At 39.5% G+C, this 72,089-nt stretch overlaps 1 protein-coding gene across 2 annotated transcripts; it reads left to right on the top strand.

The window, feature by feature from the left end:
* Window positions 1–9,412: 9,412 nt before the first annotated feature.
* FRZB (frizzled related protein) lies at window positions 9,413–43,275 on the top strand. Of its 2 annotated transcripts, XM_060152500.1 has the most exons (6): window positions 9,423–10,236; window positions 17,197–17,244; window positions 33,825–33,890; window positions 38,020–38,224; window positions 38,572–38,635; window positions 41,991–43,275. In XM_060152500.1, exons 1-6 carry the CDS (start codon window positions 9,759–9,761, stop codon window positions 42,105–42,107), a joined length of 978 nt encoding a protein of 325 aa, XP_060008483.1. In that variant the 5' UTR covers window positions 9,423–9,758; the 3' UTR covers window positions 42,108–43,275. The 2 variants fall into 2 exon arrangements, with proteins under 2 accessions (XP_060008484.1, XP_060008483.1); XM_060152501.1 differs by lacking the exon at window positions 33,825–33,890 and having other exon boundaries at window positions 9,413–10,236.
* The last annotated feature ends 28,814 nt before the right edge of the window (window positions 43,276–72,089 follow it).

Below are 72,089 nucleotides of genomic sequence, written 5' to 3' on the forward strand. Positions count from 1 at the left end.
AAAAAGTGAAGTACTGACGTATACTACAACATAGATGAACCCAAAAACATTATGAAAGGTGAAAAAAGCCAGTCACAATGACCATATATTGTATGATTGCATTTATATGAAAAGGTATATGTAAGCCCAGAATAGGCAAACTATAGAGACAGAAGATAGATTAGTGGTTGTCTAGGGCTAGAAGGCTTAGGGGAAATGGGGAGTGACTGCTAATTGGAATGGGTTTCTTTTTGGGGATGATGAAAATGTTCTAAAATCTGTTGTGATGGTGTGCTCAACTCTGAATAATCTAAGACCCACTGGATTGTATACTTTAGAAGAACGAAGTTTATATAATTTATGCAAATTATATATCATTACAGATGTTATAAAAAAAATCTGGGGGATTGGCATGATACTTAGTAGGTAAGGTACTTATATTAAAGCACACCCCACTGTCCTAATGAGCGCTGTGCCATTAGGCACAGTGTAAGTTTTCATGTGGAAGCAATGCAGGGCCAAGAGGAAGAGCACGGGTCTTACAGCTGGATTGCTGGATTTGAATCCTGACATGACCTCTTATTAAGTTGTGGGGTCTTGGGAAATTATTTATTTACTCTGTGGCTCAGCTTCCTCATTCCTAAGTGAGAATAATGTTACCATGTTATGAAGTCGTTGTGATGACTGAATGAATTCGATGTTTTTATGGTGCCTGGCACATAGTAAATCATAGTAAATGCTATATAAATATTTATTATTATTATATATAGTCCGCAAAATTCAAAACATAACTTTTTGGTGCTGACTGGATTCCAACTCTTTCTGCTTCCAACTTAGTGAGTAAATGTATGAAAAAAGGAGCCAAAGTTGGAATAAGGAAAAATGGATTTCTAAGGGACAGATTTCAGACAGATAATAACAACAACAAAAACGCAGGAAAAGGAAAACAACATTGGCATTTGCCTCCTCATGTTGTTACATTCTAAGAAATAATACCTTGTTTCTGTGAAATATGATTAAATATATCTCAAGAAAGAGGCAAAATATCTGCATTTTCCTTTTGAGAGCTTCAGTTAGGAAATTCTCTAACTACTAAGTCAACTACTGAGTTACTAAAGTTGTTAGCATTGGGTGGTTCCCACGATTCTGGCCTGAGCTGCACTATAAAGATCCAGTTATTTATGATGGAAGAATGGAGAGAAAGATTGAAAGAGTATTAGTCAAAGGTGGAGTTATTAACAGGTGATGGGAAGAGTAAGATAGCTGAGGGCCAACCTGAGGGTCAAGGGCCTCAATTAGAAAGGATCATGGAGGAAAATGGCACAGGGTAATTAATGGTCTTGGATTAGCAAGAAGTTCAACAGGTCAGGATTCTCACACGGGGCAAATTAGTTGATTAGTGATATAAGGGTAATAAGCCTAGTCCCAGGAAAGGTCCTGTTAGCACCAGGAGGATCCATGTTAAGATTTAGGATATTTACACTGGGTAATTTATTTTGAAGTCTCTCACTTTTTTTTTTTAAGTGTTTACAGTAATCATATTGCTGGTTGTGCTGTTATTTTTATTCTAAGAGCGTTGTATGTATGCTGTGGGATAAAGCAGATGAGGATTTATTTATTCATTTATTTGGCTGTGCTGTGTGGCATGCAGGATCCTAGTTCCCCAACCAGGGACTGAGCCCATGTTCCCTGCACTGGGAGCACAGAATCTTAACCACAGGACCGCCAGGGAGGTCCCTGAAGTCTCTCACTTTGAATGTAGAAATCTTTCAATACCTACTTCTGATATTCTGATGAGCATTATTACTCTTCAAAACTGAAAAAATATTTTAAAAATTCATTGGCTTTAGTAATTGATATAGTTGCCAAGTTGGCAGATTCATGTTCTCATTATTTATATAACCATGGAAGAGACCGAATCGTCTTCCAGGTTAAATATGATATGTGTAACTCACATTTAACAAATCACAGATGACAGAAGACTAGCTGGGTTATCTGACCATGAAATGAACCCACGCCCTTGGCAGTGAAAGCAAGGAGTCCTAACCACTGGACTGCCAGGGAATTCCCGGGTTATTGCTTCTTATTGATTTTTTTTTGCAGGATATCTAATCTTGTGGGGATCATTTTAATGCCATTTTCTAATGTGGCCTTGATGGTCACCGTCAGTTGCTCAGTTGTTTACATCATAACTCAGGTTGGGATGACCTGTGTGTTACTTGACTTCTCCTCTGCCACCATAAGAGGGGGAACTGAGGAGTAAATCAAGACTTCCCCACATATGATAAGATGAAAGATGCAGCAAAACATGGAGGTCTATTCTAGGGTAAGATGATAGAAAGGGTATTCTAGAAATCACCTGCAGTTAAATCTTGTCAAAGGGAGATTAGAAAGAAATCCAGGATCATCTAGGTTTCAATTGACATTAGACATAGGAAGTGCCACAGGGCGAGGTTTCCTTGGATGTGTCCCATACCTTCCCTTCTGGATTCCCAAATCCTTTTAAGCTGTTTGGAAGGTTTGCAAGATTTTAAGGGATTATGTAAACTGAATACCATTATGTTTAATTATCATATAAACTTTATATAGACATTGGTGTTTCCAAATGGATGAAAAACACACACCTTCAACAGAGAAAGATGGTGTAAATAGAAAGAATATTGAACCGGGAACCTTTAACTACCATAACTGACTTCATGACTTTACATAAGTGATTTTTTTTTTTTTTTTTTTTTTTTTTTTTTTTTTTTGCGGTACGCGGGCTTCTCACTGTGTGACCTCTCCCATTGCAGAGCACAGGCTCCGGATGCGCAGGCCCAGCAGCCATGGCTCACGGGCCCAGCCGCTCCACGGCATGTGGGATCTTCCCAGACCGGGCACGAACCCGCATCCCCTGCATCAGCAGGCGGACTCTCAACCACTGCGCCACCAGGGAAGCCCTACATAAGTAATTTTAACTCTGAGTTTTGTCTTCAAATTAAGATATGGAAGGCTGAGAGGCGAGGGAGGGGGAACAGGTGGGTGGGCTATATTGCTGAGGTTCATGTCTTTACCAGGATACTATGTTTCTTTCTGGAACTTCTTTGAAGCTGGATCTATTGTTCTTTTGTTACAATGGGGGTGGAGTGGTGTTGTTTTCCTTTAGAAAAGTACATTAGGGTCAGAGAGCCAGCTGATTTTATTGTCAGGCCTCACCGGGGCTCTGAGGACGACATTTGAATAACTAACAGAGGCATCTAGTCCTCTCTTCTTTCCTACCCCTTTTAGCTGTTAGGCTGCTCTACTGAAATTTTGTTTCAAGTAAGAGAAGATAACCAGGAGATAAAATCATAAAATCTTTATAGCATGTAAAGAGTTTACTAAAGGTAAATCAGAGCTTAATATCTAGCTCAAAACGGTGATACTCCAAATGTCCCTGGACAGCAGTATCAGCGTCACTTGGGAACTCATTAGAAATGCAAATTCTCACGCCCTACCCCAGACCCACTACATTAGAAACTCTGGATGAGGCCCAGTAATCTTTGTTTTCAGAAGCCCTGCAGGGGATTCTGCTGCACATTACCATTTGAGAGTCACTGCCCTAATACTGATGTAGCTAACAGGTGGGAAGCTTTTGTTGGATTGCTTGGAGACTGGAAACGTGAGATCTTCCTAAAGAGGAATTACTAGGTCTGCAGAATAGCTTGGGTAGAGGCCATGAAGCAGGAAGGAGGCCAAAGCTTTGCATTCTATTCCTGGGTAGCAGAGCCAGAGGCTGACCGCCAGTGTAGCCGTGTTCAGAGACCCAGAATCACAGAGAGCCCTGTTTGTCCCATTTCCCAGCTCCTTTCTGCCCAGGAAGAAGTATGATTGTTGTAATTGTGAAAAGAGCATGGATTCAAGTCCCACTTCTGACAGGCCCTTAGCCAGCTGTGAGAGCTTTGGGAAATGACTTCATTTCTCTGAGCCTCAGTTTCTTCATCTTTCCATCATTTTTTTTTCTTTTTTTTTTTTTGCGGTATGCGGGCCTCTCACTGTTGTGGCCTCTCTCGTTGCGGAGCACAGGCTCCGGACGGGCAGGCTCAGCGACCATGGCTCACAGGCCCAACCGCTCCGCGGCATGTGGGATTGTTAGACCTGCGCGGTCTCCTAGGAGTTTCAACTCGCCCAGGAAACAACAAGAGTCGGAAGTCGATGCAAAACGCAAGAGGTTTATTGAGGCCGGTGCACCGGGGTTCCTTGGTCCTCACGCAGGAGGTCGAAGAAGGAACCCTTTTGGGCGCGAATATGTCAGTTTTATAGGTTCCCACTTCCCCGTATGTAAATTATAGATTTGGTTGTGTTCTCCTGCTGATTGGTCCCGGCTTAGGCTCGGACCAGAGAGGGAACTTGTCCCCAGCTGCCTGATTGGTCTTTGACAGACACCTTTTTTACATTTTGTTATCTCCCTCCTTCTCCCCAGCTGCCTGATTGGTCTTTGACAGACACCTTTTTTACATTTTGTTATCTCCCTCCTTCTCGGAAGGGGGCCGGACATCCTGGAAATTCACCCATTGTCTAAGAAGCCCCTATTGTCTGGAGAGTTCTTAATCATTAGCTGGAACAATGTCTCTCGAGTCCCACAGGATCTTCCCAGACCGGGGCACGAACCCGTGTCCCATACATCGGCAGGCAGACTCTCAACCACTGCGCCACCAGGGAAGCCCAGTTTCTTCATCTTTGTAACCAATACCTCTGGCAAAGCGTGGTGTGGTTTATGTGCCTCACACATAGTAGGTATTCAATAAACACTAGTACCCCTGCTCCCTGGGTACTTAGGGCTGATGCTCACTTGTTGCAGAATGAGATTGGCTGCAGTCGCTCTGACTGGTCAGTGTCTGAGCCACCCTAGTTGTTAGTTACTTCACACGTCAGCCCTGCACATTTCCTTATAGGACAGAGGTGGACCGTCTTACAAACCACAGCTGGGGTAAGTTTAAAGTGTATTTAACAGATGAAAATTATGTTAATGTTTAGATTATTGACAAAACAAGACATTGCAAAATTTTTTTAAATTGTTCAAACTTAAATTTTGGAAATATGGCTATTTCACAGTGATAACCTCTAGCAAGATCTTTTTTTGATGTCTCCACAGGAACCCTTATCAGGAACTTAAATGGAATGGTACTTACCATGGTGCCATGAGGCATTATAAGAAGACTGATTGGCCATGACTGGGTCTGGGTGTAGTTCCTAAGCAGCTGTCGAGCCCAGAATTGACCCACAGTCCCAACTAGGTGAGTTCTAAAAGATCACTGTAGCTATGCCCATCAAAATATCATTTAAAAGCTCCAATTCTCCAGCCCCTTCTGTGTGGCCTACAGATTATCTACTTTGAAATTTCTTCACCAGATAGGGAGAAATGTCTAAAGCAATCATCTGTCTTTCATGTAGCCCAGGTGCAGTTTTACAAGAAGATCAGTGTTCTGTCAGTTAAACGCTGGTTAAATAAAGTGGTGTAGAATAGAACATAAGAGAAACAAATTACCAATGACCTATTTCCTCTGGGGCACCCGGTTTCAGCTTTCCCTTAATTTTCTCTAGTGTGGGCCTGTTTTAAGGCACTCAGTTTTTTTTTTTTGTTTGTTTTTGCGGTACACGGGCCTCTCACTGTTGTGGCCTCTCCCATTGCGGAGCACAGGCTCCGGACGCGCAGGCTCAGCGGCCATGGCTCACGGGCCCAGCCGCTCCGCGGCATGTGGGATCTTCCCGGACCGGGGCACGAACCCGCGTCCCCTGCATTGGCAGGCGGACTCTCAACCACTGTGCCACCAGGGAAGCCCAGGCACTCAGTTTTGAGGGTACAGCTCATCTACTAGTGGAAACAATGCCATATCTCATATGTGTTTCCTTCATGATTGTATAGCCTACTTTTCAAACTTGGCTATCATAATTTACTGTTTGTATTTTACTTCTCTTTAATATATGTATATTTTAATATTTAAAATATTGCATTCCAAGTTCCATCAGTCAACATTTCTCAAATGACTATTTCAAAAGAAATAGAAGATGAAGTCTCTTCTTTAAAAAAGAAAAATCATACATGCTATTTAGGAAGGCACAGCCCACCCAGATGAAATAATGAAGAATTTTTTTTGAAGCAGTAAATTGGCAAGTGCTAAAGAATAATTTGCAAAAATGAATGATGTTCAAGGGGAACTAACTAGAAAAATGATCAGAACCAGGCAGGGTACTCAAAAAGGCTTCTGGTGGCCAATAGGCACATGAAAAGATGCTCAACATCGCTAGCTATTAGAGAAACACAAATCAAAACTACAATGAGGGGCTTCCCTCCGGAGCCTGTGCCCCGGAGTCTGTTCTCCGCAAAGGGAGAGGCCACAACAGTGAGAGGCCCGTGTACCGCAAAAAAAAAAAACTACAATGAGGTACCACCTCACACAGGTCAGAATGGCCATTATTAAAAAGTCTACAAATAACAAATGCTGGAGAGGGTGTGGAGAAAAGGGAACCCTCCTACACTGTTGGTGGGAATGTAAACTGGTGCAGCCATTAGGAAAACAGTATGGAGGTTACTTAATAAACTAAAAATAGAGTTACCATATGATCCAACAATCCCACTCCTGGTCATATATATATATGTATGGAAAAAAACCTATAATTTGAAAAGATACACAAACCCCTATGTTTATAGCAGCACTATTTACAATAGCCAAGACATGGAAGCAACCTAAATGTTCATCAACAGATGAATAAATAAAGAAGACGTGGTACATATATACAATGGAATACTACTCAGCCATAAAAAATAATGAAATAATGCCATTTGCAGCAACATGGATAGACCTAGGTATTATCATACTAAGTGAAGTAAGTCAGAAAGAGAAAGACAAATACTGTATGATATCACTTATATGTGGAATCTAAAATATGACCCAAATGAACTTATTTACAAAACAGAAACAGACTCACAGACATAGTGAACAGACTTGTGGTTGCCAAGGGGAGGGGGCTTGTGGGAGGGATGGATTGGGAGTTTGGGATTAGCAGATGGAAACTATTATATATAGCATGGATAACTAACAAGGTCCTACTGTATAGCACTGGGAACTATATTCAATATCCTATAATAAATCATAATGGAAAAGAATATGAAAAATAATATTTATATATGATGGTATCACTTTGCTGTATACCAGAAACTAACACAACATTGTAAATCAACTATAGTTCAATAAAGAAATAAATTAAAAAAAAAAAAAAACCCAAAAAGGCTTCTGAAATTTATTTTAGGTTTTGATAAAGAGAAATTTGGATTAGAGAAAAGTTGTGAGGATACATGTTAGACAAAGGGGGTATTTGACTTATGTGCAGGGGAAGGCAAACACACTTTATTTCAGATAATTGTAGAACCATTAAAACAACTGGCTCATTTTTTTTCCCTCATGCTGTTAAGACTTAAGATGAACAGAAAAATATATTTATCAAACAATCTATTATATCTACTCCTCACTTCTTCCTTCTAGTTTATTGAAAATTCCACCTACATTTTCTTTACAGAGCCCCCCCAAAGGCTCTATTATTAACTGTTTTTATATTTGTTTTTTTCCCTAAATTTTACTTACTAAATCATTTTTCATCTAATTCATTTATATAATTTTTGGCTTTCTTTTGTTAAATGACACTAAATAATTGTAGGCCAGGCAAAGTTGGTATACTCACTTAAATGACTCTCTACCTGCCATCTGTTGTTTTTTCTTTTCTCCTAAGTGGAACAAACTTCCTTCTGAAATAATTTACTGCAGTCCCAAATGGCTGTTTATGGTCATTTTAGAGATAAAATTCCATAAACTCAGGTTAGCACTGACATTTTATAAGTGCTGTCAAGTCAATGCTGGGGAATGGAAACCAGCTCACTTGGTGCTCTAAAGTGGAAGCATCTTTTGTCTGCTTATTATTGACTGTGATAAATGGCTGGATTAAAGCAGCGAAATGTTTCACTGATGCAGAGCAAAGGTGACTTCCTGTTTTGTTTTAGGGTTTGTTTCCTTCTCTTCTCAATGAAGACTGTTTTCTGACATTCTGCAATCCTTTTGCTCAGTAATTTCCCATTGAAAGGGCAGAGTAGGAGTGCCTCTGTAGGTCATTCATTTACAATTTGCCCTGAAAAGGGAGGAAGGGGGAGAGGGAGGCAAAGAGGCGGCTCATTAGTGGAAGGAGCAGACCAGGAGGGGATCTGTTTTCCATTTTCTTTTCTAGATTGAGCTCATTTGGATGAAAAGGGTTTTATTGTTGTCATTATCATCATTATCATTACCAGTGTAGTGTAATTTTCCTACACATCTCTCAAATGTTAGGTGAAATTATTGGTGAGAAGAGTTAATAAATGCCATTTTATTTTAGTGAGTAAAATTGGAAAAAAAAATGCCCAGGTACTTTAAAGCAATTTTCAATTTGAAGCTTAAAAAGCAAAACTCAAAAGTTTTAATTCTGCAGGGCAAAGGAAAAACAAAATATCAACAACAACAAAAAACCCACCCATATCTTGCTTCTGGTGGCCTATTTGTAATTATATAGCATTTCTTCTCCTTGTATGAAAGGCGATTTCCCTCCACCTAGTTACTCAAAATGCAGACCTCTGTAGTCAGGAGCTCTGGGTTGATAAGGCTCCAACACCGCTGCAGGCGTCCCTGTTTCCTGCGGCTTGGACATTGAGTGACGTTGCTTAAGTCTTCCCCCCTCAGGTCTGACTTTCTGCAGAGCCGGTGATCACAGAGGTGAGGCTATAGTTTGCTTAAAGGAAATATCTCCAGGGAGCGTGGGGCTCGGGTGGGTTCCCAAGTGGGGAACTGGGGGCACTCCTTCGTGGGGATTTGGGGTGGGCTCTTCAGTGAAAGGCCGGGGGCTCTCCTTTGGAGCCGGGGGTGGGGGGCTGACGGGATGCTCCCCCGTGTGTGGGTGGGGAAGAGGTGGTCGTCTCAAGTCTGCTCTGTCTTGGGTTCTCGCATCCTCACTGCTTCTCCAGGCTTCCCTTTCCTCCGCCTCCAACCCACAGACCTCTCTCCGGACCCCTCACTCCCTTCCCGGGAAGGGGAGCGAGCGCTGGAGGGCTGGGACTGCATCGGGTCAGTAGGTAGGAAAGTGCAGAGCAGAGGGTCGGAGCCACAGACCTCCCGTCGAGGCTCCTCCTGCTGGTGCCCCCCTGCCTGCGGCTGGCTGGCCGCAGCTTACACCAAAAATTGGACCTTCTGCTCAGCCTACAAGACTTGCAAACTCTTCCTGCACCGCCCTCCCGCATTAGGAGTCTTTGCCCTCTGGTTCCCCCCTTCTCCAACCCCCCTCCGGTCCTCCTCCTCACGTGGGAGAATTTCATGCTTCTTTTAGCACCTTTTTGTAATCCAGGGGAGGTGACACCCCCAGAGCTCCAACTACCTCAGCTGAATTCTACTTTTGTTTTTATTTCTCCCTCGCTTCCTCTTGTTTTCCTCTCATCTGATTCATCTGCGAGGTCCGATGCTTCTGCCAGAGGGAGCGAGGAATAAATAGATGCCGCGGCCCCAGAAGGCTTAGACGTCGGGAAAGAGCAGCCAGAGCTGCAGGAGCGGCAGGGGCGGCGGCGGCTGGAGCTCGGCGAAGCTCGTGGTACCCCATTGGGGGAATTTGATCCAAGGAAGTTGTGAGATTGCCGGGGGAGGAGAAGCTCCCAGATCATTGTGTCCACTTCCAGGGGGGAGGAGGAGACGGCGGAGCGGGCCTCTTGGCGTCCTCGGCACTGCTGCACCCTGCCCCGTCCCGCCGGGATCATGGTCTGCGGCAGCCCGGGAGGGATGCTGCTGCTGCGGGCCGGGCTGCTCGCCCTGGCTGCGCTCTGCCTGCTCCGCGTGCCCGGAGCGCGGGCGGCAGCCTGTGAGCCCGTCCGCATCCCCCTGTGCAAGTCCCTGCCCTGGAACATGACCAAGATGCCCAACCACCTGCACCACAGCACCCAGGCCAACGCCATCCTGGCCATCGAGCAGTTCGAAGGTCTGCTGGGCACCCACTGCAGCCCGGATCTGCTCTTCTTCCTCTGCGCCATGTACGCGCCCATCTGCACCATTGACTTCCAGCACGAGCCCATCAAGCCCTGCAAGTCTGTGTGCGAGCGGGCCCGGCAGGGCTGTGAGCCCATCCTCATCAAATACCGCCACTCGTGGCCGGAAAGCCTGGCCTGTGAGGAGCTGCCGGTTTATGACCGCGGCGTGTGCATCTCTCCCGAGGCCATCGTCACTGCAGACGGAGCCGGTGAGTCCTGACACTGCATAACCTGCGGCGCCCCCTCCCCCCCCCCCCCCCCCCCCGCCCAAGCGCGTCCTCCAGCCGCTTACTTCTTGGAGTCCTTGTTACTCGCCTTTACTCTCTGATTTCTGTCTTTTCTCTTTGGATCACCTCTCTTAATGTCTCTCTTAATTACTGCTCTGTCGAGTACCATGCCTTTTTTTCTCTCACCTCATCACCCTTCCAACGGATGCACTCTATTTCAATAGGCGATCTGTATTTCTAAAACACTCAGTTCCCTCCACTCCCATTACACTTCTCAACACTGCCCCTTCGCTTCTTCTTTACGTGTCCAAGTAACCACATCTCCTATAGTGATGCTTTTTTCTTACTTTCTTAATTTGTTTAGAATCACTTAACTTTCTTGCCTGATTCTCTTGCATTCTCAGTCATCAGTTTTCTATATTCCTCGTGTTTAGCTACTTGTCAAGATTGTATGGTGAAAACAGAGAACTGAAGAACTGTTTTCTTCTAATCGTTAAAAATGCCAAGATAATTCCAATAACCTTACTCCAACCCACAGATGTTAGTGGTATGTGTTTGCTCAACATCCAGTTTGAGCAATTACCTTCACCTTAAATTTCCCCCTCCTTTCAATGAGATAAATTGTCCTTCCATTCCAGACTGAAATAGCTGGGAAACATTGCCATCCACTGCTAATTAGCTCCTGAGACTTCCTGCAGCCACAGAGCTGGCTGAGTGAAATTGCTGGGCTCCTTTCACATTCCCACATGCCTTCAAGTCATTTTGTAAATGACATATGGATGAAAGGAGTTATATTTAAGGCGTGTTGTCATCATACACTCATGTAGTGTTATTTTTAATCTCACCCCTTATCCCACTCTTAAGCTTTGCAAATAATTTGTCTTTGATACTTTATTTTATGCCCTTTCTCTGTGTGCATCAACCACCGGTTCATTTCAGTCTTTCCCTACTGTAAAACTTTATTACAGTTCTACAGTAAATGGAATCGATCACAAGTTGTTTTCTCACTAGTGTTTGGTCTAATTAGGGAAGTCATAACTCTTAAGATCCCAGCTAAATCTAGTTCATTATAGTCTGTTTAATTCTAACTCAAAATCATTCCTACCAATTACCCCAAACACGAAAATTTCACCCTTCATATACTTTAAATATAAACCCAATCTTTTATGATTGGTCCTCTTTCACACCCTCCCCAGATCAACTCTGCCCTTAGATGTGATGTCTTTATACCTCCTTCTCTGTTCATTTCTGGGGCATCAACTTTTTCTTCTGCCTCTCAACTTGCTCAGCCTAAGCTCATGTCCTTAGTCCATTTCTAGGTAAAATAGTTCTTGGTGGTCCGGGAATTGATTTGGAAAAATTGCATTCTGTGCACATTGACCCACTTAACATACAGTGAGTGGGGAGGGGAAAAGTACTTGTACAAAACCAAACTGAACAGAAAGATTTCAAGAGCTTTTTGATGGTCACCTCAGTTTATCACCTTTGACTACCCTTATAGTCGTCTTGATTTTAATGATGAACCAACAACTGGTTGTTTAAAATAATCAAAAAGAAATGTATTTCTTATTAATCTTTGGTCTAAAAGAGCACTCTTGAGCTTTTGTACTCATTAACGTTACAGGCTGTGCAGACACTGGGAGAGCTCAGTTGCTGCCCTGGTCTGCCAGACGCTTAGATTAGTTAAATGCTGGTGCTCTTCTCAGGCCAAGGGCTAGGAATGAGGTGGCCATGGTTCACACTGAAATGCATTCCTCCTCTTGCTCTGAAACCTCTGTTAGAGATGCACCTCAAATGAGAGAGGTTTGGCAAGGTTAATGGCTCTCAAAACCCATGGTCAATATGAATGGAAAGCAGTTTCCTTAAGTGTCCCTTAAGTTACCTATCATCAGACCAAATGTAGAACAAGTGCCTCATTGAAGCCCTCAAATAGGACATGCATGGAAACAATTTGTCAGTCCATGGAACCTGATTGCTAAGCTGCTTTCAAATGCCATAATGTGCTTTGCTGACAGCATCCTTGCTAGAAAAAGAAGTAGGGGTAGGTGGCAGTTGGAACTGTATTTTAGTGATGTTCTCCCTTCCCTTTCCCTTTACCATAACCCTCAGTGTGAATCAGAGACTGTGGCAGGAGGGAGCTGAAGGGGAGGTGGGGAAGGGGAATGGAATGGTGGATTCCAAGGCCAGCTTGCTGAAAATTACACTCCCTATCCTGGGTCAAACTGTCAGGCACCTGGAATTACTTAGGAACTACCACATGTGGCCAGTTTAATTTACGATGCAATATACTCCTTGGTTCAGTGGGATATGGTAGTTCACAAAGCAGGGTTTTTTTTTTTTTCCTTCCTCTAGGTATAAACAGAGTTCCTATGTCTTATGCCTAGAATCTAGCAGAATATAAAAATGAGGTCTCCCTGAATGAAATGGAACCACCTTTTACTTTTCTTCAGTGTCAAGAGGATTTTCAAATCATACCATTCACTCAGATCTGTTCCCTTGTAGTACATTATGACTCCACCAAGTTTAAGGACATTTTACAAAGCAAAATCTTATTGAAATGAAATATTGCTTCAAACTACTTTTTGTTTTGAAATATTAGGGGCAAACATAATTTAATAAAGAAAAGATCGTATCTTCCTGATTATTACTAAGAAATTCACATGAAGTTTATTCTTTTTCCACATTTTATATTTACTAGACAGTTGAGACTGCATGTACACCTGCTTTATCTGAGAATTCGGTTCAATTTAGTCATTCAGCCAGTTAATTAAGACATTAGTCAAATCTTTAATATTGTATAGTGAGTAAAGGGTATGTGCTTGGAATGGGGCAGACTAGGTAGGTATTGAATCTTGACTTTGGCCTCATACCAACTGTTACTATAGGGAAATGATATAACCTCTCCAATTCAAAGTTTTCTAATCTGTAACATGGGGACGTACTGCCTACATCCCATGGACATCTGGTACATAGTAGGTCTTCAACAAATTGCTGCTGTTGCTATTGCTATTTTACCATTATTATCATTGTTATTCAAATTGATTTTTTGTTTGTTTTTTTGGACAAACATGGTCTGTTGGTAAATGCAGATACGGCCTAGATCTTTATCAGTTCAACTCTGGGAAACAAGCTTCACACTGAGAACTAACTGGGAAAGCAGATCTTATTTCTCCTGAATATAAACTTAGTATTTCATTGTACACAAATGTACCTGGACCTCAGGCTCAAGAACAAATCCCTTTGGGAGCAATAGGTATAAAGAATGAGTCTGATGGATGTCTGTTAGTTACAAATAGTTTATCTCAGAAATGTAGACGTTGAGTGTTTAAGAAAATTTATGGTATGATAGTTAACTGGTGTTTATACAGCCTCCTGGTTTGCCATGCCAAGGGCTTTATAATTGCTCCTCAGTCATTGCTGCTTTTTGTTGTCACCCCAGCTCTTGCCCAGCACATTTCTCCCAGCCCTCTCTCGCCTGGCAGAGCTGTGCCAACTTTCACATGCATGCACTGCTGTTTAATCATTTCTCCACTTTCTGGGGAACAGGCAGCCTTTTCTTTAGCCCTGTTCTACAAATATTTGAGGGGCCAAATACCAAGAAAGGAGAATTATTTAGTGTGATATGAGGAGGAAAATGGAATGGAAAGGAGAAATGGACATTTTAGATTAAGACTAGAGAGAAAACATGATTCTAAAGCTTCTTCATAATGTAAAATATTGAAAGGCACTCTGGATGGGGTAGAGAAGAGAATTTTAGAATGCGATGATATTAAATTCTATTTATAGCTAACACAATTATCAGTGGTAATGGAATCTCATGTAATTTCCAAATTGTATTTCAATAATTCACTTTTATCTCGTTCCCACAAAATTCTAAATAGTTGTTTGCTATAAATAGAAAAAATGACTAAGTTATATTTGTCCTTTCTCCTCCTACTAGGTGTATCAAAAGAGGAGACCAAGAACCACCATACAGAGTTTTAAATGATTAAGAATTGGCTATATATCCTCAGTTTAAAGAACACCAGTTTTAAAGTTATGGGCCCTTAGTTGGAATCCCAGATTTGCCATTAATGTTGTACCTTGAGCAAGTTATTTGACTTTAACATTGAGATTGTGAAGAACAAAAAGAAATATTCATGTGAAGTGAATGATAAATGGTAAATCAACATTAATGTGATTGGGAAGAGGACGTGTCATTCTCAGAACAGGAATCATTAGCGGCCACGGAATAAGAACTAACAACACCTAGTATGTTCCAGGTGCTGTTCTAAGTGGGCAGTGCATATTAATTTATTTAATTCTCGTAATAACTGCACGGTAGGTATAATACTATTACTCTTATCTGCACAAAGGGAAGCTGAAGCATCTAGAGAAGTTAAGTGCACCAAGTCCATAAAGCTATTAATAGAAAGAAGATTCAAACCAGGACCTATTTTAAGCTATATTTCCTCTCTTACGAAGAAATAGGTGATACTAACTGTACAGAGAATCTGTGTCTTTCAACCATCAGATTTCAGTTAAAGGAACAAGTTTTCTTCATTGCATTTCAAAAGCCCATTTATATATGGCCTAAGAGAATAGAAGACAGTCCTGGACAATGGATTCCAAGAGATAAGTACTTCTCTGCACTTCTGAGACAGCAGAAGACATACATTCCAGACTCTCCTGTCTAACCCTGAGCCCCTCAGTCTCTGCAGGCCCCAGAGTGAACTCATCATCTCCTTACCTTCATATGACTATTCTCTTCTAGTATTTTCTATATTGTTAAGAGGCACCGCCACACCCATACTCCAGGCCTGGGAGTCAGCTTTGCTTCCACCCTTTTCTTTATCCCCCACGTTCAATAGGTATCAAGTGCTATTAGATCTACTCTGAATCCAGTTCCCTCCTCTTCTTCCCTAATGGTACTTTCTTTGTTTTGGCCTCACCATTTCTTCCATGCATTATGGAGCTAGAATGATAATTGGCTTGCTGACCTCCAGTATGATGCCTCCCTATTCCAACAGGGTGATCTTTCTGAAGTACAAATCTGTTGTTTAAAATCCTTTGATATCTGCCTCTAGTCTTCATGATTTCATGCCTTCTTACCTCTCTAGTTTCCTTTCTCTCTGCTTACACCACTCTATTAGCCCCACTGGAAGACTTGCAGGTCCTTTGATGAGTCCTGTGGTTTCTCACCCCAGACCTTTGCATGTGCTATTCTCTATTTGGAAAACCGTCCTTTCCTTCTCCAGCTCTTTTTTAGAACTCTTCTCCTGGAAACCTATATGACCCCTACCTGAAAACCTTGGGGCATTAAAACCTACTACTAATACCCACTATTTTAATTTAGGATAATTTTGTTAGAATCCCTAAGTTTAACTTTCTGAAAACATTGTTTTGGATTATTTATGATCAGAAAACTTTGGTTTTCTCTCTTATTATTCTAACAACTGATGTCTAAGCACTTTAAAAAGTGTAGAAACATTTTCCTATGAATAAGAGTAAAAGAAGAAAACCACGCTCCCAGGTTCAGCTGCTTCAAAGGGGTTTTCTTTTTCCAAAAGAAGAATTTTATCTTTCAGTTTTATTTCAACCTTTTGACATTAAGCAATTATTTTAAATGTGGATCAATATACTTTTTTAATTTACGGAGAGATCATCTTTGTATAAATCATATGCATATTATCACATGAATATTAGACTTATTCAAGAATAGAATTCATAGTATCTGACCTGAGTGGAACCAAACATTTTAGAATCAAGTCTTTGTTGCCTAATTATCTATATTTTTATTTGGTGACTGCCATCTTTCCTAGGATATAGCTTTTTTTCTTATTTTTTATTAATTTTTTTGACCACACTGCAGGCTTGCGGGATCTCAGTTCCCCAACCAGGGATTGAACCCTAGCCACAGCAGTGAAAGCCCAGAATCCTAACCGCTAGGCCACCAGGAAACTCCCTAGGATATACCTTTTAAAATACCAGCTAATGATTACTAAGCCTGGGAAAGTAATTCATTAGTTGTAATTTTGGGTGTTATTGTTCTAAAATGGTATTACCCCTCCTTGTTTAATTTATTCATGATATGACCTGTGAAGAAAAAGGACAGAGGAAGAACATTATTTTCTATTAGGATAAACAGAGGCATTAAACTCATTTAACATAAAGTGTTAATACAAATGTAAAATGCTCGTGTAAGTGTACTGAGTTGAAGTGTCAGTAAGAACATATAATTAGGTACAGCATAGTGCTTTGCTGGGGCACTCAGTGTTTCATTAGAGGCTGATTTCTAAACTAGAACAAAGAAGAACTTTACATAATTACCATTTTCATTACCATTTATCATTTTATCATTTTCTGGGATTTGGGGATCATGAAAAGGGTTGATGGCACATTCCAATTATTACTGTGTCTATTAATTGCACTGGCTTGAGTAGTCCCCTGGATGGTAGGCTTCCTTTATGCAAATGAACTGTTTAGTGTGCAGTTAACCCAGAGCACAAGAATGCTTTCTGCATGCTTTCCTTAAGCACTAAGAATTAAAATGTATGCCAGTGAAGTGTGATACATCTGTTTATTGAAGAGGTGTATTTAGTTCTTTTAGCCATCAAGAAATGTGTTGGGTGAATACCTAATATATTCATGGGCTTTAAAGCTACAGGAAGTTTTTGTGAAACTCAGAAACTTTGTTTATTAAATACTGAAATAGTATGTACAGTTGATGAAGATTCAAAAGAGTATATCAACTGTCAATCACATGAAAGGATACATTGTGTCCTTATTTGACCTACAAATGATAGAGTGTCAACCTCACAACACTAACAAGAATCAATTTCCTTGAGACACCTGGGTTCTTACCCAAATCAACTTGTGACTGAATTAGATTTTAATATGGGAATTCTTGAAATAATAATGAACATGTTATGATTCTTACTTTATTCTATCACCTCCTTTCAGATTTTCCTATGGATTCTAGTAATGGAAACTGTAGAGGGGCAAGCAGTGGTGAGTATATCACTATCTTCCTGGTTTTCTTTTGTGGTCAGATTAGTCTTGATGTTACCTAGATATTCAAATCTTATTTGGGGAAGTTTGTGTCTTATATTTGCAAAGTAAACAAATAAAAATATTTATTTGTATTAATTTTATTTTTTAAATTAACATGGTAAAATTTGATCTTTTGTTTTGGTGTATAGGTCTATGAATTTTAATGCATGTTTAGATTTGTGTAACTACCACCACAATCAGTATACGTAACAGTTCCATAACCTCAAAACAAACAAGAAAACCCCAGTTCCCTTGAGCTTCTCCCACCCTTAACCACTGGCAATCCCTGATCTGTTCTTCATTGCCATACTTTTGTCTTTTTGAGATTGCCATATGTGGGATGATAGAGTATGTAACCTTTGGACATTGGCTTCTTTCACACACAAAACGCCTTTGAGATTCATCTAAGTTTTTTTTTTTTAATTTTTATTTATTTAATTTATTTATTTTTGGCTGCATTGGGTCTTTGTTGCTGCGCGTAGGCTTTCTCTAGTTGTGGCAAGTGGGGCTACTCTTCATTGTGGTGCGCGGGCTTCTCATTGCGGTGGCTTCTCTTGTTGTGGAGCACGGGCTCTGGGCACATAGCCTTCAGTAGTTGTAGCACGTGGGATCAGTAGTTGTGGGTCGCGGGCTCTAGAGCGCAGGCTCAGTAGTTATGGCTTGAGGGCTTAGTTGCTCTGCGACATGTGGGATCTTCCCAGACCAGGGATCGAACCCGTGTCCCCTGCATTGGCAGGCAGATTCTTAACCACTGTGCCACCAGGGAAGCCCTCATCTAAGTTTTTGCATGTATCAATAGTCCATTCCATTTTGCTGCTGAATATTTTATTACTTGGATGTATTACCATTTGTTTATCCATTTATGTCTTGAAGGATATTTAGGGTGTTTCCACTTTTTGGCTATCATCGACCGAGCTGTTATAAACATTTGTGTATAGGTTTTTGTGTAAATGTAAGTTTTCATTTCTCTAGGGTAAATATCTAGGAATATGATTACTGGGCTAAATGACAAAGATATGTCTAACTTCATAAAAAACTGCCAAACTGTTTCCAAAATGACTGTTCAATTTTGCACTAGCAATACTTAAGAGTTCTAGGTGCTCTGCATCTATGAATGGCTTTAGTTGCATCCTGCAAATTTTGGTAGGTTTTATTTTGATTTTTCTTCAGTTCAGAATGTTTTATAATTTCCCTTGAGATTACGTTTGTGATTCATGCCTTACTTAGGATTGTGTTGTTAAATTTGGTGCTGTTTGGAGGTTTTTCTTTTCTTTTTATGCTATTAATTTTTTATTCTAATTCCATTATGGTCAAAGAATATAATTTGTATTATTTTAATCTTTTAAATTTGATAAGATTTATTACATGACCCAGGATATGATCTATCCTGGTGAATGTTTCATGTGCACTTTGGAAATATATATTCTGGTGTTATTGGGTGGAATGTTCTTTAAATGTCAATTAGATTCATTGATTGATACTTTTTTTTAGTTCTTTTATATTCTTGCTGGTTTTCTATCTACTACATCTATCAATCACTGTGAGAGAAATGTTTAAGTCTCCAAATATTGTGGATTTTTCTGTTTCTTTTTTCAGTTCTGTCAGTTTTGTTCCATGAAGTCAAAGGTGATATTATTTGGTGTGTACACATTTAATATTTTTATGTCTTATTGGTGAATTGACCCTTTTCATGATGCAATGTTCCTCTTAATCTCTGGTAATTTTCTTTTTTCTAAAGTCTATTTTGTTTTATGTTAATATAGCTACTCCAGTTTTCTTTTGATTAGTGTTTGCAAGGTGTATCTTTTTCTATCCTTTTACTTTTAACTTACCTACATCATTATGTTTTAAATTTCTTCTAGACATCATATAGTTGGTTTTTTTGTTGGTGTTGGTTTTCTATCCATTCTGTCAACCTTTGTCTTTTGATTAGTATATTTAGATCATTTACATCTGCTGTAATTATTAATATCTTTGTATTCAGAGCCACTATTTTATTTGTTTTATGTTTGTTCCCTCTCTTTTTCATTCCTGTTTCAAATTTCCTAGCTTTCTCTCGGGTTATTTGAATGTATCTCTCTCTCATTCTCTCTCTCTCTCTCTCTCTCTCTCTCTCATGTGCACATGTGTACACACACACACAGACACACCCATGTATGTGTCTGTCTGATATATATATATACATATATATATATATATATCTTTCCATGAGACAATGTAGTATTCTCTCTTTGAACCATTCATGTTTCTTTCAAACATTAAATATGTTTTAAACAGCTCAAGAGGAGAAAAATAGCCTACTGTATTTATACAGATGTTTATAATTTCTGTTGTTCTTCCTTCTTCCCTGATGTTCTAGTATCATTTCCCTTGTGTCTGAAGAACTTCCTTTATACTTCTTTTAGAGCAGTTCTGGTGGCAGCAGATTCTATCAGTTTTCCTTCCTCTAAAAATGTCTTCATCTCATATTCATTCCTGAAGGATATTTTCATTGGATATAGAATTCTGGGTTGGCAGTTCATTCAGTCCTTAAGAAATGTTAGTTCATTTACTTCTGTCCTCAGTGTTTCTCATGGGAAATTGGTTGTCATTCAGATCGTTGTTCTCCTGTAAGTAATGCATCAAATTTCTCTGGTTGCTTTCAATAATGTTTTCTTTGTCTTTACTTTTTAGCAGTTTGATTACAGTATGTCTGGACATTGATTTCTTTGGGTTTATCCTGTTTAGGGTTAATTGAGCTTCTCGTATCTATAAGTTTATACCTTTTCTCAAATTTGGGAAGCTTTCAGCAATTATTTCTTCAAAAAATATTTTATACCACATTCTCTTCTACTTGTGAGTTGATGATGATATGAATTTTAGACCTTGTGATATTTCCCACAGATCCCAGAGGCTCTGTTCATTCCCTCCCAGCCTTCCTCTGTTCTTTACATTGGATAGTTTCTATCAGCCTGTCTTCAAGTTTACTGACTCCTGCCTTAATCCTCTCCATTCTGCTATTGAGCCCATCCAGTGAACTTTTACATTTCCGTTATTGTAATTTTCAAAGTTAAGATTTCCTCTTGGTTCTTTATTATATCCTGAATTTCATTGTTGAGACTTTCTATCTTTCCCTTCATTTCAAGGGTGTTCACCATTACTTTTTGGGGATTTTTTATAAAACTGCCTTAAAATCATGGGTGGATAATTTCAACATCTGTGTCATCTGATTGTCTTTTCCCATACAGATTGAGATTTTCCTGGTTCTTCATGGGCAGAGTAATTTTTTATTAGATTCTGGACATTTTGAATATTATGTTCTAAGACTTTGGGTCCTTAAAATCATATGGGGAATGGTGATATTTTTGTTCTAGCAGCAGTCTACCTAACTGGGTTAGGCTGCAAATTCTGACTAGTCTTCTGTGGGTTGTGATTTCAGTATCAGTTCCACTTCCAAAGGCATTTGCAGTGCCTTTCAGATCTACCCCATGTGTACACTACTCAGTGGCCAGTGTGAGATCAGGGCTGTGATTTATACCATAGTCGAGTTTTCAAAGTCTATAGTGTACTGTTTAGTGTCAGAGTCACATATACCCAGGGGTGAGCCAGCAGTTCATAAGTATTTTTATGGGATCATTTCCCAAGCTCCTCCTTCTCTGTGATTGCCTTAGTACTTTTCTGTTCCCTGGGGGCTCCCCCTTTTTGTCCTTTGGCCAGAAAGCTGGAGCTTTATTTATCCCACTCTGTGATATACTTCCTGTGACTTCTTCTGTATCAGGGGCCAAGTGGTGGAGGACAAAGCAATGGGGGTTTGTCCCAGTCTCTTGACACCACATGTTATCCAATCAGAAAGGAAGGTTCCCCTCCATCGGCATTTTAGGCTTCCAAGGACCTCCCTTGCAGCAGCTGTTGCTGCCACCACTGTCCCATGATTGCTTCAGAGATGGGGATAGAAGAGAATGGAGTGTTAGGAGACCATTTCTGACTTCCTGAGTCAGAACCAGGGGGCTTTTCCTGGAGGACTCTGCATGATACCTACTTCCTGGCTGTGTTGAAACCAGGCTGGGAGGTACCAGAGGTGGAAAGAATGATGAACCCACTATCAGTCTGATGGTACTGAGCTTCTCCTCAAACTTCCTGCTACTGTTTACTTTTCAGAGTCCTTAAGTAGCAACATCTTGCGTTCTGTTTGATAACTGTGTTCAGTGGGAGAGACATGATGGAGTCTACTTACTCCATCCTTCCATAAAATAAACCTTTAAGTGAAGTATGGCATACGTGCAGAAAAGGCACAAATCATAAGCATGCAGCCCAGTGCCTTTTCACAAAATAAACACTCGTATGTAACCACTGCACAGATCAAGATGTATACCATTACCAGCACTCCAGAAACACTTCCTTGTGCCTCTTCCAAACCACTACTTCCACCTTTTTTCCCAGAGGTAACCACTAGCAGAAATTCTAACAGCATAGATTACTTTTGCCTGATTTTCAACTTTTATGAATGGAATCCTAATATATATATAGTGTGTGTGCATGTGTGCGTGCGTGTGTGGGGCTTCCTTTGTTCTTCATTATGCTGTGTATAGCAGAACTTCTAAATTTTCATTGCTATATAGTTTTCTATCATGTGAGTATACCACACGTCATTTATTCATTCTAATGTTCCTGGACGTTTGCACTGTTTCTAGTTTTGTTTTGTTTTTTTACTATGACTAATGCTGCATTTGTTTCTGCAGGAACAACTACAATTAGTTACTGTATACTTCTTTTTTACTTTCTGGAAATAGTAATGTGCACTGGTTTGGGTCTGTATGTACTGCCTTGTAAGGTGTTTTATAGGTGCAAGTGGAATCTTTAGTAAGTTGTAAATAAATTTGAAACATCAATTTTCATTAGATTGGAAGAGTTTTCACTGTTGATTTCCACTGAATCTTATCAGAGTGACAAGTATTTGACATGAGGCAGTGTGCACCAAACAAACATTTATCTCTTAAAAAACACAAGTGAATTAAAATGATTTATTTAGAATTATGTTGTTACCTTTTTAATGTAATTGAGTGTTCTTATAGTGTCATAAAATTAGCTGGAAATCACTGGTGTCCAGTAGTGGTGCTATTTTAAGGATCACTCCTGCTATTCACGTTTGCTGAAAACAAACAGAAAACCTCATTAGTATATAGTACAATTAGTGAGTCAAAATTTCAGGCCAAGCGCATGCATGTGCTATCAATTTGTCTAGAACTTATGGTTAGAATAATATAGCACTTCAGTGTGTGAAAGAGAGAAGACATTAATGACACTATACATTCATACACAAAGATAGTTCAATGTGTAAAACTACCTAGAATGAATACAGTGTTCCAGGGTTCAGTGTTTACTGTTTCTCTTTTATAAATGTTTTCCTGTCCCCTGGTATAATGGGAGTGATGAAAACAAATTAACAGGGAGGCAAAACCAAGCTCATTTGCTTGTGAAGAAACACACTGACATAGTCACATGTTCCAAAAGAAAAGAAAATTTGTTCACACTCAAAATTTTGTGCTTTGGAGTAATGTAACAGCTGAGGTTGATTATGATAAAGCAGGAAATGAGGAAGACACAAAAACATTGTAACCTTCATAACCCCCTCTTTCAAAAGTGTCAAGCTGTTTCTGTCTGGAATCTGGAAATGAAATTCTTTCTCTCCAGTTAATTTATCCTTTGCCTCAAAGGCTAACAGTCTTCTTTTTTGGGAGATAGTGACTATCTGAGCAGCTTCCAGTTTGTGAGTGTGTTTTGCTGTTGTAAATCCACTATCATAATAAGGTGTACATTCTCTCTAGTTTCCATAACATGGAATATGGAGAAAAACAATTTTAGTTCTATTCTGCTGAGTCACTTCGTCTGTCAAATCAACACAGGAAATTAAGGCAGGTATTCGAATGGTGCAATGAAAAGATATGTTGTTTATTAAAACAATTCTGAAAAAGAATCCCGCCCCCCCTCCCCAGTTTTCTACTTGGTGATGGTGACCAATTTATGAGCTTTTGTATTTGAAAAACACAAATTTCCCCAAAGAGGTGATATAGTTAGTAAATTCTGACACTAATTAACTGTGTAAGCATGACCAAATTACTTAACCTGTTATTCTGGGTCTGTTTTTTTAATATAAAATCAGATCATATTGACTGCTGAATTCTGATATATTTTCTTTAAAAAAAAACTTTTTTTTAAGATTTTTTTTTTTTGATGTGGACCATTTTTAAAGTCTTTATTGAGTTTGTTACAATATTGCTTCTGTTTTACGTTTTGGTTTTCTGGCCAGGAGGTACATAGGATCCCAGCTCCCTGACCAGGGATCGAACCTGCACAGCCTGCATTGGAAGGCGAAGTCTTAACCACTGGACCGCCAGGGAAGTCCCATATCTGATATATTTTCAAATTAGGGAAACATGAGTAATATCTGCTGATGTTAAGTTGGGTACTCTCCCAGTTTTCACTAACACCTTCCTGACCCTTTTTCCAAGGTGCTTCTGAGAAATTCCTCTGAGCAGCTGAGTAACATGATTCTTGATTGCCTGCACCTGCCAGGCCTGCCGTGGCAACGCCCCCCCACCCCTTTTATTGGGATGACCAATGCCTAGCTTGGGTAGTATAGACCCATTCTCTCTCTTTCCTTCTCCAAATTTATTTCCTCCCCTTTGGCTTCCTACTAATTTTGGGAAGGAGTCCAATTTTTTTTTTCCTTTGGTGCAAATGTATACTGACTATAGAGACTGACTTCACTTGTGGCAACTTCTACCCTTTATTTGAAAATAAAATTAGGATAGATAAAAATCGTATTTTGTAATTATATAGTAGCTTACAAATATATGCTTTTTTCACTGCTTTCCAGTATTGGACACTTTTCTTTTTTGGCTGTGTTGGGTCTTTGGTGCTGCAAGTAGGCTTTCTCTAGTTGCGCTGGGGCTACTCTTCATTGTGGTGCACAGACTTCTCATTGCGGTGGCTTCTCTTGTTGCGGAACACGGGCTCTAGGTAACAAGGGCTTCAGTAGTTGCAGTACATGGGCTCAGTAGTTGTGGCACACGGGCCCTAGAGGGTGTGGGCTTCAGCAGTTGCGGCGTGTGGGCTCAGTAGTTGTCGTGCATAGGATCTAGGGCACGCAGGCTTCAGTAGTTGTGGCTCATGGGCTCTAGAGCGCAGGCTCAGTAGTTGTGGCATATGGGCTTAGTTGCTCCATGGCATGTGGGATCTTCCTGGACCAGGGATCGAACCCATGTCCCATACATTGGCAGGCAGATTCTCAACCACTGCACCACCAAGGAAGTCCCTGGACACTTTTGATTAATACTTATTCCTAAGTATTCTTCTCCCTGAGCTATTACCCAAATTGTCCTAGTTCTTTTCCTCCTGTTCGCCAGCCATGGGCATTCCCCAAGTTTCCGTGCTTGACCTCTGCTTCTTACAATGAGTTCTTCCTGTTGGAAGTCATTCAGCCACATAGGCCTAATTATCACTCTTGTGACAGTTCTGATCACTCTTGCAGGTAGAGTTCCACATTTCTCCTCCAGTAAACACTTCCACCTGGGCAGCCCATTTGTACTTCAAATACTACATTATTTAATAATTTTCTTTTCATTAAAAATTTACTCCTTGCAACTTTTGTTTTAGTATGTGGCACCATTGTTTTCCCAGATCCCCAGTACTGAAACTTCATAGTCCATCTACCAATAAACTTATTAGTCCATCCACCCACCTTTCATCAAAAAGTTAATGACCACCCCTTGTACCAGGCATACTTGATGCCAAGAACAGGGAGGGAGTGAAGGAGTGAACAGTTGACTGCACTATCCTTTTCTCCCACCTCTTTTCTGTGTGGTTGACATTGAGTGGATGCATGATGTTCTGAAAGACCCACTTTGCTTTTCTCTTAATTGACCTTTTTATTTTTTTAGCCATACTGAGTGGCTTGAGGGGTTCTTACTTCCCCGACTAGGGATTGAACCAGGGCCCTCGGCAGTGTCCTAACCACTGGACTGCCAGGGAATTCCCTCTTAATTGACTTCTTTTATATATCACAAAACTAACACTTCAGATCTCACAGGAGAAAACAGGCATATCACATTGGTTCTCTACATTTTGTATATCCTGAATGACTTGTGGATCCAGAAACCTTCTGAAAGACAGTTTATTTAAAAATTTCCTGTGACATAAATCCTAAAGGAATAAAACTAAATTTCCTTTTCATATTAATATAGTGTTAGTTCCCTCAATCTTAAGCAAGTCCCTTTTACAAAGTGCAAATTACTATGAATTGAGATCTTTATTACAATGTTCGAGGTTTGTTTTTTGAGCTAAATTAAGCGAATGTTAGTTTTGCTTTTTAAAGCCTGATTATATTACCTGAGTTCACCAATCAACTTCACTGCATTTTCCACATACTGCTCTAATCCAAAATAGAATCTAATATGATATTTTTGCCCAATGTATATGTTTAGGAAATAAATATTATTTTAAACATGTAATGAACAGCTGCTAAGTCATGACACTTTATGGAGAAATGAAAGGAATTCATATAAGTATGAATTTTTATGTCAATGGTACTTACAGTAAAATGCACAATTCTTAAGTCTATGGCACATTGACTTTTGACAAATGTATATACCCATGTAGCTGTCACCCAGATCCAGATAAAGAACATATCCATCACCCCTGAGAATTCCCTTGTGCCGAGTCAATCACCTACCCCAGCATGAGGTGAGCATAGGTCTGATTTTTATTACCATAAATTAATGTTTGTTCTTCAGCTTCATGGAAGTAGAATCATACAGTACATACTCTTTTGTGACTGGCTGCTTTTCTTTTTGTATAATGCTTTTGAGATTTACCCATTTAGTTCTGTGTATCATTTTATTGTGAAATAGTATGCCTGTGTGTGAGCATAATACCAATATGATTTCTAAATTCTATTCTTTTTATACAGTTCCTCCCAAACTAAATGTAATCATCTAAATTAAGTTTCTATCTCTAGGAGAAAATTTAGCAAATTTTTATCCTCAAACTTATAGATCATTTTTTTGTTAGAAAATTATCTCTTCTGTTTCATAAACTGCTCTTGAATTTGCATAAGTATCTTCCTTCCAATCTTTTTGGTTTGCTTATATATTACTACTACTACTAGCTAACATCCAATGAGTGATTAAGTACCAGGCTCTGTGCCGAATTCTTTATGTGAATTACTCTTTAAATTCTTACAATAACCCTCTGAGGTAGCCAGCATTAGTGTAGAAATGGGTTTTGTAACTTGCCCAAGGCCACATAAGTAGGAAGGGACAGAGATGGGATTTAAACTCATGTGCCCTTAATTTTGCCATACTCTTTAGCACTAATGTTTATTAGAATGGCCACATACATATCATTTTGGCTCGCTAAGTTTGATCCTTCAAATTTTGGATGTGTACATAATAGTTCAAATGGACTTCCTACATCAGGAAAGAATGCTTAGCTTGGTGTACCTGAATCAAAATAGCAGAGTCAGGCACTACTGAAAAAAATCTGATCGCTTTGCTTACTTTTGGTAGGCACCGCAGTTCTGTAGGTGACAAGGAGCCTTGGGAAAATATTGCTTATCTTAATCATTAAATGGTCTTTACAAATAAGGGATTAAGATTCCCAGTGAATCTTGCACAAAAATAAGTCTGACATTTATGGTCTGTGGTGTGCTAGGTACTGTGAAAGGTATTTTATGTGTATTATCTCATTTAATTCTCTCAGTTATTCTGCAAGATACCACCTTTTAGATATTAAAAGTTACAAAAATATTAAGGGATGGAGCCTACATTCAAACCCAGCTGTGTCTCACAATAAAAATCCATCCTTTTATAACCATGGTGTTTCCTGGACTCTGCCTCAGTGGTATAGATCTTCTTAGTGGTACAGATCAACATGGTTCCTGATTCTGTAAGAGATGCATTGTTGTTCTTTTTAAAATTTTTCCTTCATTATTGAGATCAGAACATTAGGGTTCTGTTTTTTTGTTTGTTTTAGTTTTTTTTTTTCTGACTGCACCAGGAATAATAATATCCTCTAGATTTTCAATACAGTGTCCATTTCATGACTTGTAATTTTGGGAAGAGGGAAGGTGGTCCTAGGGGTGGAATCTAGGGATGTTTCACCATCTCTTTTTTTCTAGAAGGGTAGTGAAACTGACTTCCAGAAGGCCAAATGATACATTGCCCACCTTGCACTAAGCTCTATCTGTACATGTTCCATCATGGCACCCATCCCTGTTGCCATTTTGATGACTTTGATGATAAAGTAGATCATCCGTCTAGTGCATTGACTCCTTCACTTCACTGACCTGTTTGTTCTACCCCAGCCATCCACTTCCATGGGCACATTCTGTACCTTGCCATCTAGCAGTGATGCCAGCTCTGTAATCTTACTTTCAAGCATCCACTTCTTTGCCTACCATCTCTTTTCATTCCAGCAGATTTGCTTTAGTATCATCACTGCTAAAATGTTACTCCACTGGGACTACCTATTCATCATATACTGCTTACTATTATTGTTCAACCCTAACCTCCTGGTCTACCTGAGATTTCATAGTCTATTGTAATAATCATTCCCTTGAAAATACCCTCAATTCCCTTGCCTATCTTTTCTTCTGCCTTAGTCACCTGGCAAATTCTCAACTCCTGATGCTGGAGAAGATTACTTGGCTAGGGTGACTGGTTTTACTTTAAGTTCAAGACAAAATTCAAATACATGATTAACATTGCTTAGCAACCCTACGTTGTCTCTCTGGAAAGTTTGCCTTTCCACTCAATAAAATAACTGGGTTTTTTGTTTGTTTTTTTGTGGTACGCGGGCCTTTCACTGCTGTGGCCTCTCCCCTTGCGGAGCACAGGCTCCGGACGCTCAGGCTCAGCGGCCTTGAGCTCAGGGGCCCAGCCGCTCCGCGGTATGTGGGATCCTCCCGCACCGGGGCATGAACCCGTGTACCCTGCATCGGCAGGCGGACTCTCAACCACTGCGCCACCCGGGAAGCCCAAAATAACTCTTTTATACTTTCTCTTCTCTCCTTACTCTTCCATACCCTGCTTCTCTTAGCCTCTCATTCCCTGCCGCTGATGACTTCATCCTTCAGTGAGAAAGTAAACGCCAACAGAGGGAACTCTCATCATCCCAGCAACAGATTTAGAAGCTGTCAACATCAGTACCCCTCTCTCCTTTTTATTCTTGTGCAGTGGATAGAGTGTCCCTCTGGCTTTCACCCATGTTTTCCTTGCCAACTAAAAATTTTTTTTGGCCCCCCGGCATGCGCAATCTTAGGTCCCCAAGATCAAACCCACGCCCCCTGCAGTGGAAGCGCGGAGTCTTAACCACTGGGCTGCCAGGGAAGTCCCCTTGCCAACCGAATTTAATGGACCCCTTTCTCTCTTAAGTCATCTGAGCTTTGAGGGTGCTCTCCTCAAAGAGAGCTCTCCTTTTCTCTTGAAACACCATCTTCTTTCAGCTTTTTGACTCTATACTCTCCTGTATTTCTTCCCCATCTTTGGATGTGCCTTCTCAGTCTCCTTTATGGTCTTCTTCTTCACTATCTTATGTATAAATATGTAGTTCCTGCCTAGATAGCTACAGCTGATCTTTCAGGTTTCAAGCTTTAATGTCATTTCCTCAGAGGACTTTGAAGACCAGACTAGTTTAGGTCATCAAATTGTATGTTCTCGCTGCACATTGTACTTTTCTTTCATAGGATGTATTACATATGAAAATAAATTATTTCGTGTGTAATTATTTGTTCAATGTCTGTATCCTATTCTGAATTGTCTGTATTGCTCATCAGGTGTCCTACATGCCTGGCACAGAGTTTGGCGTGTAATAGACACCCAATAAATATTTGTAGAATGAATGAATTAATATGTAAGTGACTCAAAGGCTTCAACAACTGTTAGTTCTCTTTTCCTTTTCCATCTTATATTTAGAGAAGCATAGCTATCCCAGGGTTGTAGAGTCAGAAAACGCTATTTCTATAGAAGAAAGACAATTTTATGGTGTGATGGACATTGACACATGTTTAAAATTACTCAAGCCTGGTTCATGGACACCATTTATAGGCAATTGAAAATATAGATCTGGATCTCAGTAAAGAAATCATAGTTAAGGATCATAACATTTTATTTTTTACATCTGTTTTAAAAATTGTGTGGTCTGCTCCTATGTGTCTTAAAATGGAGCGAAGGTGGACAAGTGGGCTTTCAGGGTCAAATATAAAACATATAGTTCATTTGGTACAAATTAAAATTATTTAAACTCTGATCTGATTAGAGTCCGTCTTGAAAGAGTTATAATAGAAATTGTAATGCAAATAGAATTGTATTTTCTTTTTGAAAATAAATCTTGAGCACAGATCTAAGGCCTTTTCCTTAAAAAAAGTAGAAAAGTACTCACTAACAGATGGTAGTATTCCAAAGTCATGGTACATGAAAGGTTATAGGGGTTTTGGAATCTGCCAAAGTTAATTATAGTCTTACAGCTCTGGAGAAGACCCAACAGAAGTCAATTTCAAACAAAGGTCAGGGTTAGTTAGAAAGTCATATCACACTTAAGCTTGAACTCAAACAAGGTTGCCTTAAATAGTTAAGGTCCGGTGAGTATCAAATTTCATAATTGTCAGGTACTTATAATTTTTAGACTTGTAAAATCATGGAACCCTTTAAAAAAGACTATTGTCTTTATGTATTTTCAATAAATGAGCTGATTCTTTTTTTATGTGTAAAAAAATGAATAAAGAAGGATATGATGACTTCCCACTCAGAACTGTTTCTCAGAAGCCCCAGTGTTGAGACAGGGAAGCTGTTCCTGGCTCAGGCACTGCAGTGCACCATAGGGCAGCTCCCCTGAATTGCAGACCAGGTTCTGTGCAGCACTGGGCATGTTAATTTCACAAACTCCTATGTGTTCTAGGATGGTAAACTCATGTTCATACTAGGATAATAAACAGTTTTCAGTTTCATTAGCAGAGGAGTAGGAGATCTTGGATTCTAGAAGAGTAACTGAGAGAATCTAACTAGAGAATATGAGGGAAAGCTGCCCAAGACAGTTTCCTGGTTGTGCTCCACAGATGCTTGTGAGATATAGGATTGCATGTTGTCCTGTGATTCAGGTTATATTTAATTCTAGACTTCGAGGTGAATGAATTGCTAATATTAAAACTTTCCCCACACTAGAAGAACTCCTTGTCACTTCTTTACTGTGTCACAGCCAACTCCTTTAAATTTTGCCGTATTTTTTCCTTAGATAAGAGCACCAAGGCAGTTCCTTTACATGTTTTTCTTCTTAACAGTGGGATGCAAGCAAATCAATATCTAGTGGTCTTTTGTGCAAAGCTCAGTAAAATAATAGACCTGTGCCATTGGCAAGCTGGGGGAGGGACACTGGTGGCAAAATTATTGGTGAATTAAAGTAGATATGATGATAATGCTACTGGCCCAATAAAAAGTCTGAGAAATCAACTATTGGTAGTAAAATAAAAAGAAGCTGTTGCAGTCTGATTTAGGGTGGCTGGTACAAAAAAATGTAGTAAATAATGCATGCAGTGTATTCCTCTACGATTTTTTTTTTTTTTGGCCATTTCCCAGTTCTTGGGCTTTTGGAGACATATATGTAGATGTGGGTAGAAATACTTTAGAAAAGGGATAATCTTCCAGATATGTTGATCTAAGATACACTTTTCATGAAAACCTTCAGATATGAATGTTTGAGTTGAGTTAGCATAAGTAAGTGAAAGTTCTTCTGTATTTGAGCCTTGTAGATATAAAATTCCACTCCTCCTTATTACTCTGTTATTTTTTGAGCTACTAGTTACTTCAACCAGACAGATATTTGCTGATAGCAAGAGCCAAGGTTTGGAGCATAGGAAAGTTTTCAAACATATAGTATGGCATTGCCGCCTCTGAGGCCAGCAGGAGAAGCAAGTTCATTGAGGAGGAACAAAATTTAGTCCCAAGAAAATAATTACTTAGGTCATTAGCTATTAGGAAAGAGACTAGCTAATACATGTAGTTGTACATATGAGTTTCAAGCTTTTTTTTTTTTTTTTTTCTGTACTCAGGCCTCTCACTGCTGTGGCCTCTCCCGTTGTGGAGCACAGGCTCTGGACGCGCAGGCTCAGTGGCCATGGCTCACGGGCCCAGCCGCTCCGCGGCATGTGGGATCTTCCCAGACCAGGGCACGAACTCGTGTCCCCTGCATCAGCAGGTGGACTCTCAACCACTGCGCCACCAGGGAAGCCCTGTAGTTGTACATATGGTTGTAGAAACACCTACTTGAAATCTTTCTAAATTGTTTTATGATATAATTTTTTTGAAAAATCTCTGCCTGGAAAGTGTTTTAGAATCCATTTTTATGCTTCAAGCAAAGCTATGTGGTAACAACAACATATTGGATGCAATCCAGTAACAGCTGGTGTATTTTTGCCAAGAATTTTTTATTAGAACATGTGCAATTTTCTGAAGAATTACAAATATGTAGATAATTTATCTACATTCATTATTTTTAATGAATAAATATCTATTCATTAATAAATAAATATCTATTTTTAAAGAGATAGAAAAGCATAAGTGAATTGGGAGATTGGGATTGGCATATATACACTAATATGTATAAAATAGATAACTAATAAGAACCTGCTGTATAGCACAGGGAACTCCACTTCACTGTATAGTAGAAAGTAACACAACATTGTAAAACAACTATACCCCAATAAAAAAAAATTTTTAATTAAAAAAATATAAAGAGGTAGAAAAGCATAAATCCATATCTATATATGGGTGAGGATAATTTGTAAGTCAAAGACCATAACATATATTTCTTCAGAAATAATGTCAATCTCAAGAATATCTCTTTTAAAAATGTGTAATATTTTGGTAAATAAAACAATAGAACTAGATAACTTTCTATTCTGTTTTAAATGGGAATACAAATGTTTTGCTAATAAGAAAGTTATTTTCTGAAGAGTCTTCTTCAAAATAGCAACCAGCACTGATGTTACATATGGTTTATTGAGCTGAGATTGTTCTTCCACAAAAACAGTGTTAAAAATTATCTGCAGAACAAGAGAATTGCTGTGTGTAGCCCTGAGGACATCCTCACTTCTCTCCTGGGTGAGAACAACAGTGCTGCTGCTTCTGCTTTGGAGACCAGCACCTGTCCCCAGTAGAGACGCTTATTTCTAGAATTGAAAATCGGGTAGTGAGGTGTTACATCCCTTGGGACTACTACTTCAAAGCATGTTATCTGTGAGTTCAACTGGAAATAACATTTATTTTGATTAGAAAACACAATGTCAAATGGTCAAGGAAAGCTTCTGCCTTTTATTAGTCTCCATGCTAACATAAAACACTTTTTAAACAAAAATGTTTTGTTGGCTTCTTTTCTGTGGTTCATGTGTTCATTTTTCCTGTTTCTGTGTGAAAATAGAAGAAACACATACCATTTCATCTTCAATGAAGCTTTCTCAGGGGTACTATTTTAAAGAAATCTTTACATAAACTAAAATGCTTTCTAAGGTAATTGTGTATTATTTCCTATTTTTATATTGACTTTAATGACTAAGAATTTACTATGATGTATATATATTATGATGTATGATGTATATATAGTGTATTTCTTAGCTAAGTAATCTATAAACAATATAGTAATCTATAAACAATATAGTAACCACTCTCCAAGATGTTAAATGATTTATCCAATACATGAAACATTTTGAGATAATTACGTTTATTACATACACCTGTATTATGTCACATAGAATATGTGTTCTGGTCACCACTCACCAGATATTTAAAAAGCACAGAACTTCTCATTTTGAAATATGTATCTAGCAATTTCCGCCAATAAACATAAAAATACCATTGAGTTTAATAGCAGTTATTCTGCCTGTAGAAGGTAGTCATGATAATCACTATGGTGTACACCTGAAACAAGTATAATATTGTAACTCATTTATACTTCAGTTAAAAATTTAAGAAGTAAAAAATAAATAAAAAAGAAGGAACTCATGCCTCTTCAATAAGTTCACTGGGTTATAACAATACCTGCTTATCTCACTGAGTTGCTTTTAGATCCGGAAACTAATATTTGGAGGGGTGCTGTGTAACCTGTAAAATGTCCATGAATGCAAGTGATCTTGCACAGGGGTAAACCAGTTACCTGAGCATAAGCATAAATTGCCTCTCAGTTGGCATTGATTCTTCTGCCACAAGCACTAAGCATGTCTCTTTCAGGACTCTGGAGTCATGCTCTCCTCCTGCATGGTGATGAAGTGTTTCCTCAGGATCTGGGTGGTTTGTTGGAGAATGGGAACTTATGAGCATGTGACACTGAATAAGAGGCTATGTATCTAGAATAAACGTGAATGTAGTTCCAGGAGAAAGAGACCAGACACGTAGAATTACTAAGAGCCTCCTTGCTACCGAACTTGGATCTAATATTACCAAAAAATGTGCATAAACAAAAGAAAGCTGATGTTGAAGTTTTGCTTATAATAGATAAAATGTTATATTTTTTAGAACGCTGCAAATGTAAACCTATCAGAGCTACACAGAAGACCTATTTCCGAAACAATTACAACTATGGTAAGGATAACTTCATGATTGATTTATAAACTGCTGAGTTAAGAAAGGATGTGTATGTGTGTGTAAATAAGAATGAGGCTTAAAAACAAACAAGGACAACTTTGTTTTTAATTGATTTATTTAATTGATTTTTTTTTTGGGGCTTCATTGGGTCTTCATTGCTGTGTGTGGGCTTTCTCTGGTTGCCCCGAGTGGGGGCTCCGTGGGGTGCGCAGGCTTCTCATTGCCGTGGCTTCTCTTGTCGTGGAGCACAAGCTCTAGGTGTGCGGGCTTCAGTAGTTGTGGCACACAGGCTCAGTAGTTGTGGCTCACAGGCTCTAGAGCGCAGGCTCAGTAATTGTGGTGCACCGGCTTAGTTGCTCCGCGGCATGTGGAATCTTCCCGGACCAGGGCTCAAACCTGTGTCCCCTGCATTGGCAGGTGGGTTCTTAACCACTGCACCACCAGGGTAGCCCCAACAAGGACAACTTTTAAGAGCAAACGCTCCCTGTTCCAAACAACTAAACGGTCTCATAAGGGGACCATTCTCAACAAATGCTTGATTTTTTTGAAGCATATCAGGCAGCATTGCTGGCATCTTAGAACCATGCAGTTAAGTACACAGAGATACATTTCAAAGCAGATGGGAGGGACTCTTCCCTTTCTGACGGGCCAGGGAGGATCTGGAGCTGCAATGGGTCATCAGTTGTGATTTATGGGGGTGAACAGTAAGTGGGGTAAACAGAGGAGCACTTCAATGTGTTATGAGTGGTTAAAAGAATCAAACTGGGTTTCTTCAGTCTAACTCATGGAAAACATTGACAGAGTTGGAAAGTAACACAGAAGTTGTTAGTATTCAATTAAGGAAATGTTTTGTTATCTAGACTGACCTAGACATGTGGTATTCTGATAAACAAAATATTAATTGAAGAGCTACCAATCTAAATGTAGCTGACAAATTTAACTGGAGGAGGAAAAAGCCTGCTGCCTCTGTGCCAAGTACTGTGTTAGGCGGTTTCTATACACTATCTTATGTGATTTTCTCAACTGCGCCATGAGACGTTCTATTATCCTTATTTTATCAATGATTATTGAACCTAAGTTGTCTTTCCTTTGATTATTCAGAATTACTTTTGGGTACTGGGATGCTTCAGAGTCACAAATATCAATTACTGCTATATTTCAAAGGGTCAATTAATAGAGTTTTCCAGTTGATAAAATAAGGAGCAAATCAGTATTTGCTATATTCCATAGGCATTTTATTATGATTTTCCCCCTGTGGCATTTATGAGATTAATAAAGTTCATGTTACTGTCTCTGTCGATGCTGAGTAAATGAATAAACATGGCAATTAAATAGATTTTTAAATGCACCTACATTATTAAAATGAGGGCTTTATTATTGAGTTTACATGCCCTACTTTAGAGAATATAGGACATACACGGCACACTTATCCTGCTTTTATAATTTTGGGAATTGGATGGAGAGAAATGGGTAAATCTCTGTAAGAGTAATCTTTGATATCTTTGAGAATACTGTGTATTGAAAGGTATCAAGTAAAAGATTCAGTGTAGTTAAATCTCTTTAAAATAAATATACCTAGTTTCTCAAATTTTTCTTCAATGGAATCAATTTTTATTTTTTGTTTAGTAACATCTTTAGAGGAATCTATAGTTTCTCTTAGCCAATGGTAGACACTTTCCAAGGTTGAAATGTTTACCTGGCTGCTCATCTGAGGACCCTCTCCTCTACAAAGTGATATGAGATATCACAAGAAAAAGGAAGTCTTAATTTTTAGGAGATTAGCTTTGTAAGACTGAAAAATGCTATATGAACTTTTAAGTACGGTTATATTAAAAACAAAAGCATGATAGAAATTTTATATTGGGGAATTTTAGTTGAATTTATATTTATTTTACTTATTAATTTTTACTATACCCAACCTGGTTAGTGCTGCTATTTTTGTTAAAAGATAAAATACTACTGGGTACAAGTCAGGGGAAGAGAAAATCAGCAACGAGGTAGCTGAGTGAAAATTACAACCGAAAATGGGATACAGAGCACAGTTAATGGAAAAAAGATAATTTCTTTCTCATAGCCAAACAATAACTAGATTGCCCATAGTTTAAGGATTTTCACTTGTCTGAGGCTTACTCAGAGATTCTCTGGGGAAGGCAGGCACTGAAATGATTAAATAGAAGGAAAAACCCTGCAAAGAAAATACATTTTAAATTCCAAAATATGTTGATTTTTGTCTTTCTTAAATATCTACATGTGTCTACTGAGAAAACAAAGTGGGGGTGGGAGCATTTGATAATTCAGATAAAACCTCTGCCTCATTCAGATTAATTCAGTTTAAAGCTCTTGAGCTTTAACAAAATTGCCTGAATAATAAAGTAAGTCTTGTAGAGAGATATTTATTTTGGAGTGGGTACATGTGCTAAAAATTTCTAATGAAAATAGTAGACACACCGGGTAAATAAATCATTAGTTTGAGAAGGTTTGCACAGTTCACTAATCTGTGATAGTTGATGAATGCTATGAAGCACATTCACATAAGCCAGGACGCACAAAAATGTCTGCTAGCTGGGGTTGTGAATCTATCATCTGATTCTCCCAAATGACATTTCAAAAAGGGCAATCTTATCTTTTGTTAAAATAAGAGTAGAACACTAATAAAAAGCGACTCCTTCACTCACAAATCACACCAAGCAGGGACAGCTGGGCAGTTACATTTTGCTTAGTATAAGCTCTCATACTTAAGACAACTAGTTCTCTGAAGATTGAAATACCTGTGAAGCAAAAATGAGGTTTTGTCCTAAAGTTTTTAGAATTAGTAGCTTAATTTTTATTGTATGTGTCTTGTACTGGTGGAATGTTATTGAATAAGTTTCTGTATGGAATTGGGGCATTGATGGGAGGCAATGGCTTATTAGCTGGCTTTATATTTTCACGGATTACTTTTTTCTTTGTAGTTCAAAACCCCTAAAATATGTGGGAAGGGACTCAGATGAAGGTAGTTTACAGATATATGCCTAAGAGGCTTTCAAAAAGTACATTCATTTGGATATGTTGTGTTTTCCTGTGTATAATATCCATGGATATTGAACTAGAGCAATGAGGCTGCCTGGTCAAGAGCTACTGGCTTCTTACTAATTGACATTTTTGCTTCTTCTTAGGCTTTTTCAAACTCCCCCTTTAGGAAAAAAAAAAGTAAAAAGCTCATTTACCAGAAGTAGGAATCTAAAGAATTTGGCTCTTCCAAAGGAGGGAAATACAGAAAAGAAGGAGAACTGTACTTTCTAGATTCTGAGTCAAATACTTTGACTTTGCAACTGAATTAGTTTTAAGTCAGTTTGTCTTTATATTGAGAAGTCAAGCCGAGTCTTATAAGTTGGATGCTAGAATATCCCTTGAAAGAGGTAAATTAATGCAATTGACATATTAGACCACATTCCATAGCACATGAGTGGCGACAGTTTTTATTCAAAAAGAAAATGCAGTATACCTAAAGGAGGGTATGAAAGATAATCTATACTGAAACAAAGGAAGAAAGGAGCAGATGTCTGAACAGTGAGCTAAGATGAGGAAGGTGGAAAGATCGAAGAACAAGCTTGGGGACACCGTAGAACAGAACAACTTTATGACGCTAAAGAAAACCCCAACTCTTTAGAAGATCTGTTAATAGACCCTATAGAAGAATGCTGACAAAGCAACAAAGAATATTTAAGTACTAGGTCTTTAAATAGTGAAATTAATAGTTTAAATTCTTCTTGGCACCGTTGAAACTGCACATATACATATACACACATCCAAAATGAAATTTTGAAGGAAAATTACATCCAGATTCAATCTTTGATTATCTAAATGGTTTCTCACCATGAAATACATGCACACATGTATGCTTATATACACACAAATATAAACTTACATGCAAAGGGGATCAGGGCTGAACATTAAGGGGGCAGGTGTGTTGTGTAGTGTGTCACTCACTACTGTCTAAGGTGAAAATATGTGGTTGACTTTTCCTCTCTATTCGTTGAGCATTAAGTGGATATGAATTGATTAGAAAGAAGCCTATGTGTCTTTTTTGAATGGGGTGCCTATTGTGTATCATATTACCACATCAGCTTTATTGTCTTTTATCCAGTCATTCGGGCTAAAGTTAAAGAAGTGAAGATCAAGTGCCATGATGTGACTGCAGTAGTGGAGGTGAAGGAGATTTTAAAGGCTTCTCTGGTAAACATTCCAAGGGACACTGTTAACCTTTACACCAGCTCTGGTTGCCTGTGTCCTCCACTTAACGTCAATGAAGAGTATCTCATCATGGGCTATGAAGATGAGGAACGCTCCAGGTAATTCACTCCTTAAGGATTCAGAATAATGACTCCTTGGTTCTTACTTTGGGATCTGTCTACCCTCTGAGGGATTAAAGATCAGTTTTAGTTGGATCCTTCAATTTCATGTATTGGATACAAAAGTATATGTGGGAAATTTGTGGGTGTGCATTTTTCTGGGGAGAGGGATCATAGCTTCATTTGTTCTTAGAGGGGTCCATGACTCCCAATTAGTTAGAATTACTGTTCTAAAACTTGGCTGTCCTAGTCTAGTATAAACAGTAAGTCTTTCTGACAATGATCCCTTGTACTTTTCAGTAATATATTTTAATGTTTCAAAAATGGTTGCTTCTTTAAAAATATAGATTACTGTTGGTGGAAGGTTCTATTGCTGAGAAATGGAAGGATCGACTTGGTAAAAAAGTTAAGGTAAGCCTAAATTTTATGTTCAAAATGATAAACAGAAAATAAAAGTAGAAAGACAGTCATTTAAACAAAATAGCTACCCTCAACTTCATGAGAAATATTAAAACCTGATACATATATATTTAATATTCCAAGAACTGAGTTTGTCTGTAATATCTGTTTCGTTTAAGGAGCAAATTCTCTGTGTGTGTATCAGAGATCTAACTACAGCTGTCTAACTTCCCACCATGGGAAGTCTAGCTGTAGTTAGGCCAGCCCTGCTCTGGTGGCTCCTCATTATCATTAGGGCTCCAGGCTCCCTCTAGCTTACGGATCGGTTATTTTCAAAGATATTGCTTCCATATTCAAGGTTAGCTGGACGTCACAGGATGGCTGCCCTACCTCCACATCACACCTACATTTCAGGGAGAAAGAAAAGGGAGGTAAAAATAGATTCCAAGCATCCTACCTAGCAATTTTACTTAGGACTGGGTCTCCTGTCCATCCCTAGCTGCAAGAGAAGTTGGAAAATGTAGTTTTTTTTAGCTGAATATGTTGGTTCCTTGAACAATTGCAGTTCTGTGAGTCAGAGAAGAAGGGGAGAATAAAGTTTGGGTACAAAACTGCCAATATTGTCCCAATGCATAGGCACCAGTTCCTATGTACAAGGTGCAGCCACATTCATCTGTATATAAGAGATCTGACCAAATTAGGTCCTTAGAGCAGAAACATAGCTTTATTGTTTTCTTTTTTTTTTTTTTTTTTTTTTTTTTGCGGTACGCGGGCCTCTCACTGTTGTGGCCTCTCCCGTTGCGGAGCACACGCTCCGGACGCGCAGGCTCAGTGGCCATGGCTCACGGGCCCAGCCGCTCTGCGGCATGTGGGATCTTCCCGGACCGGGGCACGAACCCGCATCCCCTGCATGGGCAGGCGGACTCTCAACCACTGCGCCACCAGGGAAACCCCATAGCTTTATTTTTAAGTCAATGACTCTTAGATTCTGTAAGTGATGCATTTTTTAAAAAATCACAACAAATCAGCTTATTATAGAAGGTTCCATTTCCTCTTACTAAGCAAATCTGTTTCAACAAAAGGAATGTGGGTAGTATGCACAGAAGGGCAAAGAATCAAAAACGGTGTGTGTGCGTGCGTGCGTGCGTGCGTGCGTGCGTGCGTGCGTGTGTGTGTGTGTGTGTGTGTGTGTGTGTAGTGGGCAAAAAGGGGGGGAGGGGAGAGTGGGAATTGTACCAAACATAATATATCCTCTTCCCTCTGAGTCTGAAGGCTTGGGAAACATTTACAAGTGTAAGTTAAACACCCCCAGGCAGTTTATCTTATACACCTGGCACTTGACACAGCGGATACATTTCAGTTTAAGTGACCTACGAGAAACGTAGAGGGCATTATTTTGCAAGGAGAAAATACCCTCCAGAAAGCTATCCCTCCCCCCCCCCGGCCCCCCCCACCTCCACTCCAGTATTTTATCAAAAGTGAGATGTATTTCAAGTTCAGACTCATGAGAATTCTCTATTTGTATCTCTTTTCAATTTGTTTGCTGTCTGTTAAAAAGTAGCTCTTCTTCAGTGTATTGGAATCTCTTACTGTCCTTTTAATTCCGTTTTCTGCTTGCTAATGCAGAACAGGAATTTGTCCTAAATTCCTGTACCAGTTGGAAGAGCTTTCAACATCATTGCTGCAAAGCATATAACACGGCTTGCTGCTTCTCTTTTGGTACCAAAACAATTATCATCGTGTAAAGACCCAGGACACATGGCGTGTTTGTCCTTTTTCTTAGTAAGGCAAAGATATTTTCCATTGCTTTCTACAGGGAACTCACAGTTATTATTGTGAACTCATTTATATTTTCAGTCTGGATTTAAACATGCTGAAGGGAAGAAATAACTTGAACAATTTTTAATTCATACACAGAACTCAGGGTTAAAGACCATGAATGGGAAACCTCTTTTGGCTAGAATTACTGAGATCCTTACTGTAGTTTTCCAGTCAGTTCTGAAGATGTAAAAAAGAGTTTTATGGAGGATACTGTTTTTTTTTAAAATAAGAGTTGTCCTTTTCAGCTGATTTTTTTTTGCGCTCAGGGATAGATCAAGAATTAAATAAAGACTTTTTTATGGTTTTGCAATGCAAATTTTTTTTTTAAACCTAAGTTTCTGTAATAGCAAGTTGTTCAAATCAAGATATTTGGCCTGCCTTGGGGAGCTGAAATTCAGACTTTTTTTTTAATATGAAAATCCAATAAGATTGTGGAGTTAAGTGTGCTAAAATGAAGAATTACTTTCAGTAATTTCAGTAATTGAAAATAGAGAATTTGTTATCTACTAAGAATTTTATACATTTTTCATCTGTGAATCTTCAGAACACTAAGCAGATGCTAGAATTAATTCTAGTATGTAAATGATAAGGTCTAGTAAGTCCAAGAATCTTCGAATGGTAACTGATGGAGTTAGAATTTGAACTTGGGCCATCTGACATTAGCTCCTTGCTGCTCAAAGTGTGGTCCCTGGACCAGCAACACTGGCATCACCTGGGAGCCTGTTAGGTATGAAAATCTTGGGCCCCATCCCAGACCCACTGAATGAGGATCTGCAATTTTAACAAGATCTCCAAGTTATTTCTATATTCATTGAAGTTTAAGAAGTACTACTATAGCCCTTATTCTTATTTACTACCTGTAATACCATAATATAACTTCCTTTTAAATTATTATATTCAATAATGTAAACATTATTGAAATTGTTAATATGAAATATTAATAAGCTTGATTGTAGTTATTAGAAACATTGGTGATGTCTGCTTTGTAAAACGTAGAATGAGGGCAGAACTTTGTTCTGTTTTGTTGCACTTGGTAGATATTATTTAGGAAATATTTATAAGGAACTCTACCCCCTCCCCCCATTTTCATTTTTTTCACCACTCAAATCACACAGGTTTAAAAGGCTGTGTTTTTACAAGTCATAAGAGAGGAAAATAAAAAGTAGCCCTTTCTTCAAATTCTCTATGTAAATCTTCCATTTGTTGGTCACCCATGAAGTACTAGACTTGTGTATGTTACCTCAGGAAATACCCACAGATATCAATGTATATTTGTGTCACTGTTTATTGGATATTTTAAGTTAAAGATTTGATATGAAAGCATTACTGATACAAGTGGCCAATTTTGTGCTTTTTCAAATAAAAGAATTATGTTTACATAGCATCCATCTCATTGTTACCCTGGGATATAGATTTTTATACTTTTGGAAAAGTAGTAAAATGCTTTTGAGATCTGATTTTGCAGTCTTACTCAGTTGTTAGAATAATAGAAGTGATGACCCTGGTAATATGTGCTTGTGACCGTTTTCTGTTTTAAATTTCACAGCGCTGGGATATGAAGCTCCGTCATCTTGGACTGAATAAAAGTGATTCTAGCCATAGTGATTCCACTCAGAGTCAGAAGTCTGGTAGGAACTCTAACTCCCGGCAAGCACGCAACTAAATCCTGAAATGCAGAAAATCCTCAGTGGACTTCCTATTAAGACTTGCGTTGCTGGACTAGCAAAGGAAAATTGCACTATTGCACGTCATATTCTATTTTTTAACCACAAAAATCAGGTGGTAACTGATATTACTTCTATTTTTTCTTTTATTTTCTGCTTTTCTCCTACCCTCCATCCCTACCCCCCTTTTTTGTGGTCTGGGTGCAGATCCTTAAATATATTATATGTATTCTGTTTCACTAATCATGGGAAAACTGTCCTTTGCAATAATAATAAATTAAACATATTGATACCAGGACCTCTTTGCTGGAGTAAATGTTAATTTACTGTTCTGCACCCAGATTGGGAATGCAATATTGGATGCAAAGAGAGATTTCTGGTATACACAGAAAGCTAGATAGGCTGTAAGGCATACTTTGCTGATCTAATTACAGCCTCATTTTTGCATGCCTTTTGGGCATTCTCCTCACGCTTAGAAAGTTCTAAATGTTTATAAAGGTAAAATGGCAGTTTGAAATCAAATGCCACACAGGCAAAGTGATCAAGCACCAGGAAGCATTTATGAGGAAACGACACGCAAGACGAATTATTTGCAAGATTGGCAGGAAGCAAAATAAACAGTGTTAGGAGCTGGGGAAAGAGCATTTTGCCTGATCGAGAAGCACAACTGAAACCAGTAGCTGTTGGGGTGTTAACAGCAGTGTTTCTCTTTTGGCAACACATTCGATTTGTTTGTGAATATATTAATCAGCATTAGGGAAGTGAATTATAACCAGACATCAGCTGTTATCAGCATGGCTCTGTTTAATCTGCTTCCTTTTAGATAACCCCACTGGTGTAAGTCTTTTTCTTCTTCTTCTTTTAAAATAAATCTCACTTGCTGCATTTGACCAGGAAAAGAAAGTGTGTACGCATATGTACCAGGGTGTTATTTTTTTAAAGATATGGGGCTCTCTAAAATGCTGTAGTTGCAGGATGGTAAAATGTGCAAGATTCTGGGTGTGGGTGTGTCTGTGTGTGTTAGCGTGGGGTGTGTGTCCGTACAGTCACACCCAAGCTGAACTGAATTACAGGCCTGTGCAGTGGCCTGCACTTTATCATTTGGATTTGTGCTGTTTAATGCTCAGTAAAATATGCTTAATAAAAGGAATGATGGTGGTCAGGAGAGAGGTGATTCTGACTTTTGAAACAAATGCTCATTCTCATTACCCAAGCTGCAGTGGGGTCCCCCAGGGACCATGGGGAACAAATGATGCTCTCACTTCTTCCTCCAGCAGGGGTTCTTTAGAGCCTGTGCCCATCACTTGACAGTCTCATTCTCTTAAATTTACATATTTGATATTAGTATTAATAGAACCAAATTTCTAAGCTGTGGTATGCTGAAAAGAAAACACTTATGAAGCAAATGGTGCTGTTTCCTTCTACAAGGACAAACATGCAAGAATGAAATTCATTCCTGAACAAAAGTTTCCTAAAATGGTAAATAACAATTGATCTAAATTCCCTCTTTTGGAAGTAAGAGAACATCCCTGCCTCCTGACTGACCCCCAAACCCCAACAATTTCCACAATCCCAGAAGAAGGAGTTCTCACCTTTGCCTACATCAGGACCACATAGTCTTTGAGCTGCCATATGGTTGCTTTCAGGTATTTTCACCATCTGCCCTTTGGGATTTACTCTCAGATGGCTAAGACAGGGTCATTTCTTTCCAGGTGCTGCTGTTGTAGCCCACAAAGAGGAGTTTGGGTGTCACAGGGTAGTAGTCAAGTCCCACAGTGGATGAACTTCACCTCAGTATCTCTCGTCCTGACCTCAACCTGAGCTTCAAGGACTGAGGACTGGAAACTAGCACTTCTGCCTCTTCCTGTTTCTCTCATGCCTTTTTCATGTTAATGAGGAAAGAAGGGCAAGAACCGACTGCAGGAGATTTAAAGGAATTGGTTTCTCAAATCCACAAAATGTCATCAACTCTTCCAAACCATAGTAAGAGGAATTTTAAGTAGCAAAATCTTTTGAGGTACAATGAAAGCCACAGCTGTTTGCAGCTCCTGCAGGTGTCTTTTTTTGGGGAGAGGGCAATAATATTTGTGTAGAGGTTTGAGACAATTTATGTTCAATACATATAGAGTTGTGATATTTATAAGCAAAAGAGGACCAGAGTTTTAGATTCAGCTGTGTTTTCTTCCACCTTCCATTTTGCTCATCAGTATGAGCCTCTGTCAGCTACAGTTTCTAATGGTATAAGGCCCCTGAATAAAGTACATTTGCTTTTTCAGTTTGATAGTTGCAATATCTCCATTAATAAATTATGTACAGGCCTATTTTGGAGGATGACATGATTTTTTTTATCTTAATGGTCACGTTTCTAACCAGACTGCAAAATTGTTTCTACTCTGTAATTGCCGTAATACAAATACATCTCATTAATGCCCCTCTACAGGCTTTTCTGACAAGTATTAACTTTCAAAGCCACTAAAAATTTAATATATATGCCTCCTTGTCAGTAACTTGAGATCTACAAAATTAATTTAACATTTCTTTGGAAAATTTTGTATACTTTCAGGATTTTAATTTTCCTAGCCAAATAACAACACCAAAAATGTTAGACGCATGCTGAATAAACTAGCAAAAAGTACAATAACAGCAAACTTGGATTCTCCTCATGGATACGTGAGTATTTTACTGTGTCACGTCCAGAGTGTAATCTGATTCAGTGCCATATGTTGCACTGAGCATTGGAGGTGGGGTGAGACAAAGCCATGTCATTCCACATCTGTTACAGATTAAGAAGGCAAATACAAAAATTGTAATCACTGTGAAGTAAATAGCACTACTTATTGTCTTCTGCAAGAAATTATTTGCTATTATCTTTCAACAAGTAAAATGAAAAATTAAATATTTCAAGAGTGATGTTTATTTAGACTGAATTTTAATATTTTAATAATACAAGCTTTCAAGAACATGGGTGAAAGTGAGGTAAAGCGGAGATTTCTAATACTGTTATTGAAATCCAACCGATAGAATTTTAAAATATGGTTGCCAGCTGTACTAATATTACCAAAAACAGTATAGTTATGCCTTTGATAATTTACCTCTTAGGGATAATAATGTCTAACAGTGGCTCGAGTGCTCTGCAAAACATTTGGCATGTGTATTACCTCATGTAATCCTTGAAAGTCCATGAAGGAGGAATTGTTATTTCCATTTTACAGATGAAGAAATCAAGAATTTAGAACTTCAGAGTTATGTAAGTAGCAGAGCTGGGCCTCAGACCATCTTATTCCCCAAGTTATCTGTTCTTCACCTTTGAAATTACTCATAAAAAGTTAAGTGCTTCCTGACGTAAACACTCAGCAGTGCCATCAACCTGGAACTACAGCTGCCCTCACTCCTTTTTCCTTAGAGACATTCAGTCATTCAAAATGGTCCCCTTATCACATCTTGAAAAGAGCTTTGTTAAGGCACCTGGATTCAAATTCTCACTTTGCAACTTACTGGCTGTTTTGTCTACACTCCAAGTTTTAAGATCAGGTGAGCTGAGCTGGGTGGAGCCTGTTGGGCAGTGCCTAGAGCATGGGAGGTGCTTAATAAGTGTCAAAATCATTCCACCTTTTACTCTTGAATACTTTTATGGGTACTCAGCTCTCAAACAGTTCTCTCGCAAGTGCTTAACGGGAGAAGAAAAGCGGCTTCCAAGCGATCCTACCCGCTGTCCTGGTCTCTCTCCTCCATCTTTACGATGCCAGACTCAAAAAAAGTCCCCCCAACTCATCCTCAAGTTAAAGATGATTGAAATCGTCTTCGTTTACCTCCTCCAGCCAGGCAGATGTGCTTAGAGAGCAACATGATCAGGAGACTAGATGAATACTTATTCAATTTTGAAAAAGATAAGATTTTGTAAAAACAGCATAGTACTCAATTCTACAAATACTTACATCACTGATACAAAGTTGTTTCAAATGTGACTTATTTTGGAAATCAACCAGAATACTTCTCCAATCGCTTTTAAATATAGAGGATGATAAAACTATAGAAAGCTTCATATCTTTATGCTGTTCATCTCGATGGAGATGTCAACTTCCATATTAATTCACTTAATCTTTCAACTTTTAAGTGGAATTGGACTTTTATACTTTACTGTTATCTATTATAAGTAATAAATTATTTCACATCAAGGAGCAAAGCAGGTCAAACAATTTTCTCTTAACGTTATTGGAAAAAGTTTGGCTCTCCAAAAAAGGTTTTCGCTCCTGGTTTAGGTGAGCAAGAAGAGACCTCTTGCAAAGATACATGTTCTCAATATGAGCTGAATTTTGTCGGAGGAGCTTCTTGGTGTTTTTCATTTCCTAGGGAGTTCCAGAAGTACTAAAATTATACCGAGACAAAGTGTTTATGTTTCAAAAGTGCAGGCTCTGCATTCCAGGCTACACACTGAGGGTTCTCAAAACAGAGGCAGCTTTTACTGAAACTTGGAAATAAGAAGAACTCACAAGGGCTTGGACTAGTACATACTGGAAAAATAGAAGATAACCTAAGAGCCAGCTGAAGAAGGGAACAACCTAACCCAGGGATTGCATAGTAAATACTTAAGGCTTTGTGGGTCACACAGTCTCTGTTGCAAGCTCTGCCACTGAGGCTCAAAAGCAAACTCGACAATACATACATGAGTGAGCATGGTGGTGTTCTAATAAAACTGTATTTACAAAAACAAGAGGTAGGCTGGATTTAGCCTTTGGGTTGTAGTTTGCCTATCTTTGTGGATCTAGTCAAATGCTAGACTAGTTTGAATTATTTTATCATTTGTTGGACTTAATGAAATAGGTGGTTTTGGTAGCATAGAGAAATTAACTACTAAGAAAAGTTAGATTTGTGCTTAAAAGGGAGTTTGCCTAAAATTTTACCATTAGAAATTCAATTTATGGGTTGAACATTGTTCTCTTTAGGAATCTGCTTAAAATGCAAGTGCTTGGGAAACATATCAAGTCAGCATTTCTTTAGTATTAATTAAGTAGCTAGGACCAAAAGAGGCCCTAGAAGCTGCACGAGAGCACAGAGTGCCTAGAGTAAAGAAAAGGGGATTGAAAGGGGAGAGCTATGAAAGGGAGGTGTTTTGTCTCCCTGCTTTACACAATTATTCATAGGATCCATTTGACCACCAAATAATATTTTTGTTGTTGTTTTTCCTGCAAAGGCACATTCTTTAGGAATAATGTCCTGCATGAATGAGTGCTTAGATATCCAGACAGAGAGTGCCACTTTGGTTACTGCACACCCATTCAACAAACACCTATTTTGTTGCAAGGCTCAGGGCTAGGAAATGAAGGTAAGACGTGGAATAGGATAATCCAGCAGGGAAAATCCACATATAATACAAAATGGTAGAATCTACAAAAGAAGCAAGAACAAAGGGTAATTCTTTTTAAAAGCCCTTCACACTGCCGGCCTCATTTCTCTCTTGCCCTCCCTCCTATTCATTCTAGTTTGGTATATATTGAAATGTGTTCCTACTGCTAGTTATTCCTTAGTTTTAAAGCTGGCATGACAGGACCAGTGGAAAACTATAAATATGGTTGGTAGTTGTCATTTGTAAAAACCTTACTTACTCCTTGCTGTTTCCTTAACATTTCCATTTAAGTTGCTAAAACTAGGAAAAGATACTAGGAAGTGTTGCTCATGGGTATGTTTAACCCATTCACCATAAGCTTGATTTACAGCGGCTCTCCTTGCTTGATGAACCCCACATGCCCCATAACTTAAACATCTTGATGTGCCTCTCACTGGAGTGCCTTTTTATTTGAATGTAAATTGATTCTGAAACTTCCAGTCAGAAGTTTGTGTTTGATACACTATAGCTTAGAGTGGAATATGGTCTCACCAAGGTCCAATCTGCAAGGTATAGGACTGAGATTCAATTGCCACCATAATTAACCTAGTTCAGGTTAATTTAACCATAAAATATACACTCCAACTGACTGTTTAACCTGCCACAAAGAAATGAATAGCATAGATCCTGAGTCACTCAACAAATGAAATGCAGGTTGTTCACATAAATACAGAAGAACCTCAAGGTCATTTCTGGATTTGTGCAGCTTATTCTTTTTTGAGGACTTTGAGGGATTTTTAGTGGAAGGCAGACAAGATTTTTGTAGCATTCTAAACCTGAGAGCAACCCCACTCACCCTTGTCTAGTCCAGGTAAAACCAAATTTAAACCATTTAAGAAAGTGATTTATTTATATCTCTCCCATTCAAAAAGAGTATGCTGGAAGTCATTTAATGATTTCTATTGGTAGATAATTCTAAGGTTTAATAATTTTTCCTGCTATTGGCAGGTTACATTGCAGGTTTTAGTGCAAGAAAATGTCAAGATACCTGAAATATTTAGCTACAATTATAAAAACTATGCTTTTTTTTTTCAAGTACTTGTTTACTACTTTACACTAAATAGCCAAATTGGAAAGTATTTCAGACTTGTTGACTATCATCTTAGTAAGTCAGAAAAATTTCAAGTTCTACTTTTCTCCTTCAAATTCAGGAAGGAGTGTGTGAGCTCCAACTACACCTGGGTTCAGGTGTTAGCCCTCCTTGGAGACAAACTCCAGCCCCTTTCCATGATGCCCTTCTCAGAGCCACAGCCTGGAGACTGGGGAAACGTCTTGCGGTGATGAGGACAGGCCAACACACAAAAATGTGAATGTAACGAGGCAACGGGTACACAAACATATCCAAAGAGGAGAGGCCTGAGCCTGGGAAGAGGATGCCAGAGGATGCTGGCACCTGGGCCCTGACTAGTGTCACCACAGCCAGAGTCATGTTGATGCAGAACTCTACCCCCAAAACACAGAGGATGGTGATCCTGACCCAAACCAGGCCCACTCTCTTGGACAACTGATTTTTTGTCTCTGGAAATTAGGTGGACTTAAAAATTCCTGAGACTTGGAGTAGATAGAGAGGACATAGCAAGTGTTTCCTCCATACCAGGCATTATGTCATACTGTAAGGTTCTTTTTTTTTTGGCCACACCATACATGTGGGATCTTAGTTCCCCAACCAGGGATCAAACCTGTGCCCCCTGCAGTGGAAGTGCGGAGTCCTAACCGCTGGACTGCCAGGTTCTTCTCATGGGACAGAGGGACAGAAAACCAGCCTGCTTTAATGACATGCAAATTTAAATCGTAAAATAGTTCTTTACATTTATCTAGCATTGTTCATCTCAAAGGACACTTTGTCACCCACTCATTCAGTGGCACTTTGATGTGATGTTTGGTGGTGGGTGTTTTTGCATGGTACCTGCCCTGCTGGAAGGTATGGTCTGATGCAGGGGGCAGATGAGACAAGTGACAAATTGTGAGAAGTGCTAAGAAGGGTAAAGGGGATGCACTGATAGAGGCCATGGGGTGGAGGTGGAGGTGGGGATGGCAAGGACCTGCTTGACAATGGTAGTCATGGAGTGAGAGTCTCTGTGAAGGTTATGATGCTAAGCTTTAGGGCCCTTCACTTGTCCCAGCCACAGGGGTCCCATGATGGTGATGGTGTGTTTTTATAAGATTTACAAATTTAAGATTTAAAATTTTCCCATTAAAAAAGTTTCTCCCAAATTGTGTAAGCTTCAGGGCTCACAAAGTCTGAATTCATTCTTAGTGGTTAGGGAAGGTTTCTCTGAAGAAGAGACATTTTAGTTGATTCCAATAGGATAGGAAGGAGCCTGCCATGCTTGATGCGGGGGTAGTAGTCCAGTTGGGTTGAAGGGCCATTTGAAAATCCCAAAGCTGGAAATTGCCCAGCCACTTGGGAGTAGAATGGGGAATAGAGAGAGAGGGTAGGAGGGAACGTTGCGGAAGGTAGCAGGGGAAAACATAGAGGGCCATGGTGGCCATATGAAGGAGTTTGGTTTGTGTCAAAGTGATATGGAAAACCATTGGAGTATTCTAAGCAGGCAAATTACATGATCAGATTTATGTTTTTTAAGATTGCTCAGACGATAAGAATTGATATGAGGTTGGGAGCATGATTAGAGAAAGGAGACTGTGGCAATATTCCAGGTGAGAGATGGTGCTGGGATTAGAGCAGTGGTTGTAGTGGTTATGGAGGGAACTGGACAGATTTAAGATACATGTTAGATTTTGAAATCCTAGCTGATGAGTTGGATATAGGGAGCTGGGAAGAGAAAAGAGTCAAAGATGGGGCTTCCCTGGTGGTGCAGTGGTTAAGAATCCGCCTGCCAATGCAGGGGACACGGGTTCGAGCCCTGGTCCGGGAAGATCCCACATGCTGCGGAGCCACTAAGCCCGTGCGCCACAACTACTGAGCCTGTGCTCTAGAGCCCGTGCTCCGCAACAAGAGAAGCCACCACAATGAGAAGCCTGTGCACCGCAGCAAAGAGTAGTCCCCGCTCGCCACGAGTAGAGAAAGCCTGCACACAGCAACGAAGACCCAACGCAGCCAAAAAAAAACAAACAAAAAAAAAGTCAAAGATGACCTAATAGAAAAGATATTGGAGGTGGGAAGAATTACTGCCAAAAGGTTGCAATCATCACAACAAGTTGTATTAGGAATATCTAGGAAGGCATTTATTAATATAATGGATAGGGCTTTATATGTGTGAATATGTCAATGCTGACATTTCTTTGAAGGTGATGTAAGAGCAGGATTACGGAGTTAGACATGATTCTGCATTATTTAATCCCACTTGAGTGTGCAGGAATGAATTAGGTATGTGAAGCATGTGTACCATCTTCATAAATCAGACTTTAACCTTGTTATCTGAGTTAGTTTACATTTCTTAGTAGCCTGTGGGAAACAATTATATGACTGCCACTGAATCATTCCAATCAATGAACAGATCAGGCTTTGAAAGCATACATGAAATGTAGCCAACATTGTGTTTGCCTGTGAATTAAGACCTTGACTTTAGGACGTTTCAGTTAGGAGATGTTTTCCTAGAGTTAAAGACACATTTTTGCAAATAAGCAGGGAAGAGAAGCATTGGCTAATCTGGTTCTCTAATTTCTTCCAAGTGTAACTGAAAGTTCTAAAGTGTCAACTATAATTAAACACAATCTGAGCGTTTAGGGTCCTGGCAAATCCATATTTGTGTGTGATGTTGTCTGTAGCATTAGAGACAATTTCAAAGAACTATAAGTGAAGATACTGGAAGGAGAAAGTAACTGCTATGCTGGTCTTACAAAAAATTCTTACCTTTTCCTTAGGGAATATAGACCAGTAAACATAATCAGTAGTTGCAAAAGCAATAAAAGTTATATTATTCTTAAACAATTACATTCATTCATTAGGCTTTCAGAAAATACACAGGCACTGAAATAAACATGGAATGCAAGAAGGAGATCATTAGGCTGCAAAGTAAGGTTCTTAGGCACTGACATCTCTAATTGTGCAATGTAAAGAATGTCAGTCAACTCCGCATTCAACTCTATACGAAATCTTCCAAGAGTGGATTTTATATGAATGAGTTTCCATCTTATTTCAGAACCCCTTTCTTCAGATTCTTCTCTGTTTTTTGATGAGAGTTGGCGATCTAGGAGTTTTTATATCTTATCTTTGTGGGACTTCTGCCCTCTACTACCCTCACACACACACAATTTGTGAAATACTTATTTTGAAGCCTAGTAGTATTTGATGAGAAGTCTAATCTCAGGGAAAAAAAAGGTAGGCATGGGGAATGTAGCAGAAGATGACGAACACCACAGGAAAGCCAACATAAGAACATTTGGGGTGAAATTAATACTTTTGGGGTTGCTTACATTAGGGTGTTAAGCCTAAAGAAGTACAAAGAAACGGCATGGTAAAAACATTTTAGAGAAAGGTAGGAAAAGAGGCTAAACTATGACAGGATTAGAATGGAATGATTCAGGAGACCTTGCTGATAGTGCTGGAGAGAAAAGTAATGCAGTTTCAAATTCTGCCCATTGCAGAATTTTTGGTATATAAATCAAACAGCAGGAAGAACAGTCACCCTAAGCTGTTTCCTTGTGAGGTCTCTGCCTCCAGCTCAGACTCTCTGTAGCCATCAGCCAAGAGTGATGTCCAAAGTCAAACTAAGGCATTAGAAGTAAGTGTTAATGAGAATACCATGGCAGTCCAGTGGTTAGGACTCCGCACTTCCATCGCAGGGGGCATGGGTTCGATCCTTGGTTGGGGAACTAAGATCCTGCAAGCTACGTGCTGTGGCCAAAAAATAAAATAAAGGATAAAAAGTTTCAGCTTATAAAAAAAAAAAAGTGTTAGCATCTGGGATGCCAATGCCACCAACTGTGAACTCTAAAAAGTGACCCTTCCCTCCTTCTGGCTGTGACATGCCAAGGGTCTGATGGTCAACCCTGCTGCTGTAGCCAATCTCAATGCCAAATTCCTGGAGATGCAGCCGTCACCTCCGAGCTCACCAGGCACCCCAGGGAACCAGTGCCACGTGGCTTCCAGAGAGCGGCTGCACCAGCAGAACGTGGAGCATCTGTCTGGAAACTGCCCCCAGACCCACTTACAGAGCCAGATTCCACCTCAGGAGCTTCCCCCATTCTGCCCCTGGAGTCCCCTCAGTTTACCTACCTACATGTAGCTGTTGGCACTGTTTGGGTTGTCTCACCAGTTATACTGCAACTACTATGAGCAACTAAACAATTCAGTATGCTTATGGCTACCTGAATATCATTGTTGAACGCATTGTCCATGAAATACCCTTATATGAAACTTATCTTGTTGGCCTGCCTTTAGTTAAAAAAAAATCACTTTTTATTAAAAGAACACCCTGAATGAGTATGAGGTCTTTTATCTCATTGTTGCCAAGTATGGTTTTTGTTAAAGCTTGAAGAGTGAGAAAATGGATAAATTTCATCAGCCACTAATGGGGGGGAAAATAAGCTTAAATTTGTGCCTTTTCATAAGATTAATCTAAATCTGGGAAAACTGGCTAGACTTTCCCCTGTCTGTTGTGTTCTTCAGTAAGTACAGGACATAAATACATCGCAGCCAATTTTGCCCCTCTGCTTTGCATATTAATAAAATTAGTTGTTGTGAAACTCCGTTGACCCCGCCTTCTGCAGCCCACAGCTGCTTTGGCATGCTAATTGAATTGTCAATAATAAACACAGGAAAGGAGGCCCTTCAAGCTACCATTTCGGGGCCACAAAACCTTCACTTAGAGGCTGCCCGCTGTTTCTCCCAACTGTGCATGAAAAGCAATTAAGAAAAGTCTTGTGTAACTGTAGTCTGCTAAATCAAGGATAAACTGTATGTCAGAACTAACAAAAGACACACAAAACGCTTGCAAATCTTCTCAGAACCAAACTGTGTGCAATGGTGCTTGTAAGAATGTGTGGCCCAATTTATGGAAAAACACTTAACTAAAAGTTAAATTGTGCTGTTGCCTTTTGCCCTATAAACTGCTGCCTAGCCTCAAGCATGAGAACCCTACCTCAACGCATAGTTCACCAAGGGGGAAACACAGTGAACCAGATATGAAACACTCTAATAACTTTACCAGTCCTGGGCCAGCTGCTAATGCTCAGAATTTATACTGAATGAATACTTACCTCTTTGTTATTTCTAAGGTTACTAAAAGGTTACTAAATTCCCACACGTGATGGTACAAAAGACACTGTACGAACACAACAGCTCCATTTGACACCCGTGGAAGCCGGAACTGCAGGCTTATAGGCTGAGGTAAAAAATAAATTAATAAAATACAGTTTGCATTTGCTGGCAAGTAGATGTGGCATGGTAACATAAACTGAAGTTACCGGTTTTTAAAATTGTGTGAAGTCATTCTCTTGTTACTAATAGGTTACAATTTGGCATATATTTTATTACTTAAAGTTATTTATAAACTGTTCTAAACTCCTAAGACATCTCGGTTTGAGATGTTATTGAAATAATCCCGGAAAAAAATTCCTATGAGACTTATTTTACCCCTAAAGCTGTTCCCTGATGGTGTACTGTGTGTAACAGCGAGGGTTACCTATTAACCTGGATAACCCAGGAGAGACCATGAAAAATGGCTCATAGGATCTGCAGGCATATTTTAAAATGCCAGTCAACATTTTCTTAAAGGTAAGATTTTGAAAATACTGAAAGTAAAACCTTGAAAGCTGCTAAAAATAGAACAGTTTAAATATTGTTCCTCATTAAAAGACGTTTTAACCACTACATTTAAAATTGAAAGTAAGTAATTTACAATCATTTTTTAAAATTTAATATCTTTATTGGAGTATAATTGCTTTACAATGGTGTGTTAGTTTCTGCTTTATAACAAAGTGAATCAGTTATACATATGTTATACATATGCATATACATATACATATGCATATGCATATACATATGTCCCCATATCCCTTCCCTCTTGCATCTCCCTCCCTCCCACCCTCCCTATCTCACTGCTCTAGGTAGTGACAAAGCACCGAGCTGATCTCCCTGTGCTACGCGGCTGCTTCCCACTAGGTATCTATTTTATGTTTGGTGGTGTATATATGTCCATGCCACTCTCTCACTTTGTCACAGCTTACTCTTCCCCCTCCCCATATCCTCAAGTCCATTCTCTAGTAGGTCTGTGTCTTTATTCCCGTCTTGCCCCTAGATTCTTCATGACTTTTTTTTTCATAGATTCCATAGATATGTGCTAGCATACGGTATTTGTTTTTCTCTTTCTGACTTACTTTACTCTGTATGACAGACTCTAGGTTCATCCACCTCACTACAAATAACTCAATTTCGTTTCTTTTTATGGCTGAGTAATATTCCATTGTATATATGTGCCACATCTTCTTTATCCATTCATCTGTCAATGGACACTTAGGTTGCTTCCATGTCCTGGCTATTGTAAATAGAGCTGCAATGAACATTGTGGTACATAACTCTTTTTGAATTATGGTTTTCTCAGGGTATATGCCCAGTAGTGGGATTGCTGGGTCGTATGGTAGTTCTATTTTTAGTTTTTTAAGGAACCTCCATATTGTTTTCCATAGTGGCTGTATCAATTTACATTCCCACCAACAGTACAAGAGGGTACCCTTTTCTCCACACCCTCTCCAGTATTTATTGTGTGTAGATTTTTTGATGATGGCCATTCTGACTGGTGTGAGATGATACTCATTGTAGTTTTGATTTGCATTTCTCTAATGATTAATGATGTTGAGCATTCTTTCATATGTTTGTTGGCAATCTGTATATCTTCTTTGGGGAAATGTCTAGTCTTCTGCCCATTGTTGGATTGGGCTGTTTGTTTTTTTGATATTGAGCTGCATGAGCTGCTTGTAAATTTTGGAGATTAATCCTTTGTCAGTTGCTTTGTTTGCAAATATTTTCTCCTATTCTGAGGGTTGTCTTTTGGTCTTGTTTATGGTTTCCTTTTCTGTGCAAAAGCTTTGAAGTTTCATTAGGTCCCATTTGTTTATTTTTGTTTTTATTTCCATTGCTCTAGGAGGTGGGTCAAAAAGGATCTTGCTGTAATTTATGTCATAAGGTGTTCTGCCTATGCTTTCCTCTAAGAATTTGATAGTGTCTGGCCTTACATTTAGGGCTTTAATCCATTTTGAGTTTATTTTTGTGTATAGTGTTAGGGAGTGTCCTAATTTCATACTTTTACATGTACCTGTCCAGTTTTCCCAGCATCACTTATTGAAGAGGCTATCTTTTCTCCACTGTATATTCTTTCCTTCTTTATCAAAGATAAGGTGACCATATGTGCATGGGTTTATCTCTGGGCTTTCTATCCTGTTCTATTGATTTATATTTCTGTTTTTGTGCCAGTACCATACTATCTTGATTACTGTAGCTTTGTAGTACAGTCTGAAGTCAGGGAGCCTGATTCCTCCAGCTCCGTTTTTCTTTTTCAAGATTGCTTTGGCTATTCGAGGTCTTTTGTGTTTCTATAAAAATTGTGAAATTTTTTGTTCTAGATCTGTGAAAAATGCCAGTGGTAGTTTGATAGGGATTGTATTGAATCTGTAGATTGCTTTGGGTAGTAGTCATTTTCACAATGTTGATTCTTCCAATCCAAGAACATGGTATATCTCTCCATCTATGTGTATCATCTTTAATTTCTTTCATCAGTGTCTTATACTTTTCTGCATACAGGTCTTTTTTCTCCTTAGGTAGGTTTATTCCTAGATATTTTATTCTTTTTGTGGCAATGGTAAATTGGAGTGTTTTCTTAATTTCACTCTCAGATTTTTCATCACTAGTGTATAGGAATGCTAGAGATTTCTGTGCATTAATTTTGTATCCTGCTACTTTACCAAATTCACTGATTAGCTCTAGTAGTTTTCTGATACAATCTTTAGGATTCTCTATGTATAGTATCATGTCATCTGCAAACAGTGACAGCTTTACTTCTTTTCTGATTTGGATTCCTTTTATTTCTTTTTCTTCTCTGATTGGTGTGGCTATAACTTCCAAAACTGTGTTGAATAATAGTAGTGAGAGTGGGCAACCTTGTCTTGTTCCTGATCTTAGTGGAAATGGTTTCAGTTTTTCACCATTGAGGACGATGTTGGCTGTGGGTTTGTCATATATGGCCTTTATTATGTTGAGGAAAGTTCCCTTTATGCCTAACTTTCTGCAGGGTTTTTATCATAAATGGGTGTTGAATTTTGTCAAAAGCTTTCCCTGCATCGATTGAGATGATCATATGGTTTTTCTCCTTCAATTTTTTAATATGGTGTATCACATTGATTGATTTGTGTATATTGAATAATCCTTGCATTCCTGGGGTAAACCCCACTTGTCATGGTGTATGATCCTTTTAATGTGCTCTTGGATTCTGTTTGCTAGTATTTTGTTGAGGATTTTTGCATTTATATTCATCAGCAATATTGGCCTGTAGTTTTCTTTCTTTGTGGCATCTTTGTCTGGTTTTGGTATCAGGGTGATGGTGACCTCATAGAATGAGTTTGGGAGTGTTCCTCCCTCTGTTATATTTTGGAAGAGTTTGAGAAGGATACATGTTAACTCTTCTCTAAATGTTTGATAGAATTCGCCTGTGAAGCCATCTGGTCCTGTACTTTTGTTTGTTGGAAGATTTTTAATCACAGTTTCAATTTCAGTGCTTGTGTTTGGTCTGTTCATATTTTCTATATCTTCCTGGTTCAGTCTCAGAAGGTTGTGCATTTCTAAGAATTTGTCCATTTCTTCCAGGTTGTCCATTTTATTGGCATAGAGTTGTTTGTAGTAATCTCTCATGATCCTTTGTATTTCTGCAGTGTCAGTTGTTACTTCCTTTTCATTTCTAATTCTATTGGTTTGAGTTTTCTCCCTTTTTTTCTTGATGAGTCTGGCTAATGGTTTAGCAATTTTCTTTATCTTCTCAAAGAACCAGCTTTTAGTTTTATTGATCTTTGCTATCATTTCCTTCATTTCTTTTTCATTTATCTTTATGTTTTTTTTTTTCATTTTTCTTTATGTTTTCTTTCCTTCTGCTACCTTTGAGGGTTTTTTGTTCTTCTTTCTCTAATTGCTTTAGGTGTAAGGGTAGCTTGTTTATTTGAGATGTTTCTTGTTTCTTAAGGTAGGATTGTATTGCTATAAACTTCCCTCTTAGAACTGCTTTTGCTGCATCCCATAGGTTTTGGGTCGTTGTGTCTCCATTGTCATTTGTGTCTAGGTATTTTTTGATCTCCTCTTTGATTTCTTCAGTGATCTCTTGGTTATTAAGTAGTGTATTGTTTAGCCTCCATGTGCTTGTATTTTTTACAGATTATTTTCCTGTAATTGATATCTAGTCTAATAGCATTGTGGTTGGAAAAGATACTTGATACAATTTCTATTTTCTTAAATTTACCAAGGCTTGATTTGTGACTCAAGATATGATCTATCCTGGAGAATGTTCCATGAGCACTTGAGAAGAATGTGTATTCTGTTGTTTTTGGATGGAATGTCCTATAAATATCAATTCAGTCCATCTTGTTTAATGTATCATTTAAAGCTTGTGTTTCCTTATTTATTTTCATTTTGGATGATCTGTCCATTGGTGAAAGTGGGGTGTTAAAGTCCTCTACTATGATTGTGTTACTGTTGATTTCCCCTTTTATGGCTGTTAGTATTTGCCTTATGTATTGAGGTGCTCCTATGTTGGGTGCATAAATATTTACAATTGTTATATCTTCTTCTTGGGTTGGTCCCTTGATCATTATGTAGTGTCCTTCTTTATCTCTTGTAATACTCTTTATTTTAAAGTCTATTTTGTCTGATATGAGAATTGCTACTTCAGCTTTCTTTTGATTTCCATTTGCATGGAATATCTTTTTCCATCCCCTCACTTTCAATCTGTATGTGTCCCTAGGTCTGAAGTGGGTCCCTGTAGACAGCATATATATGGGTCTTGTCTTTGTATCCATTCAGCCAGTCTATGTCTTTTGGTTGGAGCATTTAATCCATTTACATTTAAGGTAATTATCGATATGTATGTTCCTATTCTCATTTTTTTAATTGTTTTGGGTTTGTTATTGTAGGTCTTTTCCTTCTCTTGTGTTTCCTGCCTAGAGAAGTTCCTTTAGCAGTTTTTGTAAAGCTGGTGTGGTGGTGCTAAATTCTCTTAGCTTTTGCTTGTCTGTAAAGGTTTTAATTTCTCCATCAAATTTGAATGAGATCCTTGCTGGGTAGAGTAATGTTGCTTGTAGGTTTTTCTCCTTCATCACTTTAAATATGTCCTGCCCAGAAGGGGTACCCTTCTGGCTTGCAGAGTTTCTGCTGAAAGATCAGCTGTTAACCGTATGGGGATTCCCCTGTGTTTTATTTGTTGTTTTTCCCTTGCTGCTTTTAATATTTTTTCTTTGTATTTAATTTTTGATAGTTTGATTAATATGTGTCTTGGTGTGTTTCTCCTTAGATTTATCCTGTATGGGACTCTCTGTGCTTCCTGGACTCGATTAACTATTTCCTCTCCCATATTAGGGAAGTTTTCAACTATAATCTCTTCAAATATTTTCTCAGTCCCTTTCTTTTTCTCTTTTCTGGGACCCCTATAATTCGAATGTTGGTGCGTTTAATGTTGTCCCAGAGGTCTCTGAGACTGTCCTCAGTTCTTTTCATTCTTTTTTCTTTGTTCTGCTCTGCAGTAGTTATTTCCACTATTTTATCTTCCAGGTCACTTATCTGTTTTTCTGCCTCAGTTAGTCTGCTATTGAGCCCTTCTAGAGAATTTTTAATTTCATTTATTGTGTTGTTCATCTCTGTTTGTTTGCTCTTTATTTCTTCTAGGTCCTTGTTAAACGTTTCTTGTATTTTCTCCATTCTATTTCCAAGATTTTGGATCATCTTTACTATCATTATTCTGAATTCTTTTTCAGGTAGACTGCATATTTCCTCATCATTTGTTAGGTCTCGTGGGTTTTTGCCTTGCTCCTTCATCTGCTGTGTGTTTCTCTGTCTTCTCATTTTGCTTAACTTACTGCGTTTGGGGTCTCCTTTTCGCAGGCTGCAGGTTTGTAGTTCCTGTTATTTTTGGTGTCTGTCCACAGTAGTTAAAGTTGGTTCAGTGGGTTGTGTAGGCTTCCTGTTGGAGGGGACTAGTGCCTGTGTTCTCATGGATGAAGCTGGATCTTGTCTTTCTGGTGGGCAGGTACATGTCTGGTGGTGTGTTGTGGGGTGTCTGTGGCCTTAGTATGATTTTAGGCAGCCTCTGTGCTAATGGGTGGGGTTGTGCTCCTGTCTTGCTAGTTGTTTGGGATAGGGTGTCCAGCACTGTAGTTTGCTGGTCGTTGAGTGAAGCTGGGTCTTGGCGTTGAGATGGAGATCTCTGGGAGATTTTAGCCGTTTGATATTACGTGGAGCTGGGAGGTCTCTTGTGGACCAGTGTCCTGAAGTTGGGTCTCCCACCTGAGAGGCACAACCCTGATGCCTCACTGGAGCACCAAGATCCTTTCATCCACACGGCTCAGAATAAAAGGGAGAAAAAATAAGAAAGAAAGAAAGAAAGAAAGAAAGAAAGAAAGAAAGAAAGAAAGAAAGAAAGAAAGAAAGAAAGAAAGAAAGAAAGAAAGAAAGAAAGAAAGAGAGGGAGGGAGGGAGGGAGGGAGGGAGGGAGGGAGGAAGGAAGGAAGGAAGGAAGGGGGAAAGGAGATAAAATTAAATTAAATTAAATTTTAAAAAGTTATTAAAATAAAAAGTAAAAAATAATTATTAAGGGGGCTTCCCTGGTGGCACAGTGGTTGAGAGTCCGCCTGCTGATGCAGGGGACTCGGGTTCGTGCCCTGGTCCAGGAGGATCCCACATGCCGCAGAGTGGCTGGGCCCGTGAGCCATGGCCGCTAAGCCTGCGCATCCGGAGCCTGTACTCCGCAACGGGAGAGACCACAGCATTGAGAGGCCCACGTACCGCAAAAAAAAAAAAATAATAATATTAATAATAATTATTAAGAAAAAACATTTTTAAGTAAAAAAAAAGGACAGAAACCTAGGACAAATGGTAAAAGCAAAGCTATACAGACAAAATCACACACAGAAGCATACACATACATACTCACAAAAAGAGAAAAACGGAAAAAAAAAATATATCTTTGCTTCCAAAGTCCACCTCCTCCATTTGGGATGATTCATTGTCTATTCAGGTATTCCACAGATGCAGGGTACATCAAATTGATTGTGGAGATTTAATTCGGTGCTCCTGAGGCTGCTGGGAGAAATTTCCCTTTCTCTTCTTTGTTCACACAGCTTCCGGGGTTCAGCTTTGGATTTGGCCCCGCCTCTGCGTGTAGGTCACCTGAGGGCGTCTGTTCTTCGCTCAGACAGGACTGGGTTAAAGGAGCAGCTGATTCGGGGGCTCTGGCTCATTCAGGCCAGGGGGAGGGAGGGGTACGGAATGCGGGGCGAGCCTGCGGCGGCAGAGGCCAGCGTGACGTTGCACCAGCCTGAGGCGTGCCGTGCGTTCTCCCGGGGAAGTTGTCCCTGGATCCCGGGACCCTGGCAGTGGCAGGCTGCACAGGCTCCTGGGAGGGGAGGTATGGAGAGTGACCTGTGCTCACACACAGGCTTCTTGGTGGCGGCAGCAGCAGCCTTAGCGTCCCATGCCCGTCTTTGGGGTCTGCGCTGATAGCCGTGGCTCGCGCCCGTCTCTGGAGCTCCTTTAAGTGGTGCTGTTAATCTCCTCGCGCACCAGGAAACATAGAGGTAAGAAAGTCTCTTGCCCCTTCTGCAGCTCCAGACTTTCCCCCGGACTCCCTCCTGGCTAGCCGCGGCACACTAGCCCCCTTCAGGCTGTGTTCACGCCGCCAACCTCAGTCCTCTCCTTGCGCTCCGACCGAAGCCCGAGCCTCAGCTCCCAGCCCCCGCCCGCCCCGGCGGGTGAGCAGACAAGCCTCTCGGGCTGGTGAGTGCTGGTTGGCACCGATCGTCTGTGCGGGAATCTCTCCGCTTTGACCTCAGCACCCGTGTTGCTGCGCTCTCCTCCGCGGCTCCGAAGCTTCACCCCTCTGCCACCCGCAGTCTCTGCCCGCGAAGGGGCTTCCTAGTGTGTGGAAACATTTCCTCCTTCACAGCTCTCTCCCACTGGTGCAGGGCCCGTCCCTATTCTTTTGTCTCTGTTTATTCTTTTTTCCTTTTGCCTTACCCAGGTACGTTTGGAGTTTCTTGCCTTTTGGGAGGTCCGAGGTCTTCTGCCAGTGTTCAGTGGATGTTCTATAGGAGCTGTTCCACATGTAGATGTATTTCTGATGTATTTGTGGAGAGGAAGGTGATCACCGCGTCTTACTCTTCTGCCATCTTGAAGCTCCTCTCGATAAGGTACATGTTTAAATTCGAAGTCCACATATACGTATTGGGTTATTCTTCCATCAGGTGAAAATTTAAAAATATGAATCTTTTGTGGTCACACAAAAAGAGCATAAAATTTAGTCTTCCAAGATATGGCTTTGAGTTCCAACTTTGCCATTTATTAATGAGTTACTCAACTTCTCTGAGTCTTAATTTTCTCCTCTGTAAAATGGGGATGAAGATGTCAGTTGCAAAGGCTTTGCCTGTCTGGAATATTCTTCCATAGATTTCCTCATGGTTGGCCTCCTCACTTCATTGAGATCTTTGTTCAAGTGACTCCTCTTCAAAGAGGCCTTCCTGACCACCCTCAGCTTCTTTCCAGAGAGCAACAGTGTTTCCCCTACAATCATTCTTATGTTGACATGCACATAGTGAAAATATATACAAGCATTAAAATGCTGACATCAAAGTTTTAAAATTAACATAGAACGCTAGACTTGTGAGAAGTGTATATGTATGTGTAAATGTGTATGTATATGGCTATTTATTAGAATAAAAATATTTTCATCAGCTGATTCCAGTTGAACCTCAATTGTGTTTTAAAGATTCAAGTCTGACATATTGTAATAACTTTTTTTTTTTTTTTTGCTGTATGTGGGCCTCTCACTGTTGTGGCTTCTCCCGTTGCGGAGCACAGGCTCCGGACGTGCAGGCTCAGCAGCCATTGCTCACGGGCCCAGCTGCTCCGCGGCATGTGGGATCCTCCCGCACCGGGGCACGAACCCGTGTCCCCTGAATCGGCAGGCGGACTCAACCACTGCACCACCAGGGAAGCCCATAATAACTTAATATTTTAAAGGCTATTTTTGTTTTTTCACGTGTGCCTTTACTGTAGACAGCAGCATTCTTTGTTGTGTGCAGTAAAAAGCAGCTGTAGTTAAGATTGGGTTCTTTGTGTCTGTCTCTATTTTTAGTAAATCAAGGATATGTCCTAGAGAATGTTTCCTATGATCTTTTTTTTTTTTCGTTTTCTTACAGTGCCCAATGAAAATGAATCAACTTTAGGAAAAATTATAAATTATACAACATGTTGATTCAAATTTTGTGGATTATGTGGGTAGAATGGATTTGATATTTCTTTCTAATAACAAAACAATTGCAACTACATGTTAATATTCCTGAATGAATAAACATGATATTGATAAATCTGCATCTTTCTCACTCACACATAAACCTTTCTTTGTTTAATCAATTGATTCAGGTAAAACATGGTGCATGTCAGGAAGAGTTTATAAACCAAAGTGGTAGGAAAAGTTTTTATTTCTCTTCTCATTTTTATTTCATTCTTGCTTATAAAAATCCTGCAGCAAGAATTACTGGTATTCAAAGTATGTTCTCTGAAGTTATTGTCCTTACTTATTGATTTGAAACAGCTGTAAAACCTGAGGGGATCAAATGAGTTTCCAAACACCGCTGTTAAGAAGTACCTATGATGTATCCTGGATGGTCAGAGGGTTGTTTTGTATTCTTGGGGTAAAGCTTGTTGGGCTCCTGGGTTCTCCTTTGGCCTCGGTGAAGGGTATGTAACTCTTGTGTGTACTTCTGAAAATATTCAGACACCAAGTAGAAGGTTAGCAAAGAAAGAAATTCAGCCAGCACAAGACATTGCCCCTAAATGTTTGCATCAATTAAAGCCCTCTTCAAGGCTAGCCTGGCGTTCCTCCAGCTGCCATGTTCCATGTAAAATAAAATATTGCCAGCTGTAGTCAATGATTTGATTTCCCAGTGAAACAGGAGAAACATGTAATCACTGTTAATATGGTAAAAATGGATCAAGTGTGACAGGCTATATAATTTACTGATTGCAATAGTCTTTCAGGTACCAACTCTGACAGCAGTACCCTCTGATTAGTTTCTAGATCTCTAGAGCTAAGGTAAATTTTATACTTCAAATTTAGCTTTATGTCTGTCACGTGACAGAGAATTGGTTAAAAGGCCTATGATTTAGTTAATTGTGAGAATACTATCAACTATTCAAATGTTTTTGTAAGAGTGTTTAATAATGCAAGAAATTCTTATGTTATAATTTAAATGAATAAAGCAGGACTCAAAGTTACCGTATATTGATTACAGTTGCTTTAAAAAAACATGTGGTTAAAAAAATGCTAGAACATCAAAACATCTTTTTTTCTGGTTCCCATTTCTGTTAAGCCAAATGTACTGATTCAAAAAGTATAGTTGGCAGTCTGAAAGTGATTTGAGAAAGATGCAGAGGAAAAAATAATGCATTAAATCATCAAAAATTGGGCTTCCCTGGTGGCACAGTGGTTAAGAGTCCGCCTGCCGATGCAGGGGACACGGGTTCGTGCCCCGGTCCGGGAAGATCCCACATGCCGCAGAGCAGCTGGGCCCGTGAGCCACGGCCGCTGAGCCTGCGTGTCCGGAGCCTGTGCTCCGCAACGGGAGGGGCCACAACAGTGAGAGGCCCGCGTACCACAAAAAAAAAAAAAAAAAAAATCATCAAAGATTGTAAAGTACCAGAAAAAAGTGGTGAAAAATAGAGGGATCTGAGAGCCCAAGCATTCACTTTTACAACTTGTGCCGAGAAATTAATTCTCATACTACATGTGCTTTGGTGATAAACATCTTTGGGGATCTTAGTACACTGGTTATCCTTGGAGGAGTTTATAACGATGAAGCCATATAATCATGTCATGGTCAGGAGGGTGAGCTCTGTCAGATTTCAGCTTTTTCATCTCTAAAGGGAAAGTAATACCATTACCTACCCTACAGGACTACTAAATGTTCAAGTGAGATGATGCCTGGAAAACACTGAACGTGCTATCTGACTACTGGTGAAGTTTGTAAGTGTTGCCTATTTTTGTGAGTTTTTAATTGTCTATATTTGTATTTTTCACATTATGAACTACAATCTGTAGGTTTTATTTTTATGATACAATATATAATCAGCATCTTAAAGGTCTTTTTGTGGCCACAAAATATTTTTACTTTTCTCTGCTGAAGTTTCAGGGTTTTACCTTTTGCTGCCTCTCTGGGTCCAGCAATCCTGCCCTTTGATAATGTGACTAGTTTATGCACGTCTTCCAAGATTCACTTCAGCATTGCCTCCTCTGTATCCTGCTTTTGGCCCTTCAATTCTACCAAGATTTAGATAATCATCTTTGCTGTATTCAAAAATCATGTAATTTTAAGCAGAGAAAGTCCAGTTTTAACTTTGGCTCAATATAGCTGTCGAATCAGCAGACTCCTTGGAAAACAGCCAAGTGTTAAGGAAGAAGTCATGTTTCGCCTTCCGGGGCTGACGGTGTTATCTACCTTCAGCAGAGGTTCTTTAAAAGCCCGTCATATTTTAAATTCCAAGTTTTACTCTTTTGTAGTTCCTTAGAATGAGAATTTTATTAGTAATAGTGACTCAAAGGGGAGGAGGAATCACTCGATCATGGAGGTTTCTGTGTACATTTGATCTATTCTAAGAAACCAAAAAGCATCATCTTAGGGTTTGCAGGCCCTTTGGCCGAGCCTCAGAAACGTGGCTGGAGCGGACTTTGCTGCTTTAATTTTACGGGTCTAATGGCGATCCCTGCCTTGGGGCCACCTGAGCCAAGAGGGCGCCTCGCCTGGGCAGGTTGAGGACTGGGTTCTGCCACCACCATGGCCTAGAAGCTCTCTCTCCCTCTGGTGATCCACTAGTTGCAGCGGCCATGCTCCCTGGCTGGTCTCTCTACTACCACAGTGTGTTTTTATTTCCTGCCAGTGGGCCTTTCTTTGGTTAAGTCTTTCTGGGTTCTCTGACAGTTGTCAATCACTTGGAAGCTCAGAAGGGGGCTGGAATCACCTCATGCAAATTTGCCCATGTCTTGCCCAGCTACTTTCATGCTCTGCACATCAGTAGTTTGCAGAGGGGAGAGTTCAAGTTCCATCTCTCTACGGTGTTTCTCCCAACTTCTGTTTTCCCTGAGTTTTGCAAATAACTTCAAAGACAAGGTTCAAGATTTTATGGAATTCTCAGCAGGTAGCTTTTTGCAGTGAGTATCCATTCCCAGCACTGTTTATCGTGAGCAAAAGAACAGATGTGCTTTCTCTTGGAGGATAGACACAGTGCTCCTCTTACGTATTTCCTTCATGCTCATTTAACCTACTGCAAGCACAGAATAGATATTTAAAGTGTTTTATTGTCATTGGGCATAGAGACAAGCTGGTGCTCAAATTCCCTATAAATACCACATGTTTTTGGTAATTTTCTCTGAACTGCAGCTTGGCCATTGTTCATGGGGTAATCAGATAACACACGGGATTTTTGGCTAATTGTGTTGCAATTGATTTTCTAATCAGGGTAATTCATGCAACCAAGATAAAAATACTAAAAATTGAATACATGGGTCAACTTTTAAGTTTCTTAACAAAACGTTTATACTATTTCTAGCTACATGCCAGGTGATTACTTAAATTGAAAGAAAAAACAAAATCCCCAAATCAAATCAGCGGGCAGTAATGGAGACAGATTAAGCCAGAAAAGGTAGAGATTTGTGTGGTTCTTTGTTATTTTATCTAAACATAAACTTCACTAGTGAACTCCCAAAGCAGTGTCTCATTTCCATTTGGAATATTGCAATTGGTATTTTTTACATTGTCTATTTTGGTCCTTATGAAAAGAAAGTGGAAAAATGGCCTGATGAGGTGGCGTAATGCTTAAATCCACACCTGGTCTCTAACTTTTTCCCCATGGGGTTCAGTCTACAAAGTCTCTAACACTTGCTGCTATTAATAAAAGCTGAATAAAATGATGCCTTTGTTTGAAGACATTAGCAGAATTGTAGTTGTGTTCCAAAGGATTGGGGGCTGAGATGAGGGTGTGAGAAGGCCAGTTGGCCAGGGCACCGACCTGAAGGGTTGCTAAATTTGTTAAGGGGGAGGGCACCCAGCCAGCCATCAATGAACCACAAGTGCTCTGTTGCCAATCTAGGTGTCTACAATGCTCGGAATAGTTTTACTTACTTTAAGCAGTTCTATCACATGTGCTTAGAAATTCTAATGATCGTTTATATATTTTATTGAAGCAAGATTTAAAAAATGGGACATGCAGTCTTGCTGCATACTTATGTTAATGATTACTTTAGAATTAAGGTTATAAAGATAGCTAAATATTTTGAGCTTAAACCAGGAAACCAGCACCATCCCTTTTCTCCCCCACTCCTGAAACCCTCCACAACTGTAAAAAATTGTTTCCCTAGTTAGTTCTTATTTGAGGATACTGCAATGTTTCAGCACCCTGGCCAAACAGTAAAATCATCTAGAAACTCTGGGCCCCATCATAGTGCAATTGAGACTGGTCTCTAGGGGGTTGGTCTTAAATGCTCCATGGGGGTTCTGATCTATGCTCATTGTGTTTGTTGAATGAGAACTAGGTGACCATGATGACTATTATACCCTCAAAATTTAGCTCACATCAGAAACACCTGGAGGGCTTGTGAAAAGAGCTCGCTGGGCCCTACCCCCGGCATTTCTAAGTAGGTTTCAGTTGGGACCTGAGCATTTCTGTCTCTGTCAAGTTCCAGTGCTCGTTGATGCTGCCGCAGGGACAACGCTTTGAGAACCACTGCGCTAACACGAATCCTGACTCATTCTGTGTATCCTAAGGTACTTTCACTCCTAGAAAACTTCTGAAATTGTTATTGTTGTTTATGGGGGAGATTTGGAGAAGGGGCACAGAGTTAGTGCCAAAAGGGCAGGAAGTGGAGGGAAGGGACTTTAAGAAAAAAAGTTAAGATGAGAGTGTTATCAAAATTGAAGAGGGGGAGGGTTTGAACTTTTGAAGTCCGGCTGGGCGGAGAAGTTTTACCAAAGAAGTTTGAGGAGAGAAGACCAGGGAAAGTTCTAATGGTTGTAAAAGGATTTAAAGGAAATTTTAAAGAAGTGTTGTCAGAGTCTCTATTTTTCCTTCAGTGTGATGAGAAATGTAAGTAAAGGATGTTTTTTTGTTGTGTCACAGCTGGTCACTGCCCCATCTCTCGCGTGTCAGGCTTTTATAAGCATTACATTCCCTGCTTTTTTTCCCTTCTTCATTCTCCTCTCTAGGAGAACCACAGCAACCTAACTTCAACTCTGTAAAGAAACAAGAATTAGAAGGAACGATGGTTTCAAAGATGCAAGAGACTATTCCTGGAGCTTAAGGAAAAAGAAATTTGCTTGAGTCTAGGAGAGACTGTGTCCAGGGCTATTATGGGTGTGGAGCAAAAGGTGGAAAAATGCATCCAGTGGCTCCCATTGGTCAAAAGAGATCCTGGAGTGTGAAAGCCCCTGCACTTCAGTTATGTGTGTGTGGGGGGGGTTGGGGGTGGGATTGAAGAGGTGCCCAGAAGGCAAAATGGGAACACGGGCTCTGGTTATCAACAAACAGGATGCCACCTTCTGAATGAGTGAAAGTAGGTGCGATTGAGATGAAGGAAAAATGGAATTCAAAATTTATTTTAGAAGAACCAGATGGGATACACTATTCCTTGGAAACACAATTTTTTAGCCACATGTATTTGCAAGTACTTTAAAAGGGCACCCACAGGTAGTGGGAAACGAAGGGTGCGAGGAGTCAGAACACCTGAGATAGTCCTAATTTTGTTGATAACTAGTGGCATGTGGTCAAGTCACTGACTTCCTGAGCCTCACTATCTTCTTACAAAAGGGGGAACTCTGAGGTCAGCCCTGATAAATACCCTATGAAACAGAGATGAAGAATCTGATGTTAGGTCCTAGTTAGGCACCACGTTTTTATTTTATCTTTAAAAAAAAAAAATTATTTATTTATTTATATTTGGCTGCATTGGGCCTTCGTTGCTGTGTGCGGGCTTTCTCTAGTTGCCACAAGTGGGGGCTACTCTTTGTTGCGGTGTGTGGGCTTCTCATTGTGGTGGCTTCTCTCGTTGCAGAGCATGGGCTCTATGCACACAGGCTTCAGTAGTTATGGCACACGGGCTTCAGTAGTTGTGGCTCACGGGCTCTAGAGTGCAGGCTCAGTAGTTGTGGCACACGGGCTTAGTTGCTCCACGGCATGTGGGATCTTCCCAGACCAGTGCTCAAACCCGTGTCCCCTGCATTGGCAGGTGGATTCTTAACCACTGTACCACCAGGGAAGCCCCAGGCACCAAGTTTTTAAAGCATAAAATAAATTTGTATTTCTTGCCTGTCTTTAAGATTCAAATTAGGTAAAACTCAGATTTGTTTCCTTGGGTTAGGGGTGAGGCCAAAATAAGGTTTTAGAACGCACAAAGAAATCAGTAGAGCCTTGTCCTTTAAGTAGGAACATACAGGACAAATGTTAGGACAGTTCAATTTCGGTAAACAAGAAATTTGGCTATATTAGAACAATGCTGAAGTAGAGTTTAGTAACTGTTCAGTTTCTTTTCTTCCTTTTTTTTTTTTTTTTTCTGGAGGTGGGGAGAAGTTTACATTCCTCAAAAGACATGGACTAAAATAGATGAGACTTAGACTGGAATCTTTTTTGTAACAAACAACGAACCTTATTTCTCAGTTTCTTCTGTCTCTATTGGTTCTGAAACTGGCAAGTAAGAACAATTTTTTTTTTATATTTGAGATTCAACCATTTATTTTATGTGAAAATTAAGCATATTTGTTCTTTATTCTTGGTCTTATATGTTTTATGGCTAAAGTAGGAAGTTTTTCTAAAAATTAAAATTCTGATGGAACAAGTATAAATGATAACTGGGTTATTAAGAATTTCATCAGGAATTTAAAATTGGATATAAATAATAGCTATTTCTCATAATTGCATGATTAAATCAGTAGGAAACTAGTATAATGAAATAATTAAAAGTCACCCTTTACTTATCAATGGCATTCTGCCGGTCTTACTGAAACTTAATTTTCATTGTATTATCAATATAAAATTCATCCTTCCTCTGGTTTCTGAGCCCATCTCCTACCCTCTCACTGAGGTTTCTCTTTCTATTTGTCTTTCTCGTTCCTGTGTCCGAAAACTCTCCCTATTGGCTTATTTTTGCCTCCACATATAAATATGCTCAATATGTTCTAATCTTGAAAACAATTAGATTCTATCTCCCCACTGCTGCATCTTTCCTTGTTTGGCTTTCTCTTTCCCTCTTTTCCCTTCCTTTCTCCATTTCTCTCTCCTTTCTTCTCCTTATCCCTGCTCCTCCACCAGCTGCTCCCTTTCATTCATTCACTGAGTAAGTGCTTTTGAGGGTAGCGGTGTATCCTATGGTGCCTCACACTGTAGTGAGTTCTGGAAAACATGACTATACTGGAAAGATTGGGCTCTACCCTCATGGGGCTTAAAGTCTGGTGAAGGAGACATTTGATAAAAGAAGCAGGCGAGTATCATCACCTACACTCTTTCTCTCTCACCTATTGCAGTTCAGCTTGACGCTCTAGCCCAGGCCATCAATGATCAATCATTTCCAAAAACATTGAACGCTTTTTGTTTTATTTACACTTTCAATTTCTTATAGGAGTTTATCACTTCATTCTTCTGGAAACCTCTTTCTCCTTTGCCTTGTGTACGCATTCTTCACTGGTTTTCTTATTCCTTCTTACCCCTAGGCCCCTTTGGAACCATTTCCTATATTCATCAATGAATGGGTATCATTTCATAGTGTTCTACCACCAGTCCTTTTATAACTTTTCTAATTTCCTGAAGCAAACCTACCAATTCTCATGCCTTCTGCTGCCCCCTCTGCACTGGTAACTACATGTTCAATCATATCTCTTTCCCATCCATTTCAAATGCCTGGTGGCATTCTATCTCAAACTCAACAGGTTCTGAATTGAACTCATTTTCTCCAAAACTGTGTCCTCCTCAGGTGTTCCCTGTTTTATTTTATAGAATCACCATACACACAATCACTTAAACGAGACTTGTTGTAAATAAGAGCAGCAAGATTTTCAAGAACTGGCTTTTATAGGTGATATTCAAATTGAGATTTAAATGACAAGAGGGAGCCAATCACACAGATATCTGGGGGAAAATATTCTAGGTAGAGGGAACAGAAAGTGCAAAGGCCTAAAGGTGGAGAATGATTTTGAGGAGTTCATAGAACAGTGTGGCTGGAGGGTAGGGGGCAAGAGGGAGAGCAGTGCCAGATGAGCTTGAGAAATTGGCAGGGGTTACATCACCAAGATTGTTGTAGATCATGGGAAGGGTTTCATTTTATTCTAAGTGAAATGGGGTGTGATTGAGGGATTCTTCAGCCAGAGAGTGACATTTAATTTACACTTTGTAAAGATCACTTCTACTACTCTATGAATAACAAATTGTGGAAGAACAAGAGTATAGACATGGCGTCCAGCTAGGAGGCTGTTTGGCTATCTAGGCAGGAGATGCTAAAGTTTGGAAATAGGATAGTACCAGGGGAGCTGAAGGAGGAGAAGTCAGGATATATTTTGGAAGTAGTATCAATAAGACTTCCTGATAAATTGGATATAGAAGGGGAGGCAAACAAAGGCATTAAAGACTATTCCTAGGTTTTTGGTATAAGCAACTGTGGGGCCATTTTACTGAGATGAAAAGATATGGAAGGAACAGAAACTTTTTGCAGGGGGGCGGGTAGACAGAAAGCTTTGTTCTGATTATGTAAAGTTTGAAATGCCTTTAATATCTCCAAAAGAAAATGTCAAATAGGCAGTTGGATAAATGAATCTGGAGCCTAGAAGAGAAGGAGCTGGTGACCCAAATGTGGGAGTCATTGACAGATGGTATCTGAAACTATGGGAACACATAAGATTGTCCAACAAGTGAACATAGGTGGAGAAAAGCAGAGGACAAGAGGGCTGAGAATGGAGTCCTGGGTTACATTAATGTTTAGAGGTCAAGTAGGAGAGAAGCAAGCAGATTAGTTAGGCAGACTAGTGAGGAAGGGGAAGACCAGGAGAATGTAGTGTCATTGAAGCTGGACAGTGATCAGTGCTACCGAGAGGTCAAGCGAATGGAGGGCAGAAAAGGGACCTTAGGATAGAGTCCGTCGATGACCCTGACAAGAGCAGTTTCAGGATGAAGAGGGTCCTGCCTTTGTGAGTGCTTCAGATCACTTTGACATACTTTCCTTCTTGTATTATCTTAATTAAGCTTCTGTATTTTTATTCTTCATGAAGTGGGCATATTAATATTTCTATAGTCCTTTATAATAGGTAATAACAGTCACTATTGGTGAGAGCTTATTAGAATAGTGTGTGCAAAGGCATAGAGACATAAAAAATGGTACAACCTTTAAGTTGCATTAGTTGCATATGGTCAGAGTGT

The sequence above is a fragment of the Lagenorhynchus albirostris genome, chromosome 6 (assembly GCF_949774975.1).
Source record: "Lagenorhynchus albirostris chromosome 6, mLagAlb1.1, whole genome shotgun sequence".
NCBI classification, from domain to species: Eukaryota; Metazoa; Chordata; class Mammalia; order Artiodactyla; family Delphinidae; genus Lagenorhynchus; species Lagenorhynchus albirostris.

Bases quoted from the DNA above. Each gene is read 5' to 3' on its own strand.
- FRZB (XM_060152500.1), top strand. From the start codon at position 9,759: ATGGTCTGCGGCAGCCCGGGAGGGATGCTGCTGCTGCGGGCCGGGCTG. The intron at 10,237-17,196 runs GTGAGTCCTGAC...ACCTCCTTTCAG, and splicing joins CGTCACTGCAGACGGAGCCG to ATTTTCCTATGGATTCTAGT. The intron at 38,225-38,571 runs GTAATTCACTCC...TTAAAAATATAG, and splicing joins GAAGATGAGGAACGCTCCAG to ATTACTGTTGGTGGAAGGTT.